At 36.4% G+C, this 72,089-nt stretch overlaps 2 protein-coding genes across 2 annotated transcripts; both read left to right on the top strand.

Annotated features, from left to right (window-relative positions):
- Nucleotides 1-27,193: 27,193 nt before the first annotated feature.
- LOC148852389 (uncharacterized) lies at nt 27,194-29,335 on the top strand. Its single transcript, XM_088945790.1, has 3 exons — nt 27,194-27,646; nt 27,760-28,289; nt 29,035-29,335. The coding sequence occupies exons 1-3, from the start codon at nt 27,194-27,196 to the stop codon at nt 29,333-29,335; spliced, it is 1,284 nt and encodes a 427-aa protein (XP_088801916.1).
- Nucleotides 29,336-48,170: 18,835 nt separating this feature from the next.
- LOC148852388 (cytochrome P450 71A1-like) lies at nt 48,171-69,331 on the top strand. The gene is made up of 4 exons (XM_088945789.1): nt 48,171-48,345; nt 48,656-48,882; nt 49,135-49,508; nt 69,325-69,331. Exons 1-4 carry the CDS (start codon nt 48,171-48,173, stop codon nt 69,329-69,331), a joined length of 783 nt encoding a protein of 260 aa, XP_088801915.1.
- Nucleotides 69,332-72,089: the final 2,758 nt, after the last annotated feature.

Genomic DNA, 72,089 nt, shown 5'->3' with positions numbered 1-72,089 from the left:
TGAAACAATCAAGACTTGTAAACAAATTAAAAGAACAAAATAATGATCTGATCAATTTGACAAAGAAAAATTAAAACAAACTATAATAACAATGTCCAAAACAAAGTCAATTGCAAAGTTTATGGAAATAAACTATAATAACAATTAATAGTATTTATTAAAATATTGTAATTATCAAAAACATTGTTAATTAATAATGTTATTGAAAATACTGCTAATCAATAAATACAGTTAATATTAAAATACTATAATTGATAATATAGTTTTAATAGATATTGTTAATTTAAAAACACATTATTAAAAATACTATTAATTAATAAGATACTGTGTTACTAAAATAATGTTAACAATATTGTATTTATTAAAAGTGTATGATATTTGCTAAAATACTGTTTATTAATAAATAATGTAATTATTAAAATAATGTATTTATTGAAAATATGGTTTTTAATACTGTTAATTAATAAATACTATATTTATTAAAATACTATTGATTATTAAAAATACTGTAATTATGACAATTTTCAGAAATATTTGTACTTTAATTTTTGTTATTTTATTGTGTAAAACTAATTTATGACTACTATTTGTAAATTAAATGTAATTTTCTGGTATTTATAGTTTAAATTATTAATGTTAATATGTAATTACTGTTAATTAATTACTGTTAATCATTATTTTATAAAAATAATTAATGTTAATTACTGTTACTGTTTAAAAAGTCATTATTGTTAATTATAAAATAACCATTATTTTATAATGGTTATTATATAAAAGGGAATGTGCCATGTCAGCATGTCTCTTTTATATTTTAATGTTAAAATTGAACAAAATAATTCAAGTGATCAATCACCCTAGTGCTTAGTGACTTGCTTTATTAATGAGGAGGGTTAAAAAAGTTAATGTAAAAGAGGACAGACACTTAATAGCATAATCAATGAGGAGAGATTATTAAAAGAATTAGGGTAAGATACAAAAACCTCCCCTAAAGTTTCTGATAATCATAAAAACCTTCCCTCTAGTTTAATTTTAACAAATACCTCCCCTTGACTTTTGAGAAATTTGACAAAAACCTCTCTTCCATCACTTTCTTAGTCAAAAAACGTTAGACTCATGCACCAATTTCTTCTAAACAACCATTCTATCCTTTTATAAATTATTTTACATACAAAATTACTAAAATAACCCCATTTTTTACTTGACAAAAATATAATTTTAACAATCATCTTCTAATGTTTTGGTCGAATTAAAACATTGTTATTCAGTAATTTTGTATGTAAAATAATTTATAATAGGGTAGAATGGGTATTTGAAAGAAACTGCTACATCAATCTAATGTTTTCCATCTATGAAGGTGACAGAAGGAAAGTTTTATCGAGTTTCTCAAAAGTTTAGGGGAGATATTTGTTAAAATGAAACTATAGGGGAGGTTTTTATGATTGTTAGAAACTTTAGGGGAGGTATTTATATTTTACCCGAAGAATTAATGGAGAAGAGGAGAGAGAGAGAGAGGAGAGAGTTAATGATGTATTAATGAGGAGTAAGTCTTAAAGGTATTGGTCACTTGAATTATTTTGTTCAATTTTAAAATTATAAAATTCAAAAAAGAACAGAAAAAGATAAATGTCAGGAAGAAACCAAGAAGCAGGGAAGTACTAGCTTGGCACATTGCCTTTTAGTATATACTAGCGGGGACCCGTGCATCACACAGGTTTTGATAATCACAAAAGAAGCAATCAAGACATGCAAAGAAATTGAAAAAAAAAAATCAAAAGAATGGTCTAATCACTTCGTCAAAAACTAAAATAAACTACAATAAAAATGTCCAAAACAAAGTTAATTTATTATATAAAATAAACTATTATTATTTTTTTATTATTATGCAAATTAATTTTTATTATTAATATTAACTAAATAACTATTATTGTTTATTTGTAGTTATTATTATTAATTTAATAATTTAACAACTTATTATTTAAAATAAATGATTATTATCATTAATTTATTATTATTATTATTATTATTATGAACTAAATTAATTTATTATTATTATTACTCATAATATAGATGGTTATAATCATAACCATGTAGCATACAGGTTTTAATGGACCTGCTTTAAAATAGTTATATGTGAACTTGTTTATTGGAACTGAGTCTCAAGGAAAACGGGTCTTAATGGAACCATTTTAAGTGAAAGTTTAGTGGATTTTGAAATTAATATTTTTATTTATGTTGTTTTACCCCAATATATTTATATTATTTGACTTATTAATGTTTTGCTTTATTATATTGTATTTCTATTCTCTCTCATCTCTCTTAAATGTTATTTTTAAATGTAATAATGACATGCATTAAAATAAGAGGCTTTGGAAAACCCAAAGGTCTCTCCCTATAATAGTGTACAACTTTTATTGATCTAATCAAAATATACAATGATTACTCTTTTATATTTTTAAAGCAAAACAAAATGCAAAAAATGGAGAAAAAAAGATAAATGCCAAGAAGAAACTAAGAAGCACTAAAGTGCCAACTTGGAACATTGCCTTTTAGTATATACTAGTAGGGACCCGTGCGATGCATGGGCCTTGTTGAATGGAAGTGCAATAATGGAAATACATAATAGTACTAAACGCATTTTTCTATTTTCCATTGTAACACTATGAACTAATATCATCATAGGCAAGGACTATAATGTTTAAATTATATAATTTATATGAAAAATCAAATGCATTTTAAATACACTATGAACTAATTACATTTACTTCTTGAAGATTATTCATAATTGGTGCATATTTTCAAAAGTAATTTTAATGGTTATATTTTTAAATTTTTGGTAATGTATCACATTTATTAGAAATCATGTTAATCCATTTTTGGTAATTATGAAAAAATTATTGGTACTTTATTTTTGGTTATTTTCTTGCCTATTTTAAATTAAATACAATAAATTAATTAAAGAATTAATAAAAAATATTGATATTTTTAATAAAAAATATTTTAATAAATACTTTTAATTAATAAATACTATAATTAATAATACTACAATTATTGAAAATACTGTAAAATATGGTTAATTATTAATAATGAAATTATTAAAAATACTGTTATTTAATAAATTATGTATATTAATAAATAGTTTTAATTAATTAATCATATAGTAGTTATTAAAAATATTTTATTAATTAAAAGTATAGTTAATATTGTTAATTAATAAAATACTATAATTATTTAATCAATGTTAACTAATAAATTCTGTAATTTTTCATACTATCTTTGAATAAATACTAATAATTATTTAGAAACACTATAATTATTTAAAATTCTGTTAATTAATGAATACATTATTTTTATCAAATACCGTTAATATACTAATTACTATTACTATCTCTCTCTCTCTCTCTCTCTTAAATGTCTTTTTTAAATGTAATAATAACATGCATTCAAATAAGAGGCCTTGCAAAACCAAAAGGTCACTTTTTGTAATAATTTGCAGCTTGAATAATTTAATCGAGATAAGCAATGATTACTTTTTTATATTTTAAAACAAAGGAAAATACAAAAATACAAAAGAATGAGAAAATAGATAAATAACTTCTCAAAAAGTATTTTACTGCTTATATTTGTTAATTTTTGGAAATTATGACAAAATTATTGGTACGTACTTTATTTTTGGTTATTTTCTTGCTAATTTTTGTTCATTAAATGTAACTTTCTTTTATTTATAGCTTAAATAATATTTAAATATAATTACTTTCAATTACAATTTAAAATTTAATTATACTACTTACAGTTTCAAATATAATTTAAATAATATTTAAAATACAATTGAAATTATAAATTACATTATTTAACAATTTAAAATACTGTTAATTAATGAATTAATAAAAATATTAATATGTTTTTTAAAAAATAAATAACAATCAAAACCGTTGAACAGTTTAAACAGTTCAACTGCCTGGGTCAACAGTTTGCAGACCAAATTAATGGTTTTTGGCAAAAATCTAATTTTGGGAAAAACCGGAACCCATCACCTGACCGGTTCCCAGTTTTTCCAATCCGATCGTCTGGTTTAGTCCCGTTTTGAAAACCATGTTAAGTTCTATTATGTTTGATGAGTTCAAAATGTCGTCAACTTTCGGCTCTCAAATCCCCTACAAGGGTTCTCAATTGTACTTTTAACATCTCAAACCGTTGGTTTCAAGCTTTTGATACTAGAAATTGAATGCTGGGGTCTGTTATGAATTAATGAAACTTCTTCATGAGTTAGTAGCAATATGGTTGCGATCAAAACAATTTAAGACAAAACAAAAAAGAAAAGAGAAAATTGGCACGTAGCAAGGTGCAGGGCTCTTTTTAAAAGCTAAGTAGGTAATAGTATTCAGTGGGCACATTTGGACATCGGTTATACTGATTAGGATTCGTTTTTGGAAGCTGAGTTGGTATCAAGGCAACATATATTGCCTTGGAGGCCTCCTTAACGCTACATTTTATCATTTTCCATTCCATCCTCTTGTATTATTGGCTAGTTTTATGTCATTGCTTGGCAACTTTTGGACTCCAAACCACTCCCGATCTGCTGGTTATGTAATTGTGAGATAGAATAGGCATGCCAATTCATGCCAATTCAGGTAATATCTGAATTCGAATCCGATTAGAAAATGCGATACTCAAATTTGATCGGATATTGAAAATTAATATTTGAATTTAAATTTAATTAAATATTCGAATATTCGATTCAATTCGAATTTGATTAATTAATTATTTTAGATAATTAATAAATATATAAAATAAATGTTTTATTTATATAAAATATATAAATCTATAAATTGTTTATATAACTTAATTATTATATATATATATATATATATATAAATTATATAAAATATTTTACATATTATATATAACAATTAAATAATCGGTCAAATTTAAATATTTATGGAATCGAATAAGGTCATATCCGAATTCGAATTCGATTAACTATTCGGTAAGAATAGGATATTCGAATTCGACCGATTAGATATTCTAATTATCCAAATTCAATTTGATTTTATCCAATATCAAATTTGAAATCGGATTTTTGAATACCATTTACACCCCTAAATAAGGTAGAGTGGGGCCAAGTTTTGCATGCCCTACCCCTAACCTTGAATTGTAATACCCTACCCAATCCTTGCCCAAACCCCAATAGGGATAGAAATCTCAACCTTATCCCCACCTCTATGGGAAATGGGGATCTCAAATTTGATATTTAAATTCACCAAAGTAGTGCCTATTTGATATTCAAACTTAGCCTTTAAGGAAACTGACAAATTATGCAAATATTTAGTAGCAATTAATTATCCAATTAATCGTTAAAGCATTTGAATCTACTAAGTAGTAATCTAATATTACACATATTTACGAGTAATCTATCTTATTTTAAATCTTTATTATTTACAACTACCATTGTCCTCTTAGTTGCAGAATGGAGCAATTCCCTATTCAAATAAGTAGTCAAGATTGTACTAAACTAGATAGTCAAATTGAAGAGGGTATAAATGTGGAATGTAAATTTGCACGCAAGCTAGACTTCGATAATGAAAATAATTATGCTAGCCTAAGGCATACAAGGGTTTCTCAACCTAGTGATCCCATTGTGTGATATAATCGATTCTTCTAAGTATCGTGCAAAGGAAAATATTAAATTAGCGTTAGAGTGTGGTCAATTAAATATATATTTTTTATCAAATACTTTTTTTTATTTCTTAAATTATTTGCTATTTCTAATATAAGAATTTTTTTTGTTAGGCTACTTTAACTCCAATTCTATATGGAAGCTCGACAAATAATAACTCCCAATTAAGCCAAGTATGTATAAAAATATTTCAACATATAAATACTTGAAAATATAATTATATATAGGTGTCTCTTATAAATTGTTTTGCTATAAAAAATGATTAATATTACATAGGAATCAACAACACTTGGCCTCCATCAGCATTACTATATTGGGGATGGTTCCAACAACATAGAGCATTCAACCAAAGGTATTGGTATTACATTTTTTTTTAATTTTTATAGAGAGAAAATTTTTATACATTAACTAATATAAAACAAATTTGCAGGATGTCAAAGTGATGGTGCTTGATTTCTTACAATCACTTTTTAGTCTTTGAATTAAAGGTAGGTAATACCAAGAAATGGATTGACATGGTATTTATATTACAATTTTAATGCTCTAGGGAATCTAAAATATTAATTTATGGGTTATGAGGGGTTAACCTATCAAGCGGATATAGAGCATTATTTAGTAAATGCCAAGACAGATAGAGAGTTCAGACTTTTTGGATTTAAGTATTATGTTACTATAATTGCAACAATTGATCGTGTTTTTGTTCAAGTCTATGATAGCTTTTGCATGAGATATAAGAACAATAGAGTGTTGGAATTCTTCTTTGAGGTGGGTTAGAAGGCAAAGTCATATGAAGTGTTTAGAGTTCTCATTGGAGGTGTTGTGCTTGGAGACATGTGGAGTCTTATGATTTTAGTTTGTAATGTGAAATTGGCCCCCACTTTTGAACAATATAAACTTCACATTTTTTTTTGAAATTTAACAATATAAGCTTTTCAATATTTCTCACCTATACTTAAGTAGATTTTAATCAAATCTGGAATCCACAAAATTCTGACAAGAGATTGTGGATTTTCTTCCATAGTAACTATATGAGCATTTGTCAAAAATCTTAAGAGATTGTGGATTTTCTCTCACAATTTTGGAAAAGACTATAAAACTTGGGAAACATGAGCATAATCATGAAAATGTTAATCCCACAAAAGAGGTTAGATTCACAAATGAGGTAGATCACCCCAAGTGTGAGGACAAAAGAGGTTAGATTCACAAATACTTTTATGAAGCTAAGAGAGTTGAGAGGTTTATAAAGTCCAAATTGAGAGCTTTCATGGAGGTATTCAACTTAAAAACTGAATAGTTAGACTTTCCCTACTTTCTATTTCAAACCAAATATAGTCTAAAGTCACCATACTAAACAAAACCCAACTGCAAACCAAAACAACTTCTTTAAGTTAACCAATTTTGGCTTTAATCAAACTTCAAACCTTGAGAACATAATTTGTTTGAACAAGCGACCTAGCTGATTAAAAGAAGCAATAAAGCTCATAAACCTAATAATCATACCCTCATTAATAAGTCAATGAGAGGCTTACCTCTTCGTGTACGACCTTGAAACAAACTTTTCAGCAACTAAAAGAACTTCAAATGAAACTTGAGCTAGGTAGAAGCTAGGATGGGCATTTTTGGAGTTAAATATGGAGAACAGGGGATGAGGCTTGAGATTGGCTTTAATGGTTTCAGGATTTCAAGCAAATTGAGTGTGTTACAAAAGTGTTTGCTTTTTTAATGGTCAAATTGAGGGTTTGGTCGTAAAATTTGATGACTGGGGTTTTTGGGGTCATTGAACATGGTGGTGGGGTCTGATTGATCAAATAAGACTTGGATGATAGAGATTCATGACATGTGAGCTTTTCATCAATAAGATTTATCAAAATAGGGTCAAGGTTTGATGTTGGATCAAACAAGGGAATTTTGGGATGAAATTTGGTGGGTAGATATGGATTGGGTTTATGAGGCTGTTGAAAGGGTTTGATCATGGTAGGCATGTGCAGATTACGGGTTTTAGTGTCATATGCGTTGAAATGGGATCTTTAATGGATGATTGGCTAAATCCAAGAATTTAGGGTTGAAGTTTTGCGTAATTAGTTGTTTGAGGATTTTGTTTCACGCGATGAAGTTTGTTTGGGGATCAAGTATGGTGATGTGGCATAATCAGGACCATCAAAAGGGAATCATGTAGATTTGATAGTGGATTTATAGGCATTTGAGCTAAAATTTGGTTTCTTAGAGTTTTGGCATGTTTTAAAGTGATTTATGTGGTTTGATTGGGCATTCGGAATGTGGGCAATGGGTTAAAGGTGGGACCGAGTAAAAATTGGGTAATAACACCCATTAAAGTGTGTCACACCAGCATTTGGTTTGAAGAAATACTAGGGCATTGGGGAAAACAAAAATTTGATGTTTCCGCAAATGCCCTATGCACAAAAATGAAAGTGTTTTAGTTTTCTACCATTTATTTGATAAACGATGAAAACCAAATAGTTGTTTCATTTTCTTTCATCTACAATAAACGCCAATGCCTATGTGGTGCTGATGTGGTAGAATTTTTTCAATAAACGCCAACGAAGCTAAACACATACATAGTCTATATGTGGATATTTTGTTGCAGGGAACAAATCCTCCTAGATTTGGATCAAATGCAACTGATTCAGTTTCAAAATACAGTGGCTATATACAATTAATTGTTACAGAATTCTGAGTTCTCAAATCATTAATTGTTATAGTGACCATATGAATTCAGTTTCAGAATTCTATTGAAGCTAGAATTCTGGGTTCTTTACTCATTGGTTAGTGCTCTGCCCATGCTTATCTCAAACCTAATACTTGTTGATGTAGGCGCACATGGTCTTGCCCAATAGTGGGACTGCATGTGTTAGGTGGTGGCGCTCAGAGTAGACCTAATCAAGGCGCGCACAGAACAAAACTCGATGTGCATTCCGAAACCAATAGTGCAACCACACTTGGCAACCTCGAATGGTCGTGCTCCCTGCATACGAACTGCATCTAAACCATCCAAGCCCACCTACCTCCAAATGGCCTCAAGTACAAATAGGAGACAGCCCCCTCAAGGTAAAGGACTGGAACATAGATTCAAGAGCAAACACATGAGAACTCTTAATCTCCTTTTTGGCCTCGTCTTAGTGTTCACACCTCAAGCCTTGTTCACCTTGCACCTCCCTTGTACTGAGTTGACCGTCGGAGCCTCTGCCTTGGGTATCAACACAAGGCATTTGAAGTCCTCCTTCCTTTACTTTTTGTAGGAGTGACCTACCAATCCTTGGATACTCTAGGCCTCAGACTACTCGACCACACCTTGGCTTGGGAGGGAATTGACAATGTTGCCCTCAACCAATTTTGACCGACAACAATTGGTGTCGTCTATGGGATCGTCGGTAAGACTTCCCTCAATTAAACTTCCTTAAAATTTAAGAGAATTGACTCCTAAGCTTCAGATGACATGGCAAGAAATACCATGAACACTCAGAACCTGGTCACAGTGGACCAACTTCAAATGGTCCTCAATAGGCTCAACGATCTCGGTAGGACGCTGGATGAGGTGGGGCATCCGGCAGGAGACCACCCCTATGGAGGCCACCTCGCTGGAAGCCTGGGGCACCATGTCGAGCGCGTGTCTCCGGAACCCTTAGCTATTGACCAAGTCGGATTTAACAAGGCGGAGACCCACGACCAAGTCCAATAGCAGTCGATGTGTTAGTCAGCCACTGAGGACCTCACAACCCCCTATCCGAAGAGGGAAAGAATCCGCACAATTTCACAGTCACTGTCGAGACCCAAAGCACCATCTAAGAGAAACTTCCAAGAAAAAGGCGGGCGATCAAGCCATCACAACCCCCACTCGAGGGTCAAGGGATGACGTTGTGCCTCTCCCTCACGCGTCTTGGACATTCGAGACCTCCTAAATGACAAACGAGCCAAAAAGAATGGACATGGGCCCACATTAGAGTATTCAGGCAATTGGGTCGACCCGCATTAAATCCGAGAGGACCAGAATGGGGCCCAGGCCCCCCTCGACCAAAGAATTGTTGACCTGCAAGCTCAACTTAGAGTTGTCAAGGACAAGCTCTGCCAAGTCAAAGAAAGCCGAGTAAAGGCGTTAGTCAACCAGAACCATCTATCTAGAAGAATAGATGCCTTCACCTCGAACATCATCTCCGAGCCTCTCCCCCCACACTTCAAAGCACCTACACTGGAAAGGTACGATGGGACGACCACCTAGAGAGTTTCAAGGAGCTCATGCTCCTTTATGGGTACTCTGACGCCCTGACATGCTAGACTTTCTAGACGACCTTCAAAAGTCTGCCCGACGATGGTTCTCTAGGCTCTCCCTTCGCTTTATTGATTTGTGTGAGAAATTCGCCAACCACTTCATCGCCCACTTCATTAGCAGCAAGTGATACCAGAAGAGCATCATTTTCCTCATGGTCGTCCGACAAAAGCGCGGCGAGAACCAACAATCCTACATCGACCTTTTCAAGACAGAGGAGCTTGAGGTCCAAAACCTCGACTCTAGGGTTTCCATGCATGCCTCCATCAATGAGCTCCTCCCCGGCTCGACCCTCAAGTGTTCAGTAGCCAAGACACCTCCGAAATCCAAGGAGGAATTCATGAAGAAAGCCTAGAAGTACATCGCCATCGAGGAGGCCTCAACTAACAATCACTAATAACTCTGTAGTTTGATGCCTTAAGGGCATCATTTCAGGGACATTTTAGGCCTTAGAATAGTCAAAATGTCTCATTTTCCCAATTAAATTCAATATTGTGACCTCCGAGGATCTCTATGCAAATCTTGGGGAAAACTAGGGAAGTTTCAAGGCTGAAATGCAATTTTGGGAAGTTGGTGTGAATTCCAACTGAGAGAGGGGATGATTTTGTGAAAAACTTAGCACAGGAGGGTGCCTCCTATCTACTAAACCCAAAATGGCGCCCTTCCTACTGTATTATCATACTCCCCTCTCCCTAGGAAACCCTAGGGTGCCTCTCCACTCATTCTTTTCATCTCTAACAAACCCTAGCCACCCCTAACATCTAATCTCCACCCTCCATTCCAGGGCACCCTCTTTTGAGTGCATTCTAACCCTAGGGCACCACCTAATTTCTAATCCCCACCATTCGCCTTTAGACACTAGACCCCAGCCCTCTATTTCACTCTCTATCTCAGCCATTCACTCTAGGGCACCACCCACTCCTTTTAATCTCCATCTTTCAACCCTACGCGCCTAAATCTCCACCATCCAATTTTGGGTGCTCAAATCTTAGTCCTACATAATATTGGGTGCCCTCTCCTTCTCTTCTCAGCCTTAGGATCACCTTAGAACAATCCTAACCCTCCATTCTCAACCCTAGGGTGCCCATATTTCTGCAAAAACCTCGTTGTCGCCCCCTCTTTCTCACTAATCCTAGTTTTATCCACCCTTCTCTATAAAAAGGACCCCAAATGCCCTAGAGAAGGGGTTGGTCAATTCACCCAGTTCAAGGCTAATGTTTCTTGAGGAATTCAAGGATTGTAGAAGGGAAGGATGCCCAGATCTTGTCAGGAAGGGTTCCTACAAGCAGTCCAACCAATCTGCAGCTACCGCCACTACATCTGATCAACCATCTTTTTATTTTCTTTATTTTCTTTCATGTTATTTTTATTTCAGCAATCTTTTAGATTTAATTTATGTTCATTTGTGTGTTTTGAAGATCTGAATTCATCCAATTCAAGGCTAAGGTGTCTCAAGGGGGTCGAGGGCTGAAGAAGGGAAGGACGCCTAGATTTTGTTAGGAGGGGTTCTTGTAAGCCATCTATCCAATCTACAGCTACCGCTACTGGATCCGAATTTTGGATCACTTTTATTTATTTATTTTCTTGATTTCAGTATTCTTTTATTTCTGAATTTTGATTATTGTCTTGTTTAATTCCTAACCTTTAATTTCAGCATTAATAAATTTTATTTTCTTATTTTTTATAATCCTTAATTCCATTTTCTTTTTAATTGTCCGGAATGAGAAAATAATAATTTTTCCCTCACTTCCCTGTGGGTTCGATCCCTTCCTCACCACGTACTATGTTGTTTAAGGTTACGTGAGGATTGAAAAAAATTATAAATCTCTAAACTGGTGTTCCGAAGTGGTTAACGACACGCTTCCAGCTACTCCAAGTTTTTAGCATCGTTTCTGGGCAAGCAACAGAGGAAATTTTTTATTTGCTTTGTCTAGATCTGTTTCATTATTTTTTATTTTTGTTTAATTACTTGATCTGTAATCTCATTTTAATTCTTGTTTATCTTTGATTTTGCAGGACGTAATAGTAAAAGGTGGGTTACCGGAGCGTTGTTGGACTACCGAAGAAAAGAGAAGAGAAGAGAAATTGGATTGCATTTCAGGAGTAGTCGTCCTAATTTAGTCTTGTGTTTTTTTTGATTTTTTTGGTAAAATAGTAATTTTGACTTCTTAGTTAATTATTTTTTTTTCTTTCTTTTTTTCTAGATCTGATTTATTTTTTTAGTACTATTTCTTTTATGTTTTGTTCTTAGATCTATTTTTTTCATTTAATTTCTTGAGCAATTTCAGTTAGGATTGTTATGTTCTATTTTTTTTTCATATTAGAAGAAACTCACTTCATTTTTTTATTTTATTTTTTATTTATTGCATCATATTCTTATTTTTTTATTTTTCTGTATAATCCTTTGAGTAGCAATTTTTCTTATTAGAATTCATTTTTGTGGTTGTTAATTTTTTTAGCATAATTAGTCCTTTTATTTTTGGTATGTTGTAATTATTTGTTGCTTTATTTAATTGCCCTTTAATTAATTGGTTATTTAATTGAATAATTAATTGTTAATAGGAAATTATTCAAATTTTCGAATTTGAGTTTAAATTTCAAATTTGAATTCAAAATTTTAATTTTAATTTGAATCTGAATTTGAATTTGAATTTGAATTTAAATTTCAAATTTTGAATTTCAAAGAAAAAGTAATAATAAAATAAATAATAAATAATAAATAATAATAATAATAAATTAATTAATATTTTAAAATTTTTGCATTTTCATTCCAACATTTAGGATTTGATATGTTTTAGAGCATGCATCATATAGGATTATTTAATTGTTGAAATTATCTTGTTAGTTGAGAATGTGTTAGTTTTTCTTTTTTCTTTTATTATTTTAATTGTTTCTTTTGCTAAAATTTTATGTTAAATTGCTAAATTGCATATTATAAATAATTGTTCATGCATTGTAATTAGTTGCATTTATTTTGTTTACTGTGTTTTTCCATTAATCCATTTAAGGGCAATCCAATTTAAATAAGATAAGGTGGCGATTTCATCTAGGGGTGAGCACATTTTGGTTAAAACTGAAAAACCGAACCGATATTTTGGTTTTGGTTGAATCGGTTCAGCTTATTCGGTAATATTCATTTCTGTTTCTGAACTACAAAATACTAATTAAGAACACTTTTTTATCTTCTCAGTTTAGGCCTCCTTTAAATGACATTACAATTGCTGGCTTTCTCGTATATCATATCGAAATTGTTCCATGCGTCGACCTACAAATGCAATTTTGTACTCATTTTGGCTTTTGCACTCCAAATAATATATTTCTTAACAAATTTGTTCATATATATCTTATATATCATATTCCCACTACTTATTCACAGGACATGTTTATTGGTGGAAGTGATATGACGGCCATTACTGTGGAATGGAGCATGACCGAACTCGTCAGGAATCCCAAAGTGATGAGAAAAGCCTAAAAGAAGTTAGACGTGTTGTGGGTAAGAAATACAAGTTTGAAGAAGATGACATTCCTCAAATGGCTTATTTAAAAGCTGTTACCAAAGAGACTCTAAGATTACATCCTCCTGCTCCCTTTTTGATTCCAAGAGAGTCCACTAGAGCTATCAATGTTAATGGCTACCATATCCCAGCTAAAACCAGAGTCTTCATCGATGTTTGGGCAACTCAAAGAGCGGTTGAAGGTCAAGAAGTGGGAGAACCCAAAATGGCAGAAGGTTGGAAAGAAAGGCGCATTAATTGAGACATGTTTTCCATTTTTATTGTTTTTTATTTTTAATTATTTTGACACAAATAATAAAATAATAGATAATTCGTAACAGAACAAAAACGTTTAGAAGAAAGGTGCATTAACTATTATTTTATTTATTTGTGTCAAAATAATTAAAATTAAAAGAATCATTGAAAAGGAAAACCTAAATGTGTTGGAAGTTGGAAGTACTTGAAACTCATTGGACTCTCGATCTCCAACCTTCTGCCGTTTAAGTTTCTATTATAAAGAGGGTTTATCTCTCATTGAACTCATCTTCTTCCTCATTCGCTGGGTTCTGAATTTCTGCTACGGGCTATGCCTTTAAGGTGAAAAAGGGCAGGAGAACTGCATTGATTATCATAAATTTTTAAGTAGAAACACTAATATTCAATTCATCAGAATTGTTAATGAATATTCTTAGAAAATCAATTCATGTCTTTTTTGTCATAATTAATATCATCTTTTTTTGTATGTCTTTCTCAATAAACAAAAACGTCAATTCGTCAAAATAGTTTATGCATATCTCTAGAAAATTGATCCATGTCTTTTTTGTTAAAATTATTTATCTAATTATATAAATATATAATAGTTATTATAAATATTGCTAATAACTAGGTATCGAACCGTTTTAACGGTTTTGACTGTTTTTATTTTTCTATTTTTTTATTTTTTTTGCAAGAATGGGTCAACCGTTTGTCTAGAACGGTCGACCCATTTGACTCGATAACCAGACCCCTAATTGGTTGGGTCTCCGAGTCGGTTTTAAAAACCATGATGTTATATCATTTGACCGTGTGACTCATACAACTCAAAAATGGAACTGTTCTTGCCACTGGTTTCAGATCGACGGTTCAACTATCCAATTCAAACAAACAACCTGTTCTGACAACAAAAATTTAGAAAATAAAAAAGTAGCCAAAAACCATTGAATGGGTCAACGGTTGATGGCTCAACAACTCGGGTCAATGGGCCGTTGAGCGATTCAATGATTTTTGGCCACAAACCGAGATCGGGGTAAAATGGAACAGGTTGCTTGGATGATTCCATTAAGTAGTACCATACGTGTTATGTCATTCGAGCGTGTAACTCATACGACCTAAAAACAAAACCGTTTTGGCCGACAATTCAATTGTTCAACTGGAACGGATGGCCCATTCCCACAACAAAAATTAAGAAAATAAAAAAAAAAAGACCAAAAACCATTGAACGGGTCAATGATTCAACCGCTTGGGTCAATGGGTCATTGATCGATTCAACGGTTTTTGGCCAGGGACTGAGATTATGATAAAACAAAACCAGTTGCCCGGATGGTTCCCAATTAAAAAAATAAAAAACAGCCAAAAACCATTGAATGGGTCAACAGGTTGATGGTTCAACCACTCCTGTCAATGAATCGTTGACCAATTTAATGGTTTTTCGCCAGAGACTGGGTCAACGGGTCGACAATTCCATCCCAGCCCCTAAGAAGCAGGGCCCCTCTGCTAGTTTATATATTACTACTAAAGCTCTCCATGTGCAGGAATCTCCTTTATTTTTTAAAATTTTGTAATTTATACACTCAATCAAAGCAATCTATTATAAATAAAATAACAATAGAGTAAAAATTAGTTTCAGAACTTCTGAGGTAGAGGATGAAAAAAGATTGTAATTAATAGAATTAAATGCGATATTTATTCTATGAGTCGTTGAAAAAACACGATGAAAATTATTGAATCCACTCCACCCAACCAACCAGTTGCAGCAGCTGAAGGTCTAGAGGTGGGAGAACCCTAAATGGCAGAAGGGTTGAGAGAAAGGCGCATTAAATGGGACAGGTTTTCTTTTTCATGATTTTTCTATTCTTAATTATTTTGACACAAATAATAAAACAATAGAAAACTCCTAATGAAACAAAAAACATTAACATGGTGTTTAGAAGCATAGGCACTTGTGGGACCGATTTTCAAGAAAAATGCCCATGTGTTTTTCATAAAAAAACACTTCTACCACGTAAGCAATGAGCAACACTATGATGTTTGGTAAGCACCATTTTTTCATAACTGTTTTTCATGTAAGTGATGATAGGTAAGCACCACATAGGTTACACATCAGCAACCGTGGGGGAAACAGTTCACCGATGCATGCATCGGTGGGTCCCAATAAGCCCGATTTTTTAATAATCAGCTGAATCAAACAATGAGATACATGGGCGTTTGTTGAACAGTTATGTAGATCTGACATGGCACCATTTTTTCTGAAAAACGGCCACAATTCCAAACATCCCCTAAGATGAAAGGCGACTTAGCTGGGAAAGGTGTCACAGAGCTATTAAGTGCTTACTTAGTGTGATTACTAATGTGCCTACTACATCCAGGCCCGAGAAAAGTGTACTGTTGCTATGTCATGAAAATTTAAATGGCCCGTTTTTTTAATAATCGACTGAACCAAACAATGAGATACATGGGTGTTTGTTGAAACAGTTATGTGGATCTGATGTGGCACCGTTTTTTATGAAAAACAGACAAGGTTCCAAACATCCCCTAAGATGAAAGGTGAATTAGCTGGAAAATGTGTCACACAGCTATTAGGTGCTTAGTGTGCTTACTAACGTGCCTACTACATCCAGACCTGAGAAAAGTGTACTATTGCCATGTCATGAAAATTTAAATTAGAGCCTTATAAAGGTGAAACATGAGTAGAGAGAGGTGTCATGCGAAGTGTCTCCTAAGTCATTGATTGTAGTGGATGAAGTATGAGTGGAGATTACTTGGGTTATTTGTAAAAAATAGGGTGTGATGACTTCGGAGCCTCTACACATCACACCTTAGCTAATTCAAGTCCTCATTTTGTCTTTTCAACGAAAAAAGTATTATTGAGTGTAAATACTATTTTATCAACATTCATTATGAGATGTGTCATTCACAACAGACTCTCAAAATAGTTCAGGCTGTTTTTCACAAACCAACAAAGTTTTTGTTTAGAAAAAAAAAGAAAAAAACAAGCTAGGCTGTCTTAGGAGCATCTACACAAGACACCTTAGCTAATTCAGGTCCTCATTTGTCATTTTAACTAAAAAGTTATCGAGTAAAAATACTGGTTTACCCATAGTTATTATGAAATGTCATTCACAACAGGCTCCCAAAATAGCATAGGCGGAGTTTCGCAAACAACCAAATTTTTTCCGTATGGAGATCACTCTGGTTGTTTAGAAAAAAATAGGATGGGTATTGGGAGCCTCTACACATTACACTTCAGCTAATTCAGGTCCTCATTTGTCTTTTCAACTAAAAAGGTATTGAGTGTAAATATTGTTTATCACCACATAGTTATTATGAGATGTCATTCATAGCAAACTCCCAAAATAGCCCAAGCTGGTTTTTCACAAACACCCAAAGTTTTTTCCATATGAGTTAAGTTCCAAGGAAGGGGGAAGTCTAGTAGAAGGATTCACTAGTGAGGCCAAGTTCGCCTTTTTAGAGATAGGTCGGCAAATAGTGGTGAGAAGTGCCCTAAAACTACGTAGGGTCAAGGTTCAAATTGTCAAAATGTACTAACCCATATTGGTCGACACATATCATATCTTTAAGGGGTCGGCACGGGAATGCTACAAAATCATTTGTATCAAGTCTTTTTGTCATGTTGAACCCATATCGTGACCGTATCAGGGCATACCGGACCTGTATTAGGGTGTATCAGGGTGTATTAGCCAATACAGTACAATTTCCTATAGGTAAAAAATGAATTAAAAAAGTTTGAGGAAAAAAAAGACTTCTAACTCTCTTCAAAAGCCTTCTTTACTCTTCCAAACTAACCAAATTATCTCTACACATTCTTGGATTGTAAAATTCTTAAAAAAAACGCAAAAACAATGTCCAAAACTCAAGATTTTTTAAATTTCTCAACTTTTTATGAAAATTGGTAAAATATATATATTTTCAATTTATTTGATAGTATGTTACAATATTTTGTATTTTTCTTAATGCTTGGTAATTCTTATCTTTTGTGCTTTAAATAGATCTATTTAATTTTTTGAAGAAAATTTAGAAAAAAAATATAAGATAACAACAAAAAATAAAATTTTATATTTTTGGTGTAAGACGCGAACCCGGGGTGGCTAAACCAACGAGGTCACTCCGATGATTAAGTCAGTACTCTCATAGACTGCAAGCTAAAAATCACAAAAGTATGAGAGCTAGAATATGCTTACTTGCCCGCCTCATGTCACTGGGGTTGGTTCCTTTATATAGTCATTGGTTGGCATGGGCTTCACACACCATATCCAAGATTTTCGAGAGGTTGCCTAAGTGGTCTGAGATTCCTGGAGGAAACCGACATGCACGTTGACCATCCTTCGGATCGTTTGTACGTGGGTCAACTTCCAAGGATCGTGGGAGTGTTGGGATATGCATGTCGAATTTGTTGGTGAGAACGTCTCGCAGGTTGCCAGGTCGGCACATGTGCCAGGTCACCAGGTCAGCGCTGTGCCAAGCTGCCAGTTCGGCACCTGTGCCAGGTTGCTAGGTCGGTGCCTGTGCTAGGCTTCCAGTTTGCGCCTGTGCCAGGTCGCTAGTTCGGTTCCTGTGCCATGTCGCCAGGTCGGTGCCTGAGCCAGGTCGCCAGCTGGAACACCATCATCTTGGCTAAGGCAAGTTATTGCCTAAGTGGTTCCGGATGTCACCTAGTTGTTCCGAGATGCCACATGTCACAATGTCATTAGAGGGCCAAATCCATCCTCATCAATTGCCCCCCACTCCCGAGCTGAAAGTAACTCGGCGAAGGGAGTAGATTGCTACTTTTGGCCTGGATTGGCGAATTCGATGAGCTCATAAGCGTCAATCCAATTTGCTTCTCAAGTTAGAAGAGTCCAAGTGTTTGCACCCTTGGGGTCTGGGAGTGACTCGCAATCCAATCTCCTTACCCTTTGATTTTGCCCATGCCGAAGAGGCCACTAGGTCTTATGTGGTGCTGAAGTATTTTATCAGTTCAACACTTTAGCCCTTAGGCACTGGGAGCAACTCGCAGTCCACTCCCCTTACCCTTGATTTTGCCCATGCTGAAGAGGCAACTAGGTTTTATGTGGTGTCGAGGTCTTTTATCAGTTTGGCACTTTAGCCCTTAGGCTCTAGGAGTGACTCGTAGTCTTCTCTCCTTGACTTTGCCCATGCCGAAGAGGCGACTAGGTCTTATGTGGTGCCGATGTCTTTTATCTGTTCGGCACTTTAGCCCTTAGGCTTTGGGAGTGACTCGTAGTCCACTATCCTTGACTTTGCCCATGTCGAAGAGGTGATTGGGTCTTATGTGGTGCCGAGGTCTTTTATCAGTTCGGCACTTTAGAGCTACAGCTCGTAGCATCAGCCTCGTTAGTGATGCCGGTGACCCACTCCTACAAGAAGCTACTAGGAGCTCGACCTACAGGGGCAGCACTACTAACTTTAGGTCACCAGCTCGCACGGGTGCTTTGGAAGGCTCAACCAGCAAGGGCGTCTGTGCAGTCTGTTGGTCGCCAACTCCCGCAGAAGCCATGAAGAGCTCATCTTGTAGAGGGTACTTCGCGAAGAGGACTGATGAGCCTTTATCCAAGTTGAAATAAAGTCGGCAGAGCTGCTTAGTCTGTTGGCCATCAACTTCCTGCATAGTCTTTGAATTCATGAAAATTGGAAACTAGAAAGTGAGAGCTTTAGTTTTTAAAAGGTGAGAACTTAGCTTTCTGGAAGAAGAGGACTTAGCCTTTCAAAGGATGTGAACTTATCTTTTTGTAGTGTTTCCCACAGATGGTGCCAATTGATGTTGTGCGATCTGATTGCTCCCCGCTAGAAGTTGATGTGATTTTTATGTATATATAGCTTATTTAGGCCATATTTTTAATTTTGTATATTTATGATTTGTAGGAGTATCTATAGTATTTTCATGTGTTCCCATGTGTATCTTAACATTTCGTTCGTATCCATGTGTATCTAAGGCATATCTCGATCTGTCAATTAAATTTATCTGTGTGATACACTTGGCATTTTTTCAATACTTTGAAGTTGAACCTTGGGTAAGGAAACAGCCCAATGGTGGAGGAGCTTAGTGCTCTCATTCCATGAACAAAGGAAAGCAGGTAGTCAGGTGGGGCTCACCTCATGGTTGGGTGGAACTTCGAATTGAAATTCTTTGGTGGCACCAATCGTGGATGCCAATAAACTAGGAGCTCATACATTTGGGGTATGCGGTTCAAGTATCATTAAGGATAGTGGACTCTCAAATTCAGGCCAAGGAGGGAATTATGTTTTATCGGTCGGGCTAGTTGGTAAAGGTGGTTGCAATGGGGATGCTAAGAGATTAATCCCATCCTCAACAATTTAGGTGTTGGTGAGAGTGGTAACAGATCCAAGGGAGGCCAAGTTGCATCTCGACCCAACAAGATCTCTCAAAAATGTAATCTTATCTAAAAGGGTGGTGAGAAAGGCCTGTCTGAAGGTTTTGTGTAGGAGGCATTCTGATAGGAGGATATGGTGCACGGTGGAGTTGGCAAAGGACAGTGAGTTGGGTGCTAGTGCAAGCTTCATCCCGACCCTAGAGAGAGGTGAATTAGAAGCTATAGGAGAATCTTTGAAAAGCAGAAGAGAAGGAGAATAAGAGATAACGAAAAAAGTATCGAATGATAGTTTGAGTGGGAAAGGTTTGGTGTCTGCTAGCAAAGAAGGCTTGGGGGGTTATAGTTTCATCAATCAACTTGTAGAGGGAGATGTCCAAGTAGTGAAAATGTTGGGTTTGTTTTTTATGGGTGGTGAATCTTTTAAAAGAGAAGTGATAAAATATTTGAGTCAAAGTTTAGAGAAGTTAGGGACAAGGAGAGAGATAGAAGCAAAGATTAAAATATCGATACGATACGCTCAATACGAGGCATGTCGTATCGGTATCAAACATCATTGGCATAAGATACGTTACAACTCGATACTTAACCATCCAGCGTGTATCAGGCCGATACACTATTGTATCAACGCGTATCGTATAGTATTTAGCGATACGATCTGATACGCACCGATGTACCGACGTACTGCACAGGTGTCTATGCCTAATGTCTATTATCTCACTTTAAAATTTTGAAAATGGGGTGATGCCTACTATCTCACTTTAAAAATTTGAAAATGGGGTGATTTGAACCATGTGTCACCAAATTAGCAAGAACATACACATCTCTCTTCAGCCACCAAGTTATAGGTGAATATGAAGCTTGCGAGCCAACCATGATTGCCTACTTAGCCAAAGTAAGAGAAGTTCTGCTTAACTTACAGTCTCACTTCATCAACCGTTGGACATATGCTACAATTAACATTAAAATTTATTATTTTATTGATAAAATATTAAAATTTAAAAATTTAAAAATTATTAAAAGATTAAATAAAATGATAATAATTGGACCATTGTAATACAAGTGCATAACACTGAAACTTTTCTATAAACTATCTACACTATAGTGTGGACTATCCATGAGAAATGCCATGAACGATAAATTGGGGTGTGTCCCATCCCTGTTCATGCTATTTTGTGGATGGACATGACTTGGCATAAGTGACACTTCGGCACGAAAACTCCGTTATGGTCCAACGTTGCAGCTCGGCTACAAGACACTCCTCCAAGTGCCCTGAGCTTCGAGCTCCAGTCCTTTCCGAGCAAACACTTAGAACTGAGGTCCTCCAAAGTCAGGGGCGTCCCGAGCTAAGGGAACCCCGGGACAAGTTCATTCCCAGAGTTAAGCCGAGCTCAAGGTCCCCACCTTGGGCAGAGGAACCTCGGTATAATACTAGTAGCTCGGTAAAGAGTAGCTTGGTACAAAGCAATTCGGGATAAGAGTAACTTAGCGAATTACTGAAGGATTTCCTCCCTAACAACCGAATCCGCCAAATCTGCAGACTACACTCACATCTCTCGTCAGGCGGCGACGTGATTGTTGATTCAAAAAGATGTCTCACGCCTGACAGGGCTGTAATCTACAACGGCTACCTGCGCCCACCACCTCCGCTCTGGCAGTAACAGTTGCACCTGATTTGATAGAGAGGCAGAGGTGGTTACGCCTGATTTGACAGAGGCGGTTATGCCTGATTTGACAAGTTTTCAGCATAAAAGGGCCCCGGCCCACAAGAGGCAAAGGTAATTGCGAATTAGCGCACCTTCACTCTTAGCTCTCTCTGCAATTCCTTGTTGCTTTCAGTTCTCTCTCCCTCTCTCAGTTCTAATTTAAGCATCGGAGTATCCTACCGGGCAAGCCCCTCGAGAATCCTTCATCTTCTCCGTTTCCTCTCAGGTGCCCTATTGCCAGCTAGGAGCAAAGCCCCAACCAGTTAGGAGTTACCGGATCACGCTACATCACTTGATTTTCTTTGTGTTGTTGCTAAATTAAATGCTTTATTCTAGACTTAGACATTGTTTATATCAATAAGAATTTTAATACTGCTGCCAACACTAAAGAATAAAATTGCCAGCTGTTGCCACTCTAATGTGGTATCTATTGACTTCTGTCAAGTGGTGTTTGATCACGTGGCTATTGACAATAGCTCTTGGATGTGGAGTTTCATCACATGAGGCAACGGGATGTACTTAATAAATGCAAGTCAGCAATTGTGTTTTGAAGGGAGGTATCTATCATTTTTTTTTTCAAAAATGGAGGGAATGTTTTCTATTTGCCAGTAACCGAACAACTACGTAGAATTCCTATTTCTTTTTCGACAGAACACTCTAACACAAACTCTAACAATTGTTTATGCCGTTCTTCAGTCGAGACTATTATTCGGTTCATTCTCTGATAAATCAGACCATTTTCCACTATTTGAGAATCTAAAACTTTCTTCACTGGAGACTATTTGGCCGTTCATTCTCTGAAATTCCAGACCATTCTTCACCGGACACTACCGCCGTTCTTCATTGTTTTTCACCGGAGTCGATTTTTTGTAAACATGATTTATTTTGACTTTCATTTACATGGATAATCAATATAATAAATACATCTCTCTTCTTCCCCCGCCCCCTCCCTTTTTCTCTTTTCGTCACCCCGCTGCAACTGGTTGTGAACTCACCTCCGAAGGGAGAGCTGGAGAGGAGCAGTTGCAACCCACCTCCGAAGGCAGATCTGAACCCACCTCCGAAGGGAGAGCCAGATAGAGGACCAGTTGCAACCTACCTCTAAAGGCAGATCTGAACCCAACAAGGCAGAACGCCACTGTAATCAGCCGGACCCAACAAGGCAGAACGCCACTGTAATCAGCCGGAGAGGAGCAGTTGTTTGTGCTCTCTCTCTTTTCCTCCTCTTTTTTCTTCTTCTTCTTCTTCCCCTACTTCCCTCTTCCTCTGTAGATCGTCTTCTCCTCCTCTACACCATCCCCTTTACAACCAAATAAAATAGGTGTAAATTTTTAAAATGAACCGATTTTAATTTCCACCTATCACTAAATCGATTCATTTTTTTTCACCGATCACTAAAAATTAAATTTATTATGTTATCTGTAGAGAGTCTAGGCAGTGCAGTAGAAAGGTGCAGATGTTATTAAGGGAATGAATGATTTGACATCTGGAGTGCATAGCGTCCAGCAGCTCTTTGTTACCGAGTCCCGAAGGCAGCTCGATACAGATTCGTCCATCCGACCGTGGCGGAGCGGCGGAGCTGAGGTCTTCAGTTTACCAAAGCCAGAAAATCTTCCACTAGACTTTTAGCGAGCCATACTCCTCGAGAACCTTGACCAGCATGCACAAATAGAGAATCCATGAATCCTAAATTGGCAAACGCAGCAAAACAGGGGAATATCACATTCTTCGACAGCACCGACTCCAATTTCAACTGGGTTCAAGCAACTCCCTCGGGGAACACAGCCCTCCACATTGCCATGAGTTTCGGAAGAATGGATTTCGCCTTAAGACTATACCAGAGATGCCAATCTTTGTTATCCATGAGAAATTCCAATGGGGACACTCCACTACATATTGCGACGAGAGCTGGACACTTTAATAGAACTGAGGTAAGAATTCCTCACGTTGTCCAAAACAATGAAGATCCTGGAAGAATCTTGATTAACAGGCACTTGAAAAGAGCTGAGCTAAGAACTCATCAAATCGTCCAAAACAGTGAAGATCCTGAAAGAGATTCAATTAATGGTCACATCAATAGAGCTGAGCTAAGAACTCCTCAAATCGTACAAAACAACGAGGACCCAGAAAGAGGTTCAATTAATGCAACCAATACAACAAATGAGAACAAACAACAGCGTGGTGTTCACCTTATGGAGTGGCTGGAACGGGCGGATTCTGGAGTATGGTCGGCTAATAGGAAGGGCGAGTCTCTATTGTATCTGGCTTCACGGCAAGGATTGCAAAGCGTAATTGGTTATGCGTTGGGAAGATTAACTGCTCCATCTCCTAATCATGGTGGACCTAATGGACAGACGGCTCTGCACGCCGCTGTTATGGGCAGGCATTCAGGTAAATATTTGAAAGTTTAGGGGATGTTATATAGTGTGAAATTGGTAGTCTACAACACACTCATATGGCGTTCTATAAGACCACACTTTTTGATTTCATATATTTCATATACATTTTATTGGAGAATTATAAAATTAATCATAAATGTTTAATATTTGTATTTTATATGATAAATAAATTGAAAAAAACATTAATATGTAGACAATAATTGCATTTTTTAATAACTAAAAATTATTATTTTAAATAATAACTAAAAAATAAAAGTTAATATTTTAAATATGATTTTATTGATAAAAATATTAAAATTTAATATTTAAATAATGAAAAAATAGTTGAGAAACAGACCGTTGGACATATGCTACAATTAACACTAAAATTTATTATTTTATTGATAAAATATTAAAAATTAAAAATTTAAAAATTATTAAAAGATTAAATAAAATGAGAATAATTGTACCATTGTAATACAAGTGCATAACACTGAAACTTTTCTATAAACTATCTACACTATAGTGTGGACTGTCCATGAGAAATGCTGTGAACGATAAATTAGGGTGTGTCCCATCCCTGTTCATGCTATTTTGTGGATGGAAACTATTCACACATAATAGAACACCATATCTTACCATGGATTAGACCAAAATGGTCTCATACACGATATTTACACACTACTGAATACACCTTAATGCTATTTTGTGGATGGAAACTATTCACACATAATAGAACACCATATCTTACCATGGATTAGACCAAAATGGTCTCATACACGATATTTACACACTACTGAATACACCTTAATTTTTACTAGGTATTTGGCACAATGGCTTCTAGAATAAATGTCTTGGAATGATTCAATTTTAAGTAGTTATATTTAAAAAAAAAATAGAGTGGTCTTATTTAAATATGTTTCTCTTCCTACGTGTCTTAACAATAATGAATAATTGTGTGTCGGATTCTACATACATCTCAATTGCTTTCTCCATTTATAAGATGAATAAGATTGTATTAAGAAAGGACCACAATATCATATATACACCGGCTTTGTTAAGCAATATCAAAGTGAAAAAAACCTTATAATATTTCCAATTGGATGAAGATGGTCCGTGTTAAACCTAAATATTATTTTGGGTTAATGACTTAATTAGGCTTCTTATAGATAACAAGTTTGTATTTAATCTGCATACATGAAGAGAAGAAGGAAGAACCAAGGAGTCTATTGCCTTGATGGTTCCCTTGCTGAAGATAGGGGCAAGAGAGTCATCAGTTAGGGTGATTTTGTCACGTCCAGGAAATAAACCATATGAAACAAACAAAATAGAAAAGTTGGTCAAATGATCAAAAGCATGAGAATCAATAATCCAAAGGATCCTACGATCACCTGGAATGGTTGCACGATTGGTAGAAGCCCGTATACCTGAATGAGCAAATACAGAAGATGTTGAATTTCCTAGAGGGTTGGAAGAAAAGGTTACACCCTCTAGGTGACTGATCATCCTCCCGAACTTCTCATATTCTGCCTTCATAGCTGCTAACTGCTTCACTAGTCGTCATCCCTTCAGTTTGTTATCTGTCACAATCTGGACCAGCAACAACATTGGCACTCTTTGCCTTTATATTATCAAACTTCTGAAATCAAAGTGGTAGGAGCTCAATATGCAATTTCCAACACTTGTCTTCAATGTGTTTTGGCTTTTGACAGTACTCACATATAATCTCTTTCTTCCTTGAGCTACTTGGATTCCCTGCAACCCCTTTGGGATTCACTCCCATATAAGCAAAGTGATCATTTAGACTAGCCCCTTGGACTTGGACAAGTCTTCTGCTTTCTTCACTACTTACCAAGGAATATGCTTGACACAGTGAGACACAATCCTTTGATAAAATATTTTGTTTTGTAATGTCATACTCTAGGTTTAGCCTTGTCAAGAACTCAAACACCTTGTTTCTCTCAACAAGTTTTCTGTAGGTCTTAGCATCATTAGTGGTGTCCCACGTTACGACTTTTATCAAATCTATGTCTTGCCATAAAGACTTCAGTGTTGAAAGTATACATCTAATGGTTTCTCCCCCTGTCTCAAATTCTTCACATCACTTCTCAACTTGTAGACTGAGGCCACATTTAATTTTTGGGAATAGGTTTCATTAATACTATCCCAATTTTCCTTTGCTGAATTCAATCACAAATAGCGTTGACTAATTTGTGGTTGCATAGAATTCACAAGCCATCCAATAACAGTATAATTTTCTTGCATCCACTTTTCATATGATGGATCATCTTCCGGACTCCCAAAGATAAAACCCCATTTGCCTCTACTACAAATATGAATCTTTACTGATTGTGACCAAGCCAGATAATTAGTTCCATCCACTTAAACTGTGGTCGCAGCCAATAGAAAGTCTACAGAGGCTTACGGAACCTGTCCGGATTCAACAACATGCTTATTTTCAAAGTATGAGGAGTTCATCTTCTTAAATACATCAAAAATGACTTCAACCAACTTCGAATAACAACAAATAAATAACAAAAACTGTGTTATGAGCTAACCTCTATGCAACCGAACCGGTAACCTATGCCACACCCGGAAGCTGGGAGAAACAAAGAAAACTCAGCAATTCCTTGTAGACTTCACAGAACACCAATCCACTTGATTCGATCTTCAAGAAGAAGAATGAGAAGGCCTTCAGTCACCGAGCACCCAGCTCAAACTCCCTATGGGTTCCGCAATCAAATTTCTCCAGAAAATTAGGGTTTGGAGCAACACACTTGAATTTGTCAATAGGACGACAAAGCCAATCCCCTTCTCTCAAGAAACCACTAACAATTGGGTTGAAATAGGTTTTCTTAATTATTCATACAATTCAGTGTGTATGGAAAAAAAATGTGAAAAAAAGGAAAAAATGAACCTGCTCTGATACCAAGAAGAAAAATAAAGGTTTTTTTAATTATTCATACAATTCAGTTCTCCATTCGGCCGTGCATTTATCATGGTTCATTTGCTTTCCTTCAAATTTTAGGTATTATAAGAACAATACTGGACAGAATGCCGGAACTCATCAAGAAACAAGACGAAACTAATATGAATTCTCTTCATTATGCCGTCTTATTCGGTGATCTCGAAACGGTGCAACTATTATTACAAAGAGACACTTCCATTGCATATGACTTGGATAATAAAGGACACTCACCTCTTCATAAAGCAACCATTGTTGGGCTGGTGGAGATCATTGAAACGCTCCTTGAATATTGCCCAGATTGCATTGATTTGGTTGATGACTATAGTGGCCTAAATGTTCTTCATGTTGCTGTACTGGAAAAACAGACTGAAGTTGTTCAATACTTTTGTGAGCGCTATCACACGGGTTTTAAAAACCAGGTGGATAAGGAGGGGAATACACCTCTACATTTGGCCACCATCAACTGCCATGTTAGGATTGCGTGGACCCTTTCAAAGGTGCCTGCAGTGGACTTCGAAGAAGATGCTATGTTTCAAAAGGTATGACCTTCTCATTAAATAGTTGCGCTTTGAATTCTCAGAGATGGAAAACCTGGAGAAATAGAAATATTGTCGGATTTTAGGCTGATTTAGAGAAATTTTCCGTTATGCAGCTTATAATTTCATATATACTCAAATATTATTGTAAATATTTGGGGAATCAACCAGAAGTGATCACCACCAGATATGCCAAACCAGATACTACAAAGGGAGAAAGAACAAAAAGCGAAAGCTACTACAAGAAACATATTAATACCCTTATAGTGGTATCAACACTTATTGCTTCTATTGCCTTTTCTGCAGCTCTGACTTTGACAGGAGGATATGAAACTGATGGTGCAGGGAAAGGAAGGGCAACTTTAGTAAGAAAATTCATGTTCAAAGCATTAGTTATATTTGATGCTCTGGCTATATGCAGCTCCATTAATGCCGTATATTTGCTGGTTTGGGTGATATTTCCCGATAAGCAAATATCTACTAGGGTTGCTTTAGTTGCCACCATCTTTGTTTGGCTTTCGTTTCTGGCGTTGGGGATGGCTTTTGCTGCTCATTTCTATGTGGTTTTGTTCACGGAACTTGGGTTTGCCATCATCATTACTTCTGTCGTAGCTTTGTTTCCAATATGCTTACCTTTCATTCCCAAGTATGTCTATGATTCAGATTTGTGGATAAGTCTTATCCTCACTCAGGAGATAATACTCCTTCCAATATGGCTGAAACTCCATAAGAAAACAAAACCACGTCAAACCGTGTATGGATGACGAGGCTTGCTATCCACCATCCAAAGAAAGCTTTCCTTCTTTCCAAAAGAAGTCGAGGTCATCGGACTGGATTTTGCGTTTCCTCTCGATTTGATATTCAGTGTGCTTCTATTCTGTCAGCAATAAGTCAAATTACAACTACTATCTATGTTTTGTTGTCATTTTGGAGTGGATTTTCTTTTCCCACTGTGACTTCTTTTAATAAATTGATGTGGCTTGTTGTATCTTAAGACTTTGTTGTCTACGATTACATTTTTAATTTCTTTCTTTTTTATGGAAGGCTTAACTGTGATGCATGCTTATGTACCTTCAGCAGGCTTCGGATGGTTTTATTTCTAGTAGAACGAACATTATTCTAAACATGTAATCGTGGGATAATGGGATAATAGCTTCACTTAGATCCAAAACTTTGCAAACACATGACGATGTTGGGTTTCTCAAAAGAGGTAGAGGGCGACAATTCGAAACTTCCAAACTCAATAGCAGGTTGCGGTTCTGCTTGGGACGGGTAGGTGTTAGAGAGAGAGAAGGCACTCTTCGCAGGTGTCTAGAAGGAGAGTTTCAGGGATTTCGCCCCCTTTGCTCGGATGTTCCACTTCTCCTCTTCTCTTTTGTCTTCCTATTCAGACTCCGGGGATGTTCGGTCAAGCTGCCACCGTCTCCAACGAGGATTCCAGTCATCGGAAATTTTCACCAACTTGGCACGCTTCCCTACCGCTCTCTCAGGGCCCTGTCTCAAAAGTATGGGGCCGCTCATGCTATTGCATTGGGCAGTGTCCCTCTACTCGTCGTTTCCTCCTTAGAGATGTCTATGGAGATCACTAAGACCCAAGATACTAACTTTGCAACTAGGCCTTCTACAACTGCTGCAAAGAAGCTTCTCTATGGCTGTAATGACTTGGGGTTTGCACCTTACGGCAAGTACTAGAGACGGATGAAGAAGATGTCTGTTCTCCGCCTCTTGAGCGTCAAGAGAGTGCAGTCATTCAGATTTATAAGGGAAGAAGAGATTGCTCTTTTGATCGAGAAGATATCTCACGCATGTCAGTTGCACAACTAATTTATCTAAGCGAGTTACTTAGCTTTCTATCCGATAACTTGATTTCTAGAGCTGCTTTCAGTAGCAAGTTTGAAGAAGAAGATGAAAATAGCAGACGGATCGGGCCTTCGACAACGGAGGTAATGTCACTTTTGGGAATGTTTAGCGTTCAGGATTTCTTCCCATAGGATGGATCTATACAGTTACCGGATTGGATGGGAGGCTAAAGAGGACATCTCAAGAGTTGGATAAACTCCTGGATCAAGTGATCAGAGATCATGTTAGTACTACTGATGACCAAAGAAGTAAGGACCAGAGGGAGGGAGAAGACTTTCTGCATATTTTGCTCCAAGCTCAGAAGGATTCAACGCTCGATATCCCCATCACTAGAGACAACATCAAAGCAATCATTTTGGTAATATTCATTTCTGTTTCTGAACTACCAAATATTAATTAAGAACAATTTTTGATCTTCTCAGTTTAGAACTCCTTTAAATGACATTACAATTGCTGGCTTTCTCGGATATCATATCGAAGTTGATCCATGCGTCGACCTACAAATGCAATTTTGTACTCATTTTGGCTTTTGCACTCCAAATAATATATTTCTTAACTAATTTGCTCATATATATATCTTATATATCATGTTCCCACTACTTATTCACAGGACATGTTTATTGGTGGAAGTGATATGACGGCCATTACTGTCGAATGGAGCATGACCGAACTCGTCAGGAATCCCAAAGTGATGAGAAAAGCCCAAGAAGAAGTTAGACGTGTTGTGGGTAAGAAATCCAAGTTTGAAGAAGATGACATTCATCAAATGGCTTATTTAAAAGCTGTTACCAAAGAGACTCTAAGATTACATCCTCCTGCTCCCTATTTGATTCGAAGAAAGCCCATTAGAGCTATCAATGTTAATGGCTACCATATCCCAGCTAAAACCAGAGTCTTCATCGATGTTTGGGCAATTGAAGGTCAAGAGGTGGGAGAACCCAAAATGGCAGAAGGTTGGAAAGAAAGGCGCATTAAGTGGCACAGGTTTTCCTTTTTTATTGTTTTTTGTATTTTTAATTATTTTGACACAAATAATAAAATAATAAATAATTCGTAACAAAAACGTTTAGAAGAAAGGTGCATTAACTATTGTTTTATTTATTTGTGTCAAAATAATTAAAATTGAAACAATCATAGAAAAGGAAAACCTAAATGAACGAACTGATTAGAAGGGCAGGAGAACTACATTGATTATCATAAATTTGTAAATAGAAACACTTATATTCAATTCATCAGAATAGTTAATGCATATCCCTAGAAAATCGATTATGTCTTTTTTGTCATAATAAATATTTATCTATTTTTGTATGTCTTTCTCAATAAACAAAAACATCAATTCGTCAAAATAGTTTATGCATATCTCTAGAAAATTGATTCATGTCTTTTTTGTTAGAATTAATTATCTAATTATATAAATATATAATAATTATTATAAATATTGTTAATCAATGGGTATCGAACCGTTCCAATGGTTTTGAATGTTTTTATTTCTTTTGCAAGAATGAGTCAACTGTTTGGCCAGAACGGTCGTTTGACCCGATAACTAGACTCCTAATTGGTTCAATCTCCGGGTTGGTTTTAAAAATCATGATGTTATGTCATTCGACCGTGTGACTCATACAACTCAAAAATGGAACCGTTCTTGCCACTGGTTTTTGGATCAACGGTTCAACTGTCCAAAATCAAACGAACAACCCATTCTAACAACAAAACTTAGAAAATAAAAAAGTAGCCAAAAACCATTAAATGGGCCATTGGTTGACGGTTCAACCACTCGAGTCAATGGGTTGTTGACCGATTCAGTGGTTTTTGGCGACAAACTGGGATTGGGGTAAAATGGAACAAGTTGCTTGGATGATTCAATTAAGTAGTACCATACGTGTTATGTCATTCGAGCGTGTAACTCAAACGACCTAAAAATGAAACCGTTCTAGCGACTAGTTTTTGGGTTGACAATTCGATTGTTCGACTCGAACGGATGGCCCATTCTCACAACAAAAATAAAATAAAAAAATAAAAAAATGACCAAAAACTATTGAACGGGTCAATGATTCAACCGCTTAGGTTAATGGGTCATTGATCGATTCAACGGTTTTTGGCCAGGGACCAAGATTAGGATAAAACATAATCAGTTGCCCGAATGGTTCCCAATTAAAAAAATAAAAAACAATCAAAAACCATTGAATGGATCAACGGGTCGATGGTTCGACCACTTGGGTCAATAAATCGTTGACCGATTCAATGGTCTTTTGCCAGAGACCAGGTCAACTGGTAGACAATTGCATTCCAGACCCTACGAAGCAGGGCCCCTCTACTAGTTTATATATATTACTACTAAAGCTCTCCATGTGTAGGAATCATCTTTATGTTTTAAAATTTTATAATTTATACACTGAAAACAATAGAGTAAAAATTAGTTTAAGAACTTCTAAAGTAGAGGATGAAAAAAGATTGTAATTAATAGAATTATATGTGATATTTATTCTAAGGGTCCTTAAAAAAACACAATGAAACTAATTGAATCCACTCCACCCAACCAAGTTGAGTGCCTGCCCCAACCAACCAGTTGCAACGACTGAAGGTCCAGAGGTGGGAGAACCCTAAACGGCAGAAGGGTGGAGAGAAAGGCGCATTAAATGGCACAAGTTTTCTTTTTAATGATTTTTTTATTCTTAATTATTTTGACACAAATAATAAAATAATAGAAAACTCCTAACAGAACAAAAACATTAACAAGGTGTTTGGAAGCGAGCGCACTTGTGGGATTTTCAAGAAAAAATTCCCATGTGCTTTTCATAAAAAACACTTCTGCCACGTAAGCAGTGAGCAACACTATGTTGTTTGGTAAGCATCGTTTTTTCATCACTTTTTTTTTTCATGTATGTGCTGATAGGTAAGCACCACATAGGATAGACATCAACAACCATTGGGGGAAACGGTTCACTGATGCAAGCATCGATGGGTCCCAACATGCCCGATTTTTTAATAATCGGCTGAACCAAACAATGAGATAAATGGGCGTTTGTTGAAACAACTATGTGGATCCGACGTGGCACCGTTTTTTCTAAAAACTGGCCACAGTTCCAAACACCCCCTAAGATGATAGGCGAATTAGCTGGGAAAGGTGTCACACAGCTATTAGGTGCTTACTTAGTGTGCTTACAAACATGCCTACAACATCCGAACTTGAGAAAAGTGTACTGTTGCTATGTCATGAAAATTTAAATGGCCTGATTTTTTAATAATCGGTTGAACCAAACAATGAGATACATTAGCGTTTGTTGAAACAGCTTTGTGGATCTGATGTGGCACCGTTTTTTCTGAAAAATGGTCACGGTTCAAATATCCCCTAAGATTAAAGGCGAATTAACTGGGAAAGGTATCACACAGCTATTAGGTGCTTCGTGCGCTTACTAACGTGCCTACTACATCCAGACCCGAGAAAAGTGTACTGATGCTATGTCATGAAATTTTAAATTAGAGCCTTATAAAGGTGAGACGTGAGTAGAGAGAGGTGTCATGCAAAGTGTCTCCTTAGTCATTAATTGTAGTGGATGAAGTATGAGTGATGATTACTTGGGCTATTTGTAAAAAACAGGGTGGGCTGACGTAGGAGCCTCTACACATCACACCTTAGCTAATTCAAGTCCTCATTTTGTCCTTTCAACGAAAAAAGTCCTCATTTCCCAACAAGTTCTCATAACAGCTCAGGCTGTTTTTCACAAACCGACGAAGTTTTTGTTTAGAAAAATGAAAAATAGGCTAGGCTGTCTTAGGAGGATCTACACAAGACACCTTAGCTAATTCAAGTCCTCATTTGACATTTTAACTAAAAAGTTATTGAGTATAAATACTGGTTTACCCGTAGTTATTATGAAATGTCATTCACAACAGGCTCCCAAAACAGCATAGGCGATTTTTCGCAAACAACCAAAGTTTTTCCGTATGGAGATCACTCTGGTTGTTTAGAAAAAAATAGGATGGGTATTGGGAGCCTCTACACATTACACTTCAGCTAATTCAGGTCCTCATTTGTCTTTTCAACTAAAAAGGTATTGAGTGTAAATATTGTTTATCACCACATAGTTATTATGAGATGTCATTCATAGCAAACTCCCAAAATAGCCCAAGCTAGTTTTTCACAAACACCCAAAGTTTTTTCCATATGAGTTAAGTTCCAAGGAAGGGGGAAGTCTAGTAGAAGGATTCACTAGTGAGGCCAAGTTTGCCTTTTTAGAGATAGGTTGGAAAATAGTGGTGAGAAGTGCCCTAAAACTACGTAGGGTCAAGGTTCAAATTTTCAAAATGTACTAACCCATATTGGTCGACACATATCATATCTTTAAGGGGTCGGCTCGGGAATGCTACAAAATCATTTGTATCAAGTCTTTTCGTCATGTTGAACCCATATCGTGATTGTATCAGGGCATACCGGACCTGTATTAGGGTGTATCAGGGTGTATTAGCCAATACAGTACAATTTCCTATAGGCAAAAAATGAATTAAAAAAGTTTGAGGAAAAAAAAGGCTTCTAACTCTCTTCAAAAGCCTTTTTTACTCTTCCAAACTAACCAAATTATCTCTACACATTCTTGGATTGTAAAATTGTTAAAAGAAACCCAAAAACAATGTCCAAAACTCAAGATTTTTTAAATTTTTTCAACTTTTTACGAAAATTGGTAAATATATATATATTTTCAATTTATTTGATAGTATGTTACAATATTTTGTATTTTTCTTAATGCTTGGTAATTCTTATCTTTTGTGCTTTAAATAGATCTATTTAATTTTTTGAAGAAAATTTAGAAAAAAATATAAGATAACAACAAAAAATAAAATTTTATATTTTTGGTGTAAGACGCGAACCCGAGGTGGCTAAACCAACGAGGTCACTCCGATGATTAAGTCAGTACTCTCATAGATTGCAAGCTAAAAATCACAAAAGTATGAGAGCTAGAATATGCTTACTTGCCCGCCTCATGTCATTGGGGTTGGTGCCTTTATATAGGCATTGGTTGGCGTGGGCTTCACGCACCATATCCATGATTTCCGAGAGGTTGCCTAAGTGGTCCGAGATTCCCAGAGGCAACCGCCATGCACGTTGACCACCCTCCGGATCGTTTGGTACGTGGGTCAACTTCCAAGGATCGTGGGAATGTTGGGATATGCATGTCAAATTTGTTGGTGAGCACGTCTCGCAGGTCGCCAGGTCGGCACCTGTGCCAGGTCGCCAGGTCAATGCTATGCCAGGCTGCCAGTTCGGCACCTATGCTAGGTTGCCAGGTCGGTGCCTGTGCTAGGCTTCCAGTTTGCGCCTGTGCCAGGTCGCCAGTTCGGTGCCTATGCCATGTCGCCAGGTCGATGCTTGAGCCAGGTCGCTAGCTGGGACACCATCATCTTGGCTAAGGCAAGTTATTGCCTAAGTGGTTATGGATGTCACCTATTTGTTCCGAGATGCCACATGTCACAATGTCATTAGAGGGCCAAATCCGCCCTCATCGATTGCCCCCCACTCCCAAGCTGAAAGTAACTCGGCAAAGGGAGTAGATTGCTATTTTTGGCTTGGAATGACGAATTTGATGAACTCATAAGCGTTGATCCAATTTGCTTCTCAAGTTAGAAGAGTCCAAGTGTTTGCACCCTTGGGGTCTGGGAGTGACTTGCAATCCAATCTCCTTACCCTTGATTTTTCCCATGCCGAAGAGGCCACTAGGTCTTATGTGGTGCTAAAGTCTTTTATCAGTTCGACACTTTAGCCCTTAGGCTCTGGGAGCGACTCGCAGTCCACTCTCCTTACCCTTGATTTTGCCCATGCTGAAGAGGCAACTGGGTCTTATGTGGTGTCGAGGTCTTTTATCAGTTTGGCACTTTAGCCCTTAGGCTCTAGGAGTGACTTGTAGTCTTCTCTCCTTGACTTTGCCCATGCCGAAGAGGCGACTAGGTTTTATGTGGTGCCGAGGTCTTTTATCTGTTCGGCACATTAGCCCTTAGGCTTTGGGAGTGACTGGTAGTCCACTATCCTTGACTTTGCCCATGTCGAAGAGGTGATTGGGTCTTATGTGGTGCCGAGGTCTTTTATCAGTTCGGCACTTTAGAGCTATAGCTCGTAGCATCAGCCTCGTTAGTGATGCCGGTGACCCACTCCTATAAGAAGCTACTAGGAGCTCAACCTACAGGGGCAGCACTACTAACTTTAGGTCACCAGCTCGCACGGGTGCCTTGGAAGGCTCAACCAGCAAGGGTGTCTGTGTAGTCTGTTGGTCGCCAACTCCTGCGGAAGCCATGAAGAGCTCATCTTGTAGAGGGTACCTCGCGAAGAGGACTGATGAGGCTTTATCCGAGTTGAAATAAAGTCGGCAGAGCTGCTTAGTCTGTTGGCCATCAACTTCCTGCATAGTCTTTGAATTCATAAAAATTGGAAACTAGAAAGTGAGAGCTTTAGTTTCTAAAAGATGAGAACTTAGCTTTCTGGAAGAAGAGGACTTAGCCTTTCAGAGGATGAGAACTTAGCTTTTTGTAGTGTTTCCCACAGATGGCGCCAATTGATGTTGTGCGATCTGACTGCTCTCCGCTAGTGGATGATCTGGCTTCCAATCGGACGCCAAGCTAGGTAAATCTGCAAAATAAGATGAGAACCCAGGGTGGCTAGCCCGACGAGGTTGCTCCAATGCTTAAGTTGGCAAGTTGTTTGCGAGCTGAAATAGCTTTGAGAATGTAGAGAGCAAGAGAGCTAGAGAGCAGAGAAATCACGTGTACCTCATGCCATCGGGGTTGGAGCCTTTATATAGTTGAGTATTCAAGGGGCACACAAAAGAGTTCCGGGATATCCGGGATGTGGAGATGGAGTTTGCTCCACTTCCAAAGGAACAACATACATGTAAGGCTTATCTCGTTCCTCCTTCGATTCCGGTGGAGTGAGGATAAGTGCTCATTGTGATCCCGAATAGGTCGAGGTCTGTTAACTTATCGAGATCTCGAGAGATCCAGGAATTGTTGGAGAGACCCCTAGAGTTAGTTACGTAGGAGTCGGTTACGTGTTGGTTCGAGTTGTTGGTTCCGAACTGCTACTTCGGCCTTTTAGTTCCAAACTGGCTTGAATACCGAAGTGCCTCTATGCTGAGGTGAGACCTGCATCGAGGTGGCTTTGTCCCAAGGTGATTCTTAAGTTGCGGCCTTTGTGCCAAGGTGACGGAGTACGTGAGCTCCACTGTTTCGAACTGAACTTGTCAGGCCGAATTGTCATCTCTTGGTCAGGTTGTGTCCATGTGTCCCCTGTTTACTAGGTCGGGCCAAATCACCCTTCATCACTTCCCACAAAGAATAATTGTGTTATAGATCTATGGGTGATCTACCATATCCATAGATCTTTTGAAATTTCTAAAATATTCATTTTTATATTTTATAATTTTTTTAGTAAAAAATATTTATTTTTTTCATTTTTAGTATACAAATATTTATTTTTGTAAAGCTAAAAGTATTTATTTTTAAAACTTTTGTAATTTTAGAATATTCTTTTCTAATTTTTAAGTTATAGATCTATTGAAATTTATTGTAAAATATTTATTTTTATTTTTTAATATTTATTATTTTATAATTTTGTAGTTATCTAAACATATTATTTACCACATTGTAAATATATGGAATATTTATCAATCGATAAAATTATTTTTCTGTTACATTTTATTTTTAATTTTTTGTAATAAAAAATAAAATAATTGTTTGAATAAGAAATAAATGATTGTTTAAAAAATTATATAATATGTTTCAATAAATAATTATTATGCCTATATCTTGTAGTTATAACCCTATTAGAAAATACCATTATGTTTCCATATGTTGATTATGATATGTTTTTTCATAAAAATCATTAAATGATGTGATTTTTATGTATATATAGCTTATTTAGGCCATATTTTTAATGTTGTATATTCATGATTTGTAGGAGTATCTATAGTATTTTCATGTGTTTCCATGTGTATCTTAATATTTCGTCTGTATCCATGTGTATCTAAGGCATATCTCGATCTGTCAATTAAATTTATCTGTGTGATACACTTGGCATTTTTTCAATACTTTGAAGTTGAACCTTGGGTAAGGAAAGAGCCCGATGGTGGAGGAGCTTAGTGCTCTCATTCCATGAACAAAGGAAAGCAGGTAGTCAGGTGGGGCTCACCTCATGGTTGGATGGAACTTCGAATTGAAATTCTTTGGTGGCACCAATCGTGGATGCCAATAACCTAGGAGCTCATACATTTGGGGTATGCGGTTCAAGTATCATTAAGGATAGTGGACTCTCAAATTCAGGCCAAGGAGGGAATTATGTTTTATTGGTCGGGCTAGTTGGTAAAGGTGGTTGCAATGGGGATGCTAAGAGATTAATCCCATCCTCAACAATTTAGGTGTTGCTAAGAGTGGCAACAGATCCAAGGGAGGCCAAGTTGCATCTCAACCTAACAAGATCTCTCAAAAATGTAATCTTATCTAAAGGGGTGGTGAGAAAGGCCAGTCTGAAGGTTTTGTGTAGGAGGCATTTTGATAGGAGGATATGGTGCACGGTGGAGTTGGCAAAGGATAGTGAATTGGGTGCTAGTGCAAGCTTCATCCCAACCCTAGAGAGAGGTGAATTAGAAGCTATAGTAGAATCTTTGAAAAGCATAAGAGAAGGAGAAGAAGAGATGACCAAAAAAGTATCGTATGATAGTTTGAGTGGGAAAGGTTTGGTGTCTGCTAGCGAAGAAGGCTTGGGGGGTTATAGTTTCATCAATCAACTTGTAGAGGGAGATGTCCAAGTAGTGAAAATGTTGGGTTTGTTTTTTATGGGTTGTGAATCTTTTAAAAGAGAAGTGATAAAAAGATTTGAGTCAAAGTTTAGAGAAGTTAGGGACAAGGAGAAGGATAGAAGCAAAGATTAAAATATCGATACGATACGCTCAATACGAGGCATATCGTATCAGTATATACATCATTGGCATAAGATACTTTACAACTCGATACTTAACCATCCAGTGTGTATCAGGCCGATACGCTATTGTATCGACGCGTATCATATAGTATTTAGCGATACGATCTGATACGCACCGATGTACCGGCGTACTGCACGGGTGTCTATGCCTAATGTCTACTGTATCACTTTAAAATTTTGAAAATGGGGTGATGCCTACTATCTCACTTTAAAAATTTGAAAATGGGGTGATTTGAACCATGTGTCGCCAAATTACCAAGAACATACGCATCTCTCTTCAGCCACTAAGTTATAGGTGAATATGAAGCTCGCAATCCAACCATGATCGCCTACTTAGCCAAAGTAAGAGAAGCTCTGCTTAACTTCCAGTTTCACTTCATCAAGCAAATCCTGAGGTCAGAGAATGTTGAGGCTGACGCCCTGTCCCGGTTAGCCAATACTAGTGATAATACCTTGAGAACCGTGTATATAGAGAACTTGCCTCGGCCTAGCATTCTCGGGGGGGCAGAGGAGGTCGCTCCTGTTGCACAGGCAGAGTCGAGCTGGATTGACCCGCTTATGAGCTTCCTATTGCACGAGACCCTCCCTACAGATTGTAATGCCGCTAGAAAGGTAGAGCGCCAAGCAGCTAAATACGTCCTGATAGACGAACGACTGTACCGAAGATCTTACACGCTCCCTTATTTGTGATGCTTACGACCCTCCGAGGCCGAGCTCATACTCCACGGTATTCATGAGGGCCTGTGCAGCGAACACTTGGGGGGTAAGGCTCTCGCCCAGAAAGCACTACGATAGGGGTAGTATTGGCCAACGATGAAGGCAGATGCGATCAATCTCATCAAAAGATGTGACAAGTGCCAGAAGCACGCCAACATCCACCACCAGCTCGCTACTGACCTCAAGTACCTCACCAGCCCTTGGCCCTTCGCATAGTGGGGATTTATATACTAGGATCATTTCCACCAGCAACTGGACAGAGGAGGTTCTTGGTAGTAGCAGTCGATTATTTCACTAAGTGGGTAGAGGCTGAACCTCTTGCAATGATCACAGTGCGGAATGTGTAGAATTTCTTTTTGAAGAACATAGTAAGCCATTTTGGGTTACCCCGGGTACTCGTCTCCGATAACGGCAAGCAGTTCGAGGATATCAAATTTCAGAACTGGTGCAAAGATATGGGCATACAATAAAACTTTACTTCGGTAGCGCACCCTTAAGTGAACGAACAAGCGGAAGTCACAAACAAAGCCATTATTCGTGGACTAAAGGCATGCCTAGACCGATTTAAGGGACTCTGGGCAGACGAGCTACCCAGCGTATTATGGGGCTACCAAACCACAGTGAAGACCACAACAGGTGAGACCCCCTTCAACCTCACTTACGGCACTGAGGCAGTAATTCCCACCGAGATTGAGGTACCGATGCTACGCCAGGAAGCATATGATGACGAAGCAAACAAAGATTAGTTGCGCACCAACCTCGACCTGCTTGATGAGGTACAGGACCGCGGCCTACCAATAGAGAGTAGCTCGGTACTATAACGCCAACGTCAAAAAGCAGAATCTCTGTGTCGGGGACCTGGTCCTTCGTAAAGTTATGGTACCTGAGCCCGGTGTTGGTAAGCTCGAGCCAAATTGGGAAGGGCCCTACCGAGTGAAACGGGTGCTCGAGGGAGGAGCATATGAGCTCGAAACCCTAGAAGGGAAGCGGGTACCTCGAGCTTGGAACATTGTCAACCTAAGGCAATATTATCTATAATTGCTGATCTAAGAGTGGACTACAAGCCGCTCTCCCAGCCTAAGGGCCAAAACGCCGAGCTAGCAAAAGGTGCTCGGCACCATAAGGCCCAGTCGCCTCTTCGGCATGGGAAAATTCCAGGAGTGGACTACAAGTCGCTCTCCCAGCCTAAAGGCCAAAACGCTGAGCTAGCAAGAGGAGCTCGGCACCATAAGCCCAGTCGCATATTTGGCATGGGCAAACCCCAGGACTGGACTACAAGTCGCTCTCCCAGCCTAAGGGCCAAGATGCCAAACTAACAAAAGAAGTCTGGTACCGTAAGAACCCTAGGAAGAGCGAACCGTGAGTCGCTCCCCTTGCCTAGGATAATGCACCGAGTTAGCAAAGGGCCTCGACACCGCAGGAGACTTAGTCACCTCAACGGCATAGGCTTTTTAACACTCCAAATGCAAGCAAATCGGGTATAACCCAGCTGGAAACAAGTCGAACATATACCCTACCATGTCGCCCACCTTGGTGTACCTTACAAAATCACCCCTACTAAGTACTGGGAGACGGTTTGGGGTAATAGTAGTTAAAGAACACCCACATCTGTAATTTGACTCGATAACCTAATAGCTCGGGGTAAGACAACTACTTCGGCAAAGATAAATTGCACAAACACTTGGCAAAAAATATTTCCCATTGCAAAATGCTTCATTACAGAAGTTCATTACAAAGTTTCATTACAAGTTCACAAAAAAAAGAAAGAAATTGAGCTCACAGGCTTAGAGTACTAACTAAAAGGGGAGCATTCTCCTTGCTCGGAACCTCCGAAGTGCCGACTTGATCGGTGGTGGTAGCCTCGTCGTCACTCTTTGGATCGGAGTCCGGGTCCTCAGTAGCTAGCTGGGCTACTTCCCTCGTAATCTGCGAGGTGGTGATCGTGCTCACGTCAAGTTGCGGGAACTCACACTTGATCAACCACCGATTAAGTTTGAAGCCTTTTTAGTAGGCCTCCATCACCACTACATCGAACTCCTCAGACTGGACGTAATCCTGAACAGCCTTCGCCTTAGCCTCGTCTAAGGCACCGACAGGGATTTCAGTCCGCTCCTTGACGTCGGCCTTCAGGTTCTCCACCTTGCGCTCCAAGATCACCTTGCCCGACTCGAGCTCCTTCACTTTGAGCAGCAGTTGATCCTTTTCACAAAGGAACTCCTCGTTCTTGCGTTGTAGCTTCTCCTCTTTGCGCTGCAACTCTTCCTTCTCCAACATTAACACTTGAATATAATTCTTTTGAGCGATGGTATCGCTCTCTAGATGATGGATCTAACCACGAGCTAGCTTCAGATCGGCATGAGCCTTGCGAGTAGAATCTTCAGCAGCTAGAGCTCGCTTCAAGTTCTTGTCGGATTGGAGAGTGAGGGCATGGACGGCGGAGATCACTTGCCAAAGGAATGTTAGTTAGCACTGGTAAGGCGACGAATCGCAAAAGTTTTTAAGTAAATAGACTCACCACCATGGAGTGTGTAGCTGCCCGAGCTCCGAGCTAAGCAGGCGTGATCGGCCCATTCGGAGACCTCTTCAGCATAGGTGGCCCCCTTGCTCTTTCGGAGGCTGTTCTTGGGGTTCAACACACTCTGGGTTGCATCCCTGCTCCCCAACGTTGAGACAGCCATCTCAGGAGCGGGCTCCGTACTAGTGGGCTCTGTGGTGGCAGGCTTCGTACTGGCGGGCTCCGCAGTGGCAGGCTATGCGGTTGAAGCCTCCATGGCAGCTTCAAACTCTCGAAGGGGGGGGATCTCCGAATCCTCCAAGACAATCACTAGAGGAGCTTGGGCGGGCTGCATGGGCTCTGGGGTAAGAGCCGGGGGAGATTCGATGCGGGCTCTCTTGGTAGCTCGCTTTTGCCTCTTCTTCATCTTGTCGAACAGCTTCTCGGCACTAAGACGCTCCATAGGACCTACAACAGAGTTCGACATCAGTAATGTCATCAAGAAAGTACGAACTACAAAAGATGCTAACGCTAAGGCAAGGCAACCTACCGGGACTTAGACTGACCTCAATGAGCTTCTTCTCGGTAATGAAGTCCTTGTAGTCGAAGCCGAGCTCCGCCCACGAATGGAGTATCTCCCTTGTATCTTTGTCTAGTGTAATGCCAGAGTCTTGAATGGCCACCCTCCAATGAGTAGAAAAGGGCCATCCCTCGGGGCTCTGAACTACGAAGTAGTCCCGTTTCCAGGCCGGGATTTTGCTAGGGAGGTTATGTAGTAGCTTGTACCCAGGGCGGGGGGACAAGTAATAAGTCTGCCTGTGCTCGGGGAGAACGCTAGATGCGTTCTTCTTGATGGACAAGATCGTAGAAAAAATATCAAGGTCAAGTGGAAGGGCATAGTCGGAATAGGGGGAGATGGTCCCGACCACATTCTGAATGGAGTTCGGATGGAGTTGGTCTATGGTTACGTCGAAGTGGTTCAATACTTCAATGATTAAGGGGTGAAGAGGAAGACGGAGCCCGGCTATGAGCTACTCCGTGAAGATCACGATCTCATCGTGACCATGTTCCCAGGGAAAGTTGCTCGTTGGGAGTTGTAGGAGTACTCCTTGGGGAGGTAGTACCGATCTATTAATCCTCTAAGCTTGTCTACCATCATGGTAGAGGGACCAAACCGGTCTGGCATTTTGACTCGGCTGGAGGCAGACGCTAGGTTGCCCGAGGCCTCCCGCACCTCGTAAGTGGAGTGCGCCTCGGGGATGCTTATGTAAGCCGAGGTACCCACCTCGGGCTCGTCCAAGGAGTTGAAGCTTTGGTCTGACATAGGTACGAACTAAACGGACTACGGAAACTAGAGGCTAACAACGAAAGTAAAGGACTAGAAACGAACTGAAGGAGAAGCTAAGGAAACTCACTAAGGAAGGAAGACCGAGCTAGGAAGATTGGCAGACCAGAAAACCCGAGCTAAGAGAGCTTTGCCGCGACCTCCAAGCGAGAGTTTGTCAACTTATGGCGAAGAAAATGACAGGGGTCCCCCCTATTTATAGCCGCTATGTCCGGAAATCAATAGTCAAGATCAAGACATTCCAACGACTCTCAAGAAAACTGGTTGCACGCCCCCCGAGGTGAAATTAGTTTAGCGCATTTTTTGGCATCCACGGAGTCTATAAAGCGCATGAAGTCCGCATGTGAACTGTACGTGACCCGGGCTGTTTTCGATTGAGCCAAGGAGCGAACTAGTCTAGACCGGCGAGCCATCTAACTTAGCGACCTAATCCTCGAGCCAAATCCACCCATCACGCCGTGAACTCTCCGCACTGGGTCAAGACCCCTAGCACGGGGAGTGGGGGGCAATTGATGGAGGGTGATTCGACCCGACCTCATGATAAGGGGATACATGGACATGACTTGGCATAAGTGACACTTCGGCACGAAAACTCCGCTATGGTCCAACGTTGCAGCTCGGCTACAAGACACTCCTCCAAGTGCCCCGAGCTCCGAGCTCCAATCCTTTCCGAGCAAACACTTAGAACTGAGGTCCTCCAAAGTCAGGGGCATCCCGAGCTAAGGAAACCCCGGGACAAGTTCATTCCCAGAGTTAAGCCGAGCTCAAGGTCCCCACCTCGGGTAGAGGAACCTCGGTATAATACCAGTAGCTCGGTAAAGAGTAGCTCAGTAAAGGGAAGCTCGGGATAAGAGTAACTTAGTGAATTACTGAAGGATTTCCTGCCTAACAACCAGATCTGCCAAATCTGCAGACTGCACCCACATCTCTCGTAAGGCGGCGACGTGATTGTTGATTCAAAAACATGTCTCACGCCTGGCAGGGCCGTACTCTGCAATGGCTATACACCCTACACCTCTGCTCTGGCAGTAACAGTTGCACTTGATTTGACAGAGAGACAGAGGTGGTTACACCTGATTTGACAAAGGCGGTTATGCCTGATTTGACAGGTTTTCAGCATAAAAGGCCCCGACCCATAAGAGGCAAAGGTAATTGCGAATTAGCGCACCTTCACTCTTAGCTCTCTCTGCAATTCCTTCTTATTTTCAGTTCTCTCTCCCTCTCTCAATTCTAACTTAAGCATCGGAGTATTCCCACCCGGCAAGCCCCCCAAGAATCCTTCATCTTCTCTGTTTCCTCTCAGGTGCCCTGTTGCCAGGTAGGAGCGAAGCCCCCGCTAGTTAGGAGTTACCGGATCACGCTACATCACTTGATTTTCTTTGTCTTGTTGCTAAATTAAATGTTTTATTCTAGACTTAGACATTGCTTATATCAATAGGAAATTTAGTACTGCTGCCAACACTAATGAATAACATTGCCAGCTGTTGCCACTCCAATGTGGTATCTATTGACTTCTGTCAAGTGGTGTTTGATCAAGTGGCTAATAACAATAGCTCTTGGATGTGGTGTTTCATCACATGAAGCAACGTGATGTACTTAATAAATGCAAGTCAGCAATTGTGTTTTGAAGGGAGGTATCTATCATTTTTTTTTTTTCAAAAATGGAGGTAATGTTTTCTATTTGCCCTTAACCGAACAACTACGTAGAATTCCTATTTCTTTTTTGACAGAACACTCTAATACAAACTCTAACAATTGTTTATGCCGTTCTTCAGTCGAGATTATTATTCGGTTCATTCTCTGATAAATCAGACCATTTTTCACTATTTGAGAATCTAAAACTTTCTTCACTGGAGACTATTTGACCGTTCATTCTCTGAAATTCCAGACCATTCTTCACCGGACACTACCGCCGTTCTTCATTGTTTTTCACCGGAGTCGATTTTTTGTAAACATGATTTATTTTGACTTTCATTTACATGGATAATCAATATAATAAATACATCTCTCTCTTCTTCCCCCCCTCCCTTTTTCTCTTTTCGTCACCCCGCTGCAACTGGTTGTGAACTCACCTCCGAAGGGAGAGCTGGAGAGGAGCAGTTGCAACCAACCTCCGAAGGCAGATCTGAACCCACCTACGAAGGGAGAGCCAGATAGAGGAGCAGTTGCAACCTAACTCTAAAGGCAGATCTGAACCCAACAAGGCAGAACGCCACTGTAATCAGCCGGACCCAACAAGGCAGAACGCCACTGTAATCAGCCGGAGAGGAGCAGTTGTTTGCGCTCTCTCTCTTCTCCTCTTTTTTCTTCTTCTTCTTCCCCTATTTCCCTCTTCCTAGATCGTTTTCTCCTCCTCTGCACCATCCCCTTTACAACCAAATAAAATAGGTGTAAATTTTTAAAATGAACCGATTTTAATTTCCACCTATCACTAAATCGGTTCATTTTTTTTCACCGATCACTAAAAATTAAATTTATTATGTTATCTGTAGAGAGTCTAGGCAGTGCAGTAGAAAGGTGCAGATGTTATTAAGGGAATGAATGATTTGACATCTGGAGTGCATAGCGTCCAGCAGCTCTTTGTTACCGAGTCCCGAAGGCAGATCGATACAGATTCGTCCATCCGACCGTGGCGGAGCGGCGGAGCTGAGGTCTTCAGTTTACCAAAGCCAGAAAATCTTCCACTAGACTTTTAGCGAGCCATACTCCTCGAGAACCTTGACCAGCATACACAAATAGAGAATCCATGAATCCTAAATTGGCAAACGCAGCAAAAGAGGGGAATATCACATTCTTCGACAGCACCGACTCCAATTTCAACTGGGTTCAAGCAACTCCCTCGGGGAACACAGCCCTCCACATTGCCATGAGTTTCGGAAGAATGGATTTCGCCTTAAGACTATACCAGAGATGCCAATCTTTGTTATCCATGAGAAATTCCAATGGGGACACTCCACTACATATTGCGACGAGAGCTGGACACTTTAATAGAACTGAGGTAAGAATTCCTCACGTTGTCCAAAACAATGAAGATCCTGGAAGAATATTGATTAACAGGCACTTGAAAAGAGCTGAGCTAAGAACTCATCAAATCGTCCAAAACAGTGAAGATCCTGAAAGAGATTCAATTAATGGTCACATCAATAGAGCTGAGCTAAGAACTCCTCAAATCGTCCAAAACAACGAGGACCCAGAAAGAGGTTCAATTAATGCAACCAATACAACAAATGAGAACAAACAACAGCGTGGTGTTCACCTTATGGAGTGGCTGGAACGGGCGGATTCTGGAGTATGGTCGGCTAATAGGAAGGGCGAGTCTCTATTGTATCTGGCTTCACGGCAAGGATTGCAAAGCGTAGTTGGTTATGCGTTGGGAAGATTAACTGCTCCATCTCCTAATCATGGTGGACCTAATGGACAGACGGCTCTGCACGCCGCTGTTATGGGCAGGCATTCAGTAAGAAAATTCATGTTCAAAGCATTTGTTATATTTGATGCTCTGGCTATATGCAGCTCCATTAATGCCGTATATTTGCTGGTTTGGGTGATATTTTCCGATAAGCAAATATCTACTAGGGTTGCTTTAGTTGCCACCATCTTTGTTTGGCTTTCGTTTCTGGCGTTGGGGATGGCTTTTGCTGCTCATTTCTATGTGGTTTTGTTCACGGAACTTGGGTTTGCCATCATCATTACTTCTGTCGTAGCTTTGTTTCCAATATGCTTACCTTTCATTCCCAAGTATGTCTATGATTCAGATTTGTGGATAAGTATTATACTCACTCAGGAGATAATACTCCTTCCAATATGGCTGAAACTCCATAAGAAAACAAAACCACGTCAAACCGTGTATGGATGACGAGGCTTGCTATCCACCATCCAAAGAAAGCTTTCCTTCTTTCCAAAAGAAGTCGAGGTCATCGGACTGGATTTTGCGTTTCCTCTCGATTTGATATTCAGTGTGCTTCTATTCTGTCAGCAATAAGTCAAATTACAACTACTATATATGTTTTATTGTCATTTTGGAGTGGATTTCTTTTCCCACTGTGACTTCTATTAATAAATTGATGTGGCTTGTTGTATCTTAAGACTTTGTTGTCTACGATTACAATTTTAATTTCTTTCTTTTTTATGGAAGGCTTAACTGTGATACATGCTTGTGTACCTTCAGCAGGCTTCGGATGGTTTTATTTCTAGTAGAACGAACATTATTCTAAACATGTAATCGTGGGATAATGGGATAATAGTTTCACTTAGATCCAAAACTTTGCAAACACATGACGATGTTGGGTTTCTCAAAAGAGGGAGAGGGCGACAATTCGAAACTTCGAAACTCAATAGCAGGTTGCGGTTCTGCGTGGGAGGGGTAGGTGTTAGAGAGAAAGAAGGCAGTCTTCGCAGGTGTCTAGAAGGAGAGTTTCAGGGATTTCGCCCCCTTTGCTCGGATGTTCAAAGCTGGTAAGGCAGCTATAGCTGGTGATCGTTTCCTTCTCATATGTGAATCAGAATTAGAAGCGTTAAAAGCTATGGATTGCGGTTCGTGTCGAGTATAAATGGATAGAGGTTCATCTTGCATCAATGGAGTTCGACGATAGAAAAACATGGACGAAATGTGCTGAAAGAAGTGGTGACGTGGTGAGTGAGGTGTTTTGGGATCCGGGTGGTCCGGTTGTAGTAGGCACGTTAGGTAAATACTGATAGCAGTGTGATACCGCGCCTTTTTTTAGACGTTTTTGTTCCCTTGGGAATATCTATTATTTTATTATTTGTGTCAAAATAATTAAAAATAAAATAAAAAATAAAAAAATAAAAGCTGTCACAGTTAATGCGCCTCTCTCCAACCTTCTGCCGTTTTGGGTTTTTTTACGTCTGACCTTCAGCCGCTGCAACTGGTTGATTGGGAAATTCCAGTGGCCGAGCAGTTGACCTGCACCCTTCCAACCCCTGCCGCTTGGAACATCCGATGTCCGAGCAACAAGGAATTCTGTTGCCTTGTTCACTCCCACTTCTCCTCTTCTCTTTTGTCTTCCTATTCAGACTCCGGGGATGTTCGGTCAAGCTGCCACCGTCTCCAACGAGGATCCAGTCATCGGAAATTTTCACCAACTTGGCACGCTTCCCCACCGCTCTCTCAGGGCCCTGTCTCAAAAGTATGGGGCCGCTCATGCTATTGCATTTGGGCAGTGTCCCTCTACTCGTCGTTTCCTCCTTAGAGATGTCTATGGAGATCACTAAGACCCAAGATACTAACTTTGCAACTAGGCCTTCTACAACTGCTGCAAAGAAGCTTCTCTATGGCTGTAATGACTTGGGGTTTGCACCTTACGGCAAGTACTAGAGACGGATGAAGAAGATGTCTGTTCTCCGCCTCTTGAGCGTCAAGAGAGTGCAGTCATTCAGATTTATAAGGGAAGAAGAGATTGCTCTTTTGATCGAGAAGATATCTCACGCATGTCAGTTGCACACCTAATTTATCTAAGCGAGTTACTTAGCTTTCTATCCGATAACTTGATTTCTAGAGCTGCTTTCAGTAGCAAGTTTGAAGAAGAAGATGAAAATAGCAGACGGATCGGGCCTTCGACAACGGAGGTAATGTCACTTTTGGGAATGTTTAGCGTTCAGGATTTCTTCCCATAGGATGGATCTATACAGTTACCGGATTGGATGGGAGGCTAAAGAGGACATCTCAAGAGTTGGATAAACTCCTGGATCAAGTGATCAGAGATCATGTTAGTACTACTGATGACCAAAGAAGTAAGGACCAGAGGGAGGGAGAAGACTTTCTGCATATTTTGCTCCAAGCTCAGAAGGATTCAACGCTCGATATCCCCATCACTAGAGACAACATCAAAGCAATCATTTTGGTAATATTCATTTCTGTTTCTGAACTACCAAATATTAATTAAGAACAATTTTTGATCTTCTCAGTTTAGAACTCCTTTAAATGACATTACAATTGCTGGCTTTCTCGGATATCATATCGAAGTTGATCCATGCGTCGACCTACAAATGCAATTTTGTACTCATTTTGGCTTTTGCACTCCAAATAATATATTTCTTAACTAATTTGCTCATATATATATCTTATATATCATGTTCCCACTACTTATTCACAGGACATGTTTATTGGTGGAAGTGATATGACGGCCATTACTGTGGAATGGAGCATGACCGAACTCGTCAGGAATCCCAAAGTGATGAGAAAAGCCCAAGAAGAAGTTAGACGTGTTGTGGGTAAGAAATCCAAGTTTGAAGAAGATGACATTCCTCAAATGGCTTATTTAAAAGCTGTTACCAAAGAGACTCTAAGATTACATCCTCCTGCTCCCTTTTTGATTCGAAGAAAGCCCATTAGAGCTATCAATGTTAATGGCTACCATATCCCAGCTAAAACCAGAGTCTTCATCGATGTTTGGGCAATTGAAGGTCAAGAGGTGGGAGAACCCAAAATGGCAGAAGGTTGGAGAGAAAGGCGCATTAAGTGGCACAGGTTTTCCTTTTTTATTGTTTTTTGTATTTTTAATTATTTTGACACAAATAATAAAATAATAAATAATTCGTAACAAAAACGTTTACAAGAAAGGTGCATTAACTATTGTTTTATTTATTTGTGTCAAAATAATTAAAATTGAAACAATCATAGAAAAGGAAAACCTAAATGTGTTGGAAGTTGGAAATGCTTGAAACTCATTGGACTCTCGATCTCCAACCTTCTGCCATTTAAGTTTCAATTATAAAGAGGGTTTCTCTCTCATTGAACGAACTGATTAGAAGGGCAGGAGAACTACATTGATTATCATAAATTTGTAAATAGAAACACTTATATTCAATTCATCAGAATAGTTAATGCATATCCCTAGAAAATCGATTATGTCTTTTTTGTCATAATAAATATTTATCTATTTTTGTATGTCTTTCTCAATAAACAAAAACATCAATTCGTCAAAATAGTTTATGCATATCTCTAGAAAATTGATTCATGTCTTTTTTGTTAGAATTAATTATCTAATTATATAAATATATAATAATTATTATAAATATTGTTAATAAATGGGTATCGAACCGTTCCAATGGTTTTGAATGTTTTTATTTCTTTTGCAAGAATGGGTCAACTGTTTGGCCAGAACGGTCGTTTGACCCGATAACTAGACCCCTAATTGGTTCAATCTCCGGGTTGGTTTTAAAAATCATGATGTTATGTCATTCGACCGTGTGACTCATACAACTCAAAAATGGAACCGTTCTTGCCACTGGTTTTTGGATCGACGGTTCAACTGTCCAATTTAAACGAACAACCCGTTCTAACAACAAAACTTAGAAAATAATAAAGTAGCCAAAAACCATTAAATGGGCCAATGGTTGACGGTTCAACCACTCGAGTCAATGGGTTGTTGACCGATTCAGTGGTTTTTGGCGACAAACTGGGATTGGGGTAAAATGGAACAAGTTGCTTGGATGATTCCATTAAGTAGTACCATACGTGTTATGTCATTCGAGCGTGTAACTCAAACGTCCTAAAAACAAAACTGTTCTGGCAACTAGTTTTTGGGTTGACAATTCGATTGTTCGACTCAAATGGATGGCCCATTCTCACAACAAAAATAAAAATAAAAATGACAAAAAACTATTGAACGGGTCAATGATTCAACCGCTTAGGTTAATGGGTCGTTGATCGATTCAATGGTTTTTGGCCAAGGACCAAGATTAGGATAAAACAGAATCAGTTGCCCGGATGGTTCCCAATTAAAAAAATAAAAAACAACCAAAAACCATTGAATGGATCAACGGGTCGATGGTTCGACCACTTGGGTCAATAAATCGTTGACCGATTCAATGGTTTTTGGCCAAAGACCAGGTCAACTGGTAGACAATTGCATTCCAGACCCTACGAAGCAGGGCCCCTCTACTAGTTTATATATATTACTACTAAAGCTCTCCATGTGTAGGAATCTTCTTTATGTTTTAAAATTTTATAATTTATACACTGAAAACAATAGAGTAAAAATTAGTTTCAGAACTTCTAAAGTAGAGGATGAAAAAAGATTGTAATTAATAGAATTATGTGTGATATTTATTCTAAGGGTCCTTAAAAAAACACAATGAAACTAATTGAATCCACTCCACCCAACCAAGTTGAGTGCCTGCCCCAACCAACCAGTTGCAACGACTGAAGGTCCAGAGGTGGGAGAACCCTTAACGGCAGAAGGGTGGAGAGAAAGGCGCATTAAATGGGACAAGTTTTCTTTTTAATAATTTTTTTTTATTAATTATTTTGACACAAATAATAAAACAATAGAAAACTCCTAACAGAACGAAAACATTAACAAGGTGTTTGGAAGCGAGCGCACTTGTGGGATTTTCAAGAAATAATACCCATGTGTTTTTCATAAAAAACACTTCTGCCTCGTAAGTAGTGAGCAACACTATGTTGCTTGGTAAGCATCATTTTTTCATCACTTTTTTTCATGTATGTGCTGATAGGTAAGCACCACATAGGATACACATCAACAACCATTGGGGGAAACGGTTCACTGATGCAAGCATCGATGGGTCCCAACATGCCCGATTTTTTTATAATCGGTTGAACCAAACAATGAGATAAATGGGCGTTTGTTGAAACAACTATGTGGATCCAACGTGGCACCGGTTTTTCTAAAATGGCCACAGTTCCAAACACCCCCTAAGATGATAGGCGAATTAGCTGGGAAAGGTGTCACACAACTATTAGGTGCTTACTTAGTGTGCTTACTAACATGCCTACAACATCCGAACCCGAGAAAAGTGTACTGTTGCTATGTCATGAAAATTTAAATGGCCTGATTTTTTAATAATCGGTTGAACCAAACAATGAGATACATTAGCGTTTGTTGAAACAGCTATGTGGATCCGACGTGGCACCGTTTTTTCTGAAAAATGGTCACAGTTCCAAATATCCCCTAAGATTAAAGGCGAATTAGCTGGAAAAGGTGTCACACAACTATTAGGTGCTTAGTGCGCTTACTAATGTGCCTACTACATCCAGACCGGAGAAAAGTGTACTGATGCTATGTCATGAAAATTTAAATTTGAGCCTTATAAAGGTGAGACGTGAGTAGAGGGAGGTGTCATGCGAAGTGTTTCCTTAGTCATTGATTGTAGTGGATGAAGTATGAGTGATGATTACTTGGGCTATTTGTAAAAAACAGGGTGGGCTGACTTAGGAGCCTCTACACATCACACCTTATCTAATTCAAGTCCTCATTTTGTCTTTTCAACGAAAAAAGTATTATTGAGTGTAAATACTGTTTTATCAGCAGTCATGAGATGTGTCCTTCACAACAGGTTCTCAAAACAACTCAGGCTGTTTTTCACAAACCGACAAAGTTTTTGTTTAGAAAAATGAAAAATAGGCTAGGCTGTCTTAGGAGCCTCTACACAAGACACCTTAGCTAATTCAGGTCCTCATTTGTCATTTTAACTAAAAAGGTATTGAGTATAAATACTGTTTTACCTACAGTTATTATGAAATGTCATTCACAGCAGGCCCCCAAAACAGCCTAGGCTGTTTTTCGCAAACAACCAAAATTTTTCTGTATGGAGATCACTTTGGTTGTTTAGAAAAAAACTAGATGGGTATTGGGAGCCTCTACACATTACAATTTAGCTAATTCAGGTCCTCATTTGTCTTTTCAAATAAAAAGGTATTGAGTGTAAATATTGTTTATTATCACATAGTTATTATGAGATGTCATTCATAGCAAACTCCCAAAATAGCCCAAGCTGTTTTTCACAAACAGCCAAAGTTTTTCCACATGAGTTAAGTTCCAAGGAAGGGGGAAGTCTAGTAGAAGGATTCACTAGTGAGGCCAAGTTAACCTTTTTAGAGATAGGCCGGCAAATAGTGGTGAGAAGTGCCCTAAAACTAGGTAGGGTCAAGGTTCAAATTTTCAAAATGTACTGACCCATATTGGTCAACACATATATCTTTAAGGGGCCGACACAGGAAATGCTACAAAATCATTTGTATCATGTCTTTTTGTCGTGTTGAACCCATATCATGACCATATCAGGGCGTATCGGACCTGTATTAGGGTGTATCAATGTGTATTAGCCAATACAGTACAATTTCCTATAGGCAAAAAATGAATTAAAAAGTTGAGAAAAAATAGGCTTCTAACTCTCTTCAAAAGCCTTCTCTACTCTTCCAAACTAACCAAATTATCTCTACACATTCTTGGATTGTAAAATTGTTAAAAAAAACCCAAAAACAATGTCCAAAACTCAAGATTTTTTTTCAACTTTTTACAAAAATTGGTAAAATATATATATTTTTTCAATTTATTTGATAGTATGTTACAATATTTTGTATTTTTCTTAATGCATGGAATTCTTATCTTTTGTTTTTTAAATAGATCTATTTAATTTTTTGAAGAAAATTTAGAAAAAAATATAATATAACAACAAAAAATAAAATTTTATATTTTTGGTGTAATCTTCCCATGAAGAATAATTGTGCTATAGACCTACAGTGATCTACCATATCCATAGATCTTTTGAAATTTCTAAAATATTCATTTTTATATTTTATAATATTTTTAGTAAAAACATTTAATTTTTTCATTTTTAGTATACAAATATTTATTTTTGTAAAGCTAAAAATATTTATTTTTTAAACTTTTGTAATTTTAGAATATTCTTTTCTAATATTTAAGTCATAGATCTTTTGAAATTTATTGTAAAATATTTATTTTTATTTTTTAATATTTATTTTTTTCTAATTTTTGGATTTATCTAAGCATAATATTTACCACATTGTAAATATATGGAAGATTTATCACATTGATAAAATTATTTTTCTGTTACATTTTATTTTTAATTTTTGTAATAAAAAATAAACTAATTGTTTGAATAAGAAATAAATAATTGTTTATTAAATTATATAAAATGTTTCATTAAATAATTATTATGCCTATATCTTGTAGTTATAACCCTATTAGAAAATAACTTTATGTTTCTATATGTTGATTATGATATGTTTTTTCATAAAAATCATTAAATGATGTGATTTTTATGCATATATAGTTTATTTAGGCCATATTATTAATGTTGTATATTTATGATTTGTAGGAGTATCTATAGTATTTTCATGTGTTTCCATGTGTATCTAAGCCATATATCAATATGTCTATTAAATTTATCTTTATGATACACTTAGCATTTTTTCAATACTTTGAAGTTGAACCTTGGGTAAGGAAAGAGCCCGATGGTGGAGGAGCTTAGTGCTCTCATTCCATGAACATAGGAAAGCAGGTAGTCAGGTGGGGCTCACCTAATGGTTGGGTGGAACTTCGAATTGAAATTCTTTGGTGGCACCAATCGTGGATGCCAACAACCTAGGAGCTCTTACATTTGGGGTATGCGGTTCAAGTATCATTAAGGATAGTGGACTCTCAAATTCAGGCCAAGGAGGGAATTATATTGTGTCGGCTAGGTTAGTTGGTAAAGGTGGTTGCAATGGGGATGCTAAGAGATTAATCCCATCCTCAACAATTTAGGTGTTGCTAAGAGTGGCAACAGATCCAAGGGAGGCCAAGTTGCATCTCAACCCAACAAGATCTCTCAAAAATGTGATCATATCTAAAGGGGTGGTGAAAAAGGCCAGTCTGAAGGTTTTGTGTAGGAGACATTCTAATAGGAGTATATGGTGCACGGTGGAGTTAGCAAAGGAAAATGAATTAGGTGCTAGTGCAAGTTTCATCCTGACCCTAGAGAGAGGTGAATTAGAAGCTATAGTAGAATCTTTGAAAGACAAAAGAGAAGGAGAAGAAGAGATAACCAAAAAAGTATCGCATGATAGTGTGAATGGGCAAGATTTGGTGTCCACTAGTGAAGAAGGCTTGGGGGGTTATAATTCCATCAATCAACTTGTAGAGGGAGATGTCCAAGTTGTGAAAATGTTGGGTTTGTTTTTTATGGGTGGTGAATCTTTTAAAAGAGAAGTGATAAGAAGATTCAAGTCAAAGTTTAGAGAAGTCAAGGACAAGGAGAGGGATAGAAGCAAGGATTAAAATATCGATACGATATGATCAATACGGGGCGTATCATATCGGTGTCAGACATCATCGGCACAAGATACGTTACAACTAGATACTTAACCATCCAGCGCGTATCGGACCAATATGCTATTGTATCAACGCATATCGTATAGTATCGAGCGATGCGATCTGATACACACCGATGTACCAGCGTACTGCACTAGCGTCTATGCCTAATGCCTATAGTCTCACTTTAAAAATTTGAAAATAGGGTGACGCCTACTATCTCACTTTAAAAATTTGAAAATGGGGTGATAACCATGTGTCGCCAAATTACCAAGAACATAAGCCTCTCTCTTCAACCACCAAGCCACCTACCATGTTTTGATAATAGAAGAAATATATTAACCTCTATTAACATTAAAGTCTAGTAGTGTACATACAACCCAAACAAACAATATATAATAATATTCAACAACTCCAACTATAAATTAAAAAAAAAATTAAATTAGTATTTTATGAACAATTGAATAAATAATTTATCAAATCTACATATATACCAAAAATTGATTTTTAATTTCAAGAGATTTATACAAATAAAATTATTATTTATAGAATAATAATTTTAAAACTTAAAATTTATAAATTTACAAATTATATGTATATTCAATTTTCTATAAATTATTAAATAATATTTTAATTTTTATAAAATAATAATGTCTTTACTATTTAAAAAATAAAAATATTATTTACAAATATTTGTGAGTATAACATAAATTGAATTAATCAATTCCACTAATCCACATTATATAAAAATAAAATAATTTTGTAAAATAGAAATTTTATAAAATAAAAATATTAGTAATGGAATAACTATTTTTGTTATTAAAATTTATGAATTTTATATGATATATATCTTCAAAATTTTAATAGATTTGATATATTTGAAGTTAATATTGTATATTTTTTACAAATAATTAATTAATACTTTACTTTACATTTTATAATAACATATTTATTTTTTTTAAATGAAAATAATGTATTAATTTTTTATAATAATATATTTACTTGTGAATTGAATTTTTTTTTTGTTGATTTTTTGTTAATGGTAGGAAATAAAATTAGTAAAATAGAAATATTGATAGAGTAATTCAAATAAAATAGTTGCATATTTTTTGTGCCTAGGAATTTAATAAAAGATAAAATAATAATGGCTTTGTGCATGTATTAATTTCTAATAATTTATATAATGTCTTAGATTCTTGATCGATGCACTATCAATAAAATTGCATAGTATCTATGCATCTCGCTATATCAGTTGCAATATATTTCTTCATATATACCATTAAAATATAAAGCTCCTATGTATTTATATATTGTTTATAATTATTTTGATATTAAACTTAATATTTTTAATATATTTATGGAATTTCTATGCATTTCCCTTGCGTCTCCAAATGTTTCTATATTTTTCGTCCGTATCCATTTGTTTCCTAAGCGTATCGTATCCGTATCCATATCCAAATTGTCTGATACGATACTTGATACCAATACTTTGATCCTTGTATGGAAGTAATCTCAAAGAAGAGTGGAAGAGCAATGTTTCACTTCACATATTTATTTATAAATATGTTTTTTATATTGTATACTTTTGTAAATTTTTCATATTATTTATTTTTTTTATGAGAAACATGTGTATATATGTTGAAAATATTTGGAAAAAAATATTTGTAGTTTTTTATTTTTCTTTATTTAAACTGTTATTTTTTCTTTTAATAATTTATTAATATTTTAAAAAATTAAATCGTATTAGATCAGATTCAGATATTTGACATTCTTTTTGGATTTGAATTTGAATCAATGTTTGTGATATTTGATTGAATCTTTGGATCAAATCGGTTTGGATCTATAGTATATCAAATCAGATCCAGATTTACGTTGATTCGAATCCGATCATATCCGTTTGCATCTCTTTTTCAAAAATGAGCCTCAACATTTTCATAGATACCAACTCATTGATTACCATTTCTATGATACCAGTTATTTTTTTTGGACAAAAATGACACCCGGTTGCCATAAAAAACAAAGAAATGATACTAGTTGAAGGGTGAAAAAAAATAACCTGTCAAAATCAATTTGATACGTTGTTAGGTTAATACTATATGTCAAGATCAATGTGAATACATTTTGCTTTTGCTCAATGATGAAAGCAATAATGTTTTCTTCTCCTCAGGCATCATGCATTCAGAGTGATTGAGTTTCGGTTTATTTCTTTCAACTAGCGGGGACCCATGTGATGACGAGTTTTGTTAATAAAAAATGAAACAATCAAGACTTGTAAACAAATTAAAAGAACAAAATAATGATCTGATCAATTTGACAAAGAAAAATTAAAACAAACTATAATAACAATGTCCAAAACAAAGTCAATTGCAAAGTTTATGGAAATAAACTATAATAACGATTAATAGTATTTATTAAAATATTGTAATTATCAAAAACATTGTTAATTAATAATGTTATTGAAAATACTGCTAATCAATAAATACAGTTAATATTAAAATACTATAATTGATAATATAGTTTTAATAGATATTGTTAATTTAAAAACACATTATTAAAAATACTATTAATTAATAAGATACTGTATTACTAAAATAATGTTAACAATATTGTATTTATTAAAAGTGTATGATATTTGCTAAAATACTGTTTATTAATAAATAATGTAATTATTAAAATAATGTATTTATTGAAAATATGGTTAATTAATACTGTTAATTAATAAATACTATATTTATTAAAATACTATTGATTATTAAAAATACTGTAATTATGACAATTTTCAGAAATATTTGTCCTTTAATTTTTGTTATTTTATTGTGTAAAACTAATTTATGACTACTATTTGTAAATTAAATGTAATTTTCTGGTATTTATAGTTTAAATTATTAATGTTAATATGTAATTACTGTTAATTAATTACTGTTAATCATTATTTTATAAAAATAATTAATGTTAATTACTGTTACTGTTTAAAAAGTCATTATTGTTAATTATAAAATAACCATTATTTTATAATGGTTATTATATAAAAGGGAATGTGCCATGTCAGCATGTCTCTTTTATATTTTAATGTTAAAATTGAACAAAATAATTCAAGTGATCAATCACCCTAGTGCTTAGTGACTTGCTTTATTAATGAGGAGGGTTAAAAAAGTTAATGTAAAAGAGGACAGACACTTAATAGCATAATCAATGAGGAGAGATTATTAAAAGAATTAGGGTAAGATACAAAAACCTCCCCTAAAGTTTCTGATAATCATAAAAACCTTCCCTCTAGTTTAATTTTAACAAATACCTCCCCTTGACTTTTGAGAAATTTGACAAAAACCTCTCTTCCATCACTTTCTTAGTCAAAAAACGTTAGACTCATGCACCAATTTCTTCTAAACAACCATTCTATCCTTTTATAAATTATTTTACATACAAAATTACTAAAATAACCCCATTTTTTACTTGACAAAAATATAATTTTAACAATCATCTTCTAATGTTTTGGTCGAATTAAAACATTGTTATTCAGTAATTTTGTATGTAAAATAATTTATAATAGGGTAGAATGGGTATTTGAAAGAAACTGCTACATCAATCTAATGTTTTCCATCTATGAAGGTGACGGAAGGAAAGTTTTATCGAGTTTCTCAAAAGTTTAGGGGAGATATTTGTTAAAATGAAACTATAGGGGAGGTTTTTATGATTGTTAGAAACTTTAGGGGAGGTATTTATATTTTACCCGAAGAATTAATGGAGAAGAGGAGAGAGAGAGAGAGGAGAGAGTTAATGATGTATTAATGAGGAGTAAGTCTTAAAGGTATTGGTCACTTGAATTATTTTGTTCAATTTTAAAATTATAAAATTCAAAAAAGAACAAAAAAAGATAAATGTCAGGAAGAAACCAGGAAGCAGGGAAGTACTAGCTTGGCACATTGCCTTTTAGTATATACTAGCGGGGACCCGTGCATCACACAGGTTTTGATAATCACAAAAGAAGCAATCAAGACATGCAAAGAAATTGAAAAAAAAAATCAAAAGAATGGTCTAATCACTTCGTCAAAAACTAAAATAAACTACAATAAAAATGTCCAAAACAAAGTTAATTTATTATATAAAATAAACTATTATTATTTTTTTATTATTATGCAAATTAATTTTTATTATTAATATTAATTAAATAACTATTATTGTTTATTTGTAGTTATTATTATTAATTTAATAATTTAACAACTTATTATTTAAAATAAATGATTATTATCATTAATTTATTATTATTATTATTATTATTATGAACTAAATTAATTTATTATTATTATTACTCATAATATAGATGGTTATAATCATAACCATGTAGCATACAGGTTTTAATGGACCTGCTTTAAAATAGTTATATGTGAACTTGTTTATTGGAACTGAGTCTCAAGGAAAACGGGTCTTAATGGAACCATTTTAAGTGAAAGTTTAGTGGATTTTGAAATTAATATTTTTATTTATGTTGTTTTACCCCAATATATTTATATTATTTGACTTATTAATGTTTTGCTTTATTATATTGTATTTCTATTCTCTCTCATCTCTCTTAAATGTTATTTTTAAATGTAATAATGACATGCATTAAAATAAGAGGCTTTGGAAAACCCAAAGGTCTCTCCCTATAATAGTGTACAACTTTTATTGATCTAATCAAAATATACAATGATTACTCTTTTATATTTTTAAAGCAAAACAAAATGCAAAAAATGGAGAAAAAAAGATAAATGCCAAGAAGAAACTAAGAAGCACTAAAGTGCCAACTTGGAACATTGCCTTTTAGTATATACTAGTAGGGACCCGTGCGATGCATGGGCCTTGTTGAATGGAAGTGCAATAATGGAAATACATAATAGTACTAAACGCATTTTTCTATTTTCCATTGTAACACTATGAACTAATATCATCATAGGCAAGGACTATAATGTTTAAATTATATAATTTATATGAAAAATCAAATGCATTTTAAATACACTATGAACTAATTACATTTACTTCTTGAAGATTATTCATAATTGGTGCATATTTTCAAAAGTAATTTTAATGGTTATATTTTTAAATTTTTGGTAATGTATCACATTTATTAGAAATCATGTTAATCCATTTTTGGTAATTATGAAAAAATTATTGGTACTTTATTTTTGGTTATTTTCTTGCCTATTTTAAATTAAATACAATAAATTAATTAAATAATTAATAAAAAATATTGATATTTTTAATAAAAAATATTTTAATAAATACTTTTAATTAATAAATACTATAATTAATAATACTACAATTATTGAAAATACTGTAAAATATGGTTAATTATTAATAATGAAATTATTAAAAATACTGTTATTTAATAAATTATGTATATTAATAAATAGTTTTAATTAATTAATCATATAGTAGTTATTAAAAATATTTTATTAATTAAAAGTATAGTTAATATTGTTAATTAATAAAATACTATAATTATTTAATCAATGTTAACTAATAAATTCTGTAATTTTTCATACTATCTTTGAATAAATACTAATAATTATTTAGAAACACTATAATTATTTAAAATTCTGTTAATTAATGAATACATTATTTTTATCAAATACCGTTAATATACTAATTACTATTACTACTCTCTCTCTCTCTCTCTCTTAAATGTCTTTTTTAAATGTAATAATAACTTGCATTCAAATAAGAGGCCTTGCAAAACCAAAAGGTCACTTTTTGTAATAATTTGCAGCTTGAATAATTTAATCGAGATAAGCAATGATTACTTTTTTATATTTTAAAACAAAGGAAAATACAAAAATACAAAAGAATGAGAAAATAGATAAATAACTTCTCAAAAAGTATTTTACTGCTTATATTTGTTAATTTTTGGAAATTATGACAAAATTATTGGTACGTACTTTATTTTTGGTTATTTTCTTGCTAATTTTTGTTCATTAAATGTAACTTTCTTTTATTTATAGCTTAAATAATATTTAAATATAATTACTTTCAATTACAATTTAAAATTTAATTATACTACTTACAGTTTCAAATATAATTTAAATAATATTTAAAATACAATTGAAATTATAAATTACATTATTTAACAATTTAAAATACTGTTAATTAATGAATTAATAAAAATATTAATATGTTTTTTAAAAAATAAATAACAATCAAAACCGTTGAACAGTTTAAACAGTTCAACTGCCTGGGTCAACAGTTTGCAGACCAAATTAATGGTTTTTGGCAAAAATCTAATTTTGGGAAAAACCGGAACCCATCACCTGACCGGTTCCCAGTTTTTCCAATCCGATCGTCTGGTTTAGTCCCGTTTTGAAAACCATGTTAAGTTCTATTATGTTTGATGAGTTCAAAATGTCGTCAACTTTCGGCTCTCAAATCCCCTACAAGGGTTCTCAATTGTACTTTTAACATCTCAAACCGTTGGTTTCAAGCTTTTGATACTAGAAATTGAATGCTGGGGTCTGTTATGAATTAATGAAACTTCTTCATGAGTTAGTAGCAATATGGTTGCGATCAAAACAATTTAAGACAAAACAAAAAAGAAAAGAGAAAATTGGCACGTAGCAAGGTGCAGGGCTCTTTTTAAAAGCTAAGTAGGTAATAGTATTCAGTGGGCACATTTGGACATCGGTTATACTGATTAGGATTCGTTTTTGGAAGCTGAGTTGGTATCAAGGCAACATATATTGCCTTGGAGGCCTCCTTAACGCTACATTTTATCATTTTCCATTCCATCCTCTTGTATTATTGGCTAGTTTTATGTCATTGCTTGGCAACTTTTGGACTCCAAACCACTCCCGATCTGCTGGTTATGTAATTGTGAGATAGAATAGGCATGCCAATTCATGCCAATTCAGGTAATATCTGAATTCGAATCCGATTAGAAAATGCGATACTCAAATTTGATCGGATATTGAAAATTAATATTTGAATTTAAATTTAATTAAATATTCGAATATTCGATTCAATTCGAATTTGATTAATTAATTATTTTAGATAATTAATAAATATATAAAATAAATGTTTTATTTATATAAAATATATAAATCTATAAATTGTTTATATAACTTAATTATTATATATATATATATATATATATAAATTATATAAAATATTTTACATATTATATATAACAATTAAATAATCGGTCAAATTTAAATATTTATGGAATCGAATAAGGTCATATCCGAATTCGAATTCGATTAACTATTCGGTAAGAATAGGATATTCGAATTCGACCGATTAGATATTCTAATTATCCAAATTCAATTTGATTTTATCCAATATCAAATTTGAAATCGGATTTTTGAATACCATTTACACCCCTAAATAAGGTAGAGTGGGGCCAAGTTTTGCATGCCCTACCCCTAACCTTGAATTGTAATACCCTACCCAATCCTTGCCCAAACCCCAATAGGGATAGAAATCTCAACCTTATCCCCACCTCTATGGGAAATGGGGATCTCAAATTTGATATTTAAATTCACCAAAGTAGTGCCTATTTGATATTCAAACTTAGCCTTTAAGGAAACTGACAAATTATGCAAATATTTAGTAGCAATTAATTATCCAATTAATCGTTAAAGCATTTGAATCTACTAAGTAGTAATCTAATATTACACATATTTACGAGTAATCTATCTTATTTTAAATCTTTATTATTTACAACTACCATTGTCCTCTTAGTTGCAGAATGGAGCAATTCCCTATTCAAATAAGTAGTCAAGATTGTACTAAACTAGATAGTCAAATTGAAGAGGGTATAAATGTGGAATGTAAATTTGCACGCAAGCTAGACTTCGATAATGAAAATAATTATGCTAGCCTAAGGCATACAAGGGTTTCTCAACCTAGTGATCCCATTGTGTGATATAATCGATTCTTCTAAGTATCGTGCAAAGGAAAATATTAAATTAGCGTTAGAGTGTGGTCAATTAAATATATATTTTTTATCAAATACTTTTTTTTATTTCTTAAATTATTTGCTATTTCTAATATAAGAATTTTTTTTGTTAGGCTACTTTAACTCCAATTCTATATGGAAGCTCGACAAATAATAACTCCCAATTAAGCCAAGTATGTATAAAAATATTTCAACATATAAATACTTGAAAATATAATTATATATAGGTGTCTCTTATAAATTGTTTTGCTATAAAAAATGATTAATATTACATAGGAATCAACAACACTTGGCCTCCATCAGCATTACTATATTGGGGATGGTTCCAACAACATAGAGCATTCAACCAAAGGTATTGGTATTACATTTTTTTTTAATTTTTATAGAGAGAAAATTTTTATACATTAACTAATATAAAACAAATTTGCAGGATGTCAAAGTGATGGTGCTTGATTTCTTACAATCACTTTTTAGTCTTTGAATTAAAGGTAGGTAATACCAAGAAATGGATTGACATGGTATTTATATTACAATTTTAATGCTCTAGGGAATCTAAAATATTAATTTATGGGTTATGAGGGGTTAACCTATCAAGCGGATATAGAGCATTATTTAGTAAATGCCAAGACAGATAGAGAGTTCAGACTTTTTGGATTTAAGTATTATGTTACTATAATTGCAACAATTGATCGTGTTTTTGTTCAAGTCTATGATAGCTTTTGCATGAGATATAAGAACAATAGAGTGTTGGAATTCTTCTTTGAGGTGGGTTAGAAGGCAAAGTCATATGAAGTGTTTAGAGTTCTCATTGGAGGTGTTGTGCTTGGAGACATGTGGAGTCTTATGATTTTAGTTTGTAATGTGAAATTGGCCCCCACTTTTGAACAATATAAACTTCACATTTTTTTTTGAAATTTAACAATATAAGCTTTTCAATATTTCTCACCTATACTTAAGTAGATTTTAATCAAATCTGGAATCCACAAAATTCTGACAAGAGATTGTGGATTTTCTTCCATAGTAACTATATGAGCATTTGTCAAAAATCTTAAGAGATTGTGGATTTTCTCTCACAATTTTGGAAAAGACTATAAAACTTGGGAAACATGAGCATAATCATGAAAATGTTAATCCCACAAAAGAGGTTAGATTCACAAATGAGGTAGATCACCCCAAGTGTGAGGACAAAAGAGGTTAGATTCACAAATACTTTTATGAAGCTAAGAGAGTTGAGAGGTTTATAAAGTCCAAATTGAGAGCTTTCATGGAGGTATTCAACTTAAAAACTGAATAGTTAGACTTTCCCTACTTTCTATTTCAAACCAAATATAGTCTAAAGTCACCATACTAAACAAAACCCAACTGCAAACCAAAACAACTTCTTTAAGTTAACCAATTTTGGCTTTAATCAAACTTCAAACCTTGAGAACATAATTTGTTTGAACAAGCGACCTAGCTGATTAAAAGAAGCAATAAAGCTCATAAACCTAATAACCATACCCTCATTAATAAGTCAATGAGAGGCTTACCTCTTTGTGTAGGACCTTGAAACAAACTTTCCAGCAACTAAAAGAACTTCAAATGAAACTTGAGCTAGGTAGAAGCTAGGATGGGCATTTTTGGAGTTAATATATGGAGAACAGGGGATGAGGCTTGAGATTGGCTTTAATGGTTTCAGGATTTCAAGCAAATTGAGTGTGTTACAAAAGTGTTTGCTTTTTTAATGGTCAAATTGAGGGTTTGGTCGTAAAATTTGATGACTGGGGTTTTTGGGGTCATTGAACATGGTGGTGGGGTCTGATTGATCAAATAAGACTTGGATGATAGAGATTCATGACATGTGAGCTTTTCATCAATAAGATTTATCAAAATAGGGTCAAGGTTTGATGTTGGATCAAACAAGGGAATTTTGGGATGAAATTTGGTGGGTAGATATGGATTGGGTTTATGAGGCTGTTGAAAGGGTTTGATCATGTTAGGCATGTGCAGATTACGGGTTTTAGTGTCATATGCGTTGAAATGGGATCTTTAATGGATGATTGGCTAAATCCAAGAATTTAGGGTTGAAGTTTTGCGTAATTAGTTGTTTGAGGATTTTGTTTCACGCGATGAAATTTGTTTGGGGATCAAGTATGGTGATGTGGCATAATCAGGACCATCAAAAGGGAATCATGTAGATTTGATAGTGGATTTATGGGCATTTGAGCTAAAATTTGATTTCTTAGAGTTTTGGCATGTTTTAAAGTGATTTATGTGGTTTGATTGGGCATTCGGAATGTGGGCAATGGGTTAAAGGTGGGACCGAGTAAAAATTGGGTACTAACACCCATTAAAGTGTGTCACACCAGCATTTGGTTTGAAGAAATACTAGGGCATTGGGGAAAACAAGAATTTGATGTTTCCGCAAATGCCCTATGCACAAAAATGAAAGTGTTTTAGTTTTCTACCATTTATTTGATAAACGATGAAAACCAAATAGTTGTTTCATTTTCTTTCATCTACAATAAACGCCAATGCCTATGTGGTGCTGATGTGGTGGAATTTTTTCAATAAACGCCAACGAAGCTAAACACATACATAGTCTATATGTGGATATTTTGTTGCAGGGAACAAATCCTCCTAGATTTGGATCAAATGCAACTGATTCAGTTTCAAAATACAGTGGCTATATGCAATTAATTGTTACAGAATTTTGAGTTCTCAAATCATTAATTGTTATAGTGACCATATGAATTCAGTTTCAGAATTCTATTGAAGCTAGAATTCTGGGTTCTTTACTCATTGGTTAGTGCTCTGCCCATGCTTATCTCAAACCTAATACTTGTTGATGTAGGCGCACATGGTCTTGCCCAATAGTGGGACTGCATGTGTTAGGTGGTGGCGCTCAGAGTAGACCTAATCAAGGCGCGCACAGAACAAAACTCGATGTGCATTCCGAAACCAATAGTGCAACCACACTTGGCAACCTCGAATGGTCGTGCTCCCTGCATACGAACTGCATCTAAACCATCCAATCCCACCTACCTCCAAATGGCCTCAAGTACAAATAGGAGACAACCCCCTCAAGGTAAAGGACTGGAACATAGATTCAAGAGCAAACACATGAGAACTCTTAATCTTCTTTTTGGCCTCGTCTTAGTGTTCACACCTCAAGCCTCGTTCACCTTGCACCTCCCTTGTACTGAGTTGACCGTCGGAGCCTCTGCCTTGGGTATCAACACAAGGCATTTGAAGTCATCCTTCCTTTACTTTTTGTAGGAGTGACCTACCAATCCTTGGATACTCTAGGCCTCAGACTACTCGACCACACCTTGGCTTGGGATGGAATTGACAATGTTGCCCTCAACCAATTTTGACCGACAACAATTGGTGTCATCTATGGGATCGTCGGTAAGAGTTCCCTCAATTAAACTTCCTTAAAATTTAAGAGAATTGACTCCTAAGCTTCAGATGACATGGCAAAAAATACCATGAACACTCAGAACCTGGTCACAGTGGACCAACTTCAAATGGTCCTCAATAGGCTCAACGACCTCGGTAGGACGCTGGATGAGGTGGGGCATCCGGCAGGAGACCGCCCTCATGGAGGCCACCTCGCTGGAAGCCTGGGGCACCATGTCGAGCGCGTGTCTCCGGAACCCTTAGCTATTGACCAAGTCGGATTTAACAAGGTGGAGACCCACGACCAAGTCCAATAGTAGTCGATGTGCTAGTTAGCCACTGAGGACCTCACAACCCCCTATCCGAAGAGGGAAAGAATCCGCACAATTTCACAGTCACTGTCGAGACCCAAAGCACCATCTAAGAGAAACATCCAAGAAGAAGGCGGGCGATCAAGCCATCACAACCCCCACTCGAGGGTCAAGGGATGACGTTGTGCCTCTCCCTCACGCGTCTTGGACATTCGAGACCTCCTAAATGACAAACGAGCCAAAAAGAATGGACATGGGCCCACATTAGAGTATTCAGGCAATTGGGTCGACCCGCATTAAATCCGAGAGGACCAGAATGGGGCCCAGGCCCCCCTCGACCAAAGAATTGTTTACCTGCAAGCTCAACTTAGAGTTGTCAAGGACAAGCTCTGCCAAGTCAAAGAAAGCCGAGTAAAGGCATTAGTCAACCAAAACCATCTATCTAGAAGAATAGATGCCTTCACCTCGAACATCATCTCCGAGCCTCTCCCCCCACACTTCAAAGCACCTACACTGGAAAGGTACGATGGGACGACCACCTAGAGAGTTTCAAGGAGCTCATGCTCCTTTATGGGTACTCTGACGCCCTGACATGCTAGACTTTCTAGACGACCTTCAAAAGTCTGCCCGACGATGGTTCTCTAGGCTCTCCCTTCGCTTTATTGATTTGTGTGAGAAATTCGCCAACCACTTCATCGCCCACTTCATTAGTAGCAAGTGATGCCAGAAGAGCATCATTTTCCTCATGGTCGTCCGACAAAAGCACAACGAGAACCAACAATCCTACATCGACCTTTTCAAGACAGAGGAGCTTGAGGTCCAAAACCTCGACTCTAGGGTTTCCATGCATGCCTCCATCAATGAGCTCTTCCCCGGCTCGACCCTCAAGTGTTCAGTAGCCAAGACACCTCCGAAATCCAAAGAGGAATTCATGAAGAAAGCCTAGAAGTACATCGCCATCGAGGAGGCCTCAACTAACAATCACTAATAACTCTGTAGTTTGATGCCTTAAGGGCATCATTTCAGGGACATTTTAGGCCTTAGAATAGTCAAAATGTCTCATTTTCCCAATTAAATTCAATATTGTGACCTCCGAGGATCTCTATGCAAATCTTGGGGAAAACTAGGGAAGTTTCAAGGCTGAAATGCAATTTTGGGAAGTTGGTGTGAATTCCAACTGAGAGAGGGGATGATTTTGTGAAAAACTTAGCACAGGAGGGTGCCTCCTATCTACTAAACCCAAAATGGCACCCTTCCTACTGTATTATCATACTCCCCTCTCCCTAGGAAACCCTAGGGTGCCTCTCCACTCATTCTTTTCATCTCTAACAAACCCTAGCCACCCCTAACATCTAATCTCCACCCTCCATTCTAGGGCACCCTCTTTTGAGTGCATTCTAACCCTAGGGCACCACCTAATTTCTAATCCCCACCATTCGCCTTTAGACACTAGACCCCAGCCCTCTATTTCACTCTCTATCTCAGCCATTCACTCTAGGGCACCACCCACTCCTTTTAATCTCCATCTTTCAACCCTACGCGCCTAAATCTCCACCATCCAATTTTGGGTGCTCAAATCTTAGTCCTACATAATATTGGGTGCCCTCTCCTTCTCTTCTCAGCCTTAGGATCACCTTAGAACAATCCTAACCCTCCATTCTCAACCCTAGGGTGCCCATATTTCTACAAAAACCTCGTTGTCGCCCCCTCTTTCTCACTAATCCTAGTTTTATCCACCCTTCTCTATAAAAAGGACTCCAAATGCCCTAGAGAAGGGGTTGGTCAATTCACCCAGTTCAAGGCTAAGGTTTCTTGAGGAATTCAAGGATTGTAGAAGGGAAGGATGCCCAGATCTTGTCAGGAAGGGTTCCTACAAGCAGTCCAACCAATCTGCAGCTACCGCCACTACATCTGATCAACCATCTTTTTATTTTCTTTATTTTCTTTCATGTTATTTTTATTTCAGCAATCTTTTAGATTTAATTTATGTTCATTTGTGTGTTTTGACGATCTGAATTCATCCAATTCAAGGCTAAGGTGTCTCAAGGGGGTCGAGGGCTGAAGAAGGGAAGGACGCCTAGATTTTGTTAGGAGGGGTTCTTGTAAGCCATCTAACCAATCTACAGCTACCGCTACTGGATCCGAATTTTGGATCACTTTTATTTATTTATTTTCTTGATTTCAGTATTCTTTTATTTCTGAATTTTGATTATTGTCTTGTTTAATTCCTAACCTTTAATTTCAGCATTAATAAATTTTATTTTCTTATTTTTTATAATCCTTAATTCCATTTTCTTTTTAATTGTCCGGAATGAGAAAATAATAATTTTTCCCTCACTTCCCTATGGGTTCGATCCCTTCCTCACCACGTACTATGTTGTTTAAGGTTACGTGAGGATTGAAAAAAATTATAAATCTCTAAACTGGTGTTCCGAAGTGGTTAACGACACGCTTCCAGCTACTCCAAGTTTTTAGCATCGTTTCTGGGCAAGCAACAGAGGAGATTTTTTATTTGCTTTGTCTAGATCTGTTTCATTATTTTTTATTTTCGTTTAATTACTTGATCTGTAATCTCATTTTAATTCTTGTTTATCTTTGATTTTGCAGGACGTAATAGCAAAAGGTGGGTTACCGGAGCGTTGTTGGACTACCGAAGAAAAAAGAGAAGAGAAATTGGATTGCATTTAAGGAGTAGTCGTCCTAATTTAGTCTTGTTTTTTTTTTTTTTGATTTTTTGGTAAAATAGTAATTTTGACTTCTTAGTTAATTATTTTTTTTTTCTTTCTTTTTTTTCTAGATCCGATTTATTTTTTTAGTACTATTTCTTTTATGTTTTGTTCTTAGATCTATTTTTTTCATTTAATTTCTTGAGCAATTTCAGTTAGGATTGTTATGTTCTATTTTTTTTCATATTAGAAGAAACTCACTTCATTTTTTTATTTTATTTTTTATTTATTGCATCATATTCTTATTTTTTTATTTTTCTGTATAATCCTTTGAGTAGCAATTTTTCTTATTAGAATTCATTTTTGTGGTTGTTAATTTTTTTAGCATAATTAGTCCTTTTATTTTCGGTATGTTGTAATTATTTGTTGCTTTATTTAATTGCCCTTTAATTAATTGGTTATTTAATTGAATAATTAATTGTTAATAGGAAATTATTCAAATTTTCGAATTTGAGTTTAAATTTCAAATTTGAATTCAAAATTTAAATTTTAATTTGAATCTGAATTTAAATTTCAAATTTTGAATTTCAAAGAAAAAGTAATAATAAAATAAATAATAAATAATAAATAATAATAATAATAAATTAATTAATATTTTAAAATTTTTGCATTTTCATTCCAACATTTAGGATTTGATATGTTTTAGAGCATTCATCATATAGGATTATTTAATTGTTGAAATTATCTTGTTAGTTGAGAATGTGTTAGGTTTTCTTTTTTCTTTTATTATTTTAATTGTTTCTTTTGCTAAAATTTTATGTTAAATTTCTAAATTTCATATTATAAATAATTGTTCATGCATTGTAATTAGTTGCATTTATTTTGTTTACTGTGTTTTTCCATTAATCCATTTAAGGGCAATCCAATTTAAATAAGATAAGGTGGCGATTTCATCTAGGGGTGAGCACATTTTGGTTAAAACTGAAAAACCGAACCGATATTTTGGTTTCAGTTGAATCGGTTCAGCTTATTCGGTTATTCGGTCAGTTTTGGTTTTTTATTTGATTTTTATGCTTTTAGGTTTTTGGTTTCGGTTTTCATATTTGCTAAATCGGTTAGCCGAATTAACCAAGCTTTTATAATTATATATTATTTTATACTAATATTTAATAAATTAATAAATAATAAATAATAATATAAGCAATTAAGTATACATTGAATTTCGAAATCGAAGATACAAATTTGTTCCCTAATAAGGAAATAACGTGAAAGATATACTTTCTTTTTACTCACGAAAACATCAAAACAATTAAATAGCAGTGCAAAACAAATCAATATTCATGAGTACAGCCTGTACAGGACTCTTCGTTTTCTTCCCTTCCTCACTCCACCGCACCACACTCCTACCTCACCTCATACGTTGTACCTCCAGGCTCCAATCTCTCCTGAGTCCTAAGTCGAAAATAGTGCATTTCATTGAATCAGTTTAGTAGTTCGCCAGTATAGGACTCTTCGTCTTCTTCCTCTTCCGCACTCAACCACTACACACAGTTTGGTAGTTCACCATCATCCCAGTTCAATTCTTCCTCTTCACCGGTGCCAGGTAACTCTGAAACCTTCCTCTTCTTCTTCTTCTTCTTCTTTGCCATCGTCGTCGTCGTTGTCGTTGTCGAGTCTCGACTTCTGCAACACCAAGTCACCAACACACAGATGAATACCTTGAGTCCTGAGATGATTGAGACATTCCTCATCTCAGATTGCGGCTGCCATTTGGCTCGGTCTTCTTCTTCTTCTGTAGAAAAGAAAACAAAACAAAAAAAAAAAGCATCCATAGTTTGTGAGAGAGGATGTGGCCTCATGTGTTCCATACACATGAAACCCGTAGCCACAAGCAGTGCTCCCATCAAATCCGTTGTCTCACAGTCACAACAAACGCACCCTCACGGCCTCACTCATCCAATCCAACTCTCTTTTAAAAATATAATAAAGTTATAAAGATGCAAGCAGCCAAAGAAACGCCAAGTCCAGCTGTCTAGGCACAAGTTAATCCCAACGAGTGAATGCAGAAAAACACTGAAAAAAGGCAAAACAGTGATGGGTTATATAGTTATATTTATACTCGCCAAAAGAAAAAAAATATTATGGATTGAACAAGTCAGCAACCGAATTGTGTTCACTAATCACCAGTTACCCCTACTGCTGAGTGCTGAGTGTTGGGGTTGGCATTGTCTTTTTAATTTTTTTTTATATTTATTGTTTTGAGCAATTCTAATTTCTAATAATGTTTAATGTCATGGGAGTTGTAGCCACTCAGGATCTGCTATATCCATAGTTTGTAACTCTATGACTCTGTTATATACCATCATTTAGAGAAGGAGTTCATCAAGAGCAATTTCTTGACTCTACAATTCAGGACTTAAAACATTACTTCATTTATTCTTCCACTATTCCTTTTCCCAAACTATTTGGATGCAATTTCATGTTGGTCTAAATTCATATAGAATTGAAAATAAAATTATCAATGTAGATATATATGTATATATATATATATATGTTCTAATATATATTTTCTTTGTTTGTAGATGTCACATTAAGCAGAAGAAAGAGATACACCAACTACTACTAGTATTGATGATACAAATTCATATCCCAAACCTTCAAGCTGAACGGGTTTGAAAAATAATACAACTACAAATGCTAAAGGAA

The sequence above is a fragment of the Nelumbo lutea genome, chromosome 5, assembly GCF_056320005.1.
Source record: "Nelumbo lutea isolate HS-2025 chromosome 5, American lotus-T2T, whole genome shotgun sequence".
NCBI lineage: Eukaryota > Viridiplantae > Streptophyta > Magnoliopsida > Proteales > Nelumbonaceae > Nelumbo > Nelumbo lutea.
The sequence above is the reverse complement of the archived record's forward strand: the minus strand, read 5'-3'. Positions and strand labels throughout refer to the sequence as shown.

Coding starts and splice junctions, on each gene's coding strand:
- LOC148852389 (XM_088945790.1), top strand. CDS start 27,194: ATGCCGGAACTCATCAAGAAACAAGACGAAACTAATATGAATTCTCTT. Junction 27,647..27,759: donor AAGATGCTATGTTTCAAAAG/GTATGACCTTCT, acceptor TCCGTTATGCAG/CTTATAATTTCATATATACT. Junction 28,290..29,034: donor TGCTTACCTTTCATTCCCAA/GTATGTCTATGA, acceptor CTTCCTATTCAG/ACTCCGGGGATGTTCGGTCA.
- LOC148852388 (XM_088945789.1), top strand. CDS start 48,171: ATGGGGCCGCTCATGCTATTGCATTTGGGCAGTGTCCCTCTACTCGTC. Junction 48,346..48,655: donor CTTGGGGTTTGCACCTTACG/GCAAGTACTAGA, acceptor TTCTTCCCATAG/GATGGATCTATACAGTTACC. Junction 48,883..49,134: donor ACATCAAAGCAATCATTTTG/GTAATATTCATT, acceptor ACTTATTCACAG/GACATGTTTATTGGTGGAAG.